This window comes from Triticum urartu, chromosome 7, assembly GCF_003073215.2.
Source record: "Triticum urartu cultivar G1812 chromosome 7, Tu2.1, whole genome shotgun sequence".
In the NCBI taxonomy this organism is placed as follows: Eukaryota; Viridiplantae; Streptophyta; class Magnoliopsida; order Poales; family Poaceae; genus Triticum; species Triticum urartu.
Genome location: NC_053028.1, coordinates 356,474,255 through 356,546,343, shown reverse-complemented (window position 1 = coordinate 356,546,343; position 72,089 = coordinate 356,474,255).

The following is a 72,089-nucleotide window of genomic DNA, read 5'->3' as shown; positions in this document are numbered from 1 at the left end:
GTTTTGTGATCAATGTGGTGACTAGCACAAGCATGCAAACTAGGCTTCATGATATTGCTGTTTTCAGGGACTTAGGATTTTGCTAAGTCCTTGTTCTGCTGTTATTTTTATGCCATGTAAACTTGATGCTATAGAGAGATCCATGCTTGTTTTGAGTATCTTCAGTAAGGGTGTTTTGGACATATGGTTAGGATCTATCCATCCATGCCCCTGTTTGCAATTATGGAGTGCCCTAGCATGTCCTAATCTTGCTCTACTTTTGCTATAAAATGTTCCTGGCAGATTGTTTACATGTTAATCAGTTTTGCCATGGTTGTTGCTAGTGATCCATGCATGCTATGAACTTGCTCTTGCCATGGTTAGCTTCATGAACATGTCATCTTGCAGATTCTATGCTTGTTTTGTCATGCAATGCTTTGTGCTGAGTGATTGGAGCTCGCAAAGTTGCCTTCATAATTCTGTTTATGCCATGCTCTGTTTTCTGCAAAGTCTGAAACTGTTAATAAAACTTGCTATGTTTACATGGGTACTATCATATCTTCTGTGCCTTTTTGGCTCATGATCAGTAAGAGACTTTTGTTCTATGCATTTAGTAGATTCATGCCATACCTTGCATTGCCATGATCTGTTCCTGTAGTATGATTTTTGCTTGCTCTAAACATTGCTTCCTGATGTTATTTCTGGCATGTTAGTATTTCTCCAAGTCTGTGATGCTCATATCTTTTGCACTTTTGTCATGCTTGTTTGAACCTACACTTGTGGGATTCAGCCGTAGCTCATTCTTCATGTTTTGTCAAGCATCTTGTGTACATCACTGCCATATATTTTGTTGTTAAGTTGGGGTGCAGTAGCTTAGTTTCTTCTTGCATTCTAAGTGGCATCGTGTTGTTAATCGTGGAATAGTGCCATTCTTGTTTTGCTTGCCATTTGCAAACCGTGCATCCGTTTTCGGTGATCTTTATATCGATTTCGACCGAAATCATCTCATCTTTCCAGCGGCACCTTGGTTTGCCAAGTTGATGCCTTGATCATTCTTTCTCTTCCGGAGCACGCATATGCATTGCATATCATGTCTTGCATATCATGCCATGTTTTGCATCATATGGTTTGTGCATTGCACCGTGATTGATTGTTGGTCCTTTGCTTGTGTTCTTAGTTTGGGTAGATCCGGGAGACGAGTACGTGATCGAGGAACCTGTTGAGTACGCTAACGAGGAGCAAGCTTTTGACAACTTGGAGAACTTTGCAGGCAAGATGACCATACCCTCGAAATCACTTCTATCTTTGCTTGCTAGTTGTTCGCTCTATTGCTATGCCGCGCTACCTACCACTTGCTTTATCATGCCTCCCATATTTCCATGTCAATCCTCTAACCCACTTTAACACCCTCGATGCGACTATAGCTCCCACGTGTCGAGGCACGACTTAGAGACATAATCGCATTGAAGGCATATGTCGCAAGTTAGGCAATCTTCACAAACATCCCATGTAATGAGAATGAAAGGGGAGATAACATAGTTGGCTTACACTCGCCACATCAATCAAGTACATAAAGAACATTACAACATCCAAACACTCATGGCCCGACTACGGCGCCAAAATAAAAGAGAACCCAACATGCGACACGGTCCCAATCACCCCCAACTGGGCACCACTACTGATCATCAGGAAAGGAAACATAGTAACGTTGAGAGTCTTTGTCGAACTCCCACTTGAGATCAAACGCGTCTCCTGGAGCGGAATCATCGGGCCCTGCATCTGGTGTAATAGTAATCTGTGAGCCACAGGGACTCAGCAATCTCGCACCCTCGCGATCAGGACTATTTAAGCTTATAGGTAAGGCAAGGTAAATATGTGGAGCTGCAGCAAGCGACTAGCAAATATGGTGGCTAACTTATTCGCAAAAGAGAACGAGAAGAGGAGGCAAAGCGCGAGCGAGAAACTAGAGAGCAACCTGCAAACATTACTCCAACACCGTGTCCACTTCCCGGACTCCGCCGAGAAGAGGCCATCACGGTAACACACTCAGTTGATTCATTTTAATTAAGTTAAGGTTCAAGTTATCTACAACCGGACATTAACAAATTCCCATCTGCCCATAACCGCGGGCACGGCTTTCGAAAGTTCAAATCCCTGCAAGGGAGTCCCAACTTAGCCCATGACAAGCTCTCACGGTCAACGAAGGAATAAACCTCCTCCCAAGACGTTCCGATCAGACTCGGTATCTCGGTTATTCAAGACACTTCGACAGGTTAAAACAAGACCAGCAACACCGCCCGAATGTGCCGACAAATCCCGTCAGGAGCTGCACATATCTCTTTCTCAGGGCACACTCAGATTGTCTTAGGTACGGGTAGGCCAGCCCAGAGTTGCCCCTGGTGGCCACCGGTAGCTGACAGGTGGACCAACACTCAGAGGAGCACTGGCCCGGGGGGGTTAAAATAATGATGACCTTGAGTCTGCAGAACCCAAGGGAAAGAAAAGGCTAGGTGGCAAATGGTAAAACCAAGGTTAGGCATTGCTGGAAAAGCTTTAATCAAGGCGAACTATCAAGGGGTTCCCATTATAACCCAACCGCATAAGGAACGCAAAATCTGGGAACATAACACCGATATGACGGAAACTAGGGCGGCAAGAGTGGAACAAAACACTAGGCGAGAGGCCGAGCCTTCCACCCTTTACCAAGTATATAGATGCATTAAGATAGCAAGATAATATAATGATATCCCAACAAGTAAATAAAAGATGTTCCAACAAGGAACGGCCTTCAATCTTCACCTGCAACTAGCAACGCTATAAGAGGGGCTGAGCAAAACAGTAACATAGCCAATCAACGGTTTGCTAGGAGAATGGTGGGTTAGAGGTTCAACATGGAAATTGGGAGGCTGACAAGCAAAAGGTAGGCATCGTAGCATTGGCATAGCAAAAGAGCGAGCAAACTAGCATAGCAAAGATAGTAGTTTCGAGGGTATGATCATCTTGCCTGCACAGTTGTCAGAGTTGACTGGAACCTCACAAGCAAACTCAACGGGCTCCTCGGTAGCGAACTCGTCTACCGTCTCTACCCAAACAAAAAAAACAAGCAACAAGGACACAATCAACCACGTGCAAGGATCAAGCGATATGATGCAATGATGATATGCTATGCGAGATGCGATGCGGGATGCAAAATGCAAGATATGATAGGAAATGCATAAACCTGGCCTCAACTTGGAATTCCAAGGATGCCACTTGAAAGATGAGATGAAACCGCTTGAAAACGATATAAAGAATGCCGGAATCAGAGTTACGGTTTGGAAATGGCAAGCGTTTAAAAATTGACACCGGTCTGCGATTTACAGCAAGTAGGCATCTAAATGCAATGAGATGAACATGCTACAGCCACCAAACATGACAACAAAATACACGGCAGGGATTCACACAAGATGCTTAACAAAAGTCTAGCACTGAGCTATGGGCAAATCATCCATTATGAGGTTCAAACAAGCATGGCAAAAACGCAAATGCAAAACAGATCTCAAACTTAGTGAAATTAACACTTGTCTGAAATTTCAGATCATGAAGCCCTCTTCGGAGCATCAAAACAACATGCTACAGGACCTGAACATGACAAAGAAAGACATGGCATGGAGCTACTCAACAAGCTTAACAAAAGTCCCTTAGTGACCTTGAGCCAAAAGGGATCACAAAATATAGTAACAAGCACACGAACATAGCAAAAACATAATCAGTTTTCAGACTTAGTGAAAACTGGGACATGCTGAAGTATAACTCACGAAGGGATATTTACGAGCTCGATGCACTCACCACGGTGCAAGTCATGGCAAGACAAGCATACATCCTTTAAGAAGGCACAAAATACAAGCTAGAAATGGCAAGAACAATGGCATAGCATGCACGGATCAACTACAATAACATCGGCAAAATCGCAAACAAGTTGACGATCTGCCCAGATTCACAACGAAGCAAAAGTAGAGCTCGATTGACTCAAGCTAGGGTGCTCCATAATTGCAAACAAAGACATGGATGGACAGATCATAACAAGGTTAACAAAACTCCCTTACTGATTATCCTCAAAAGAGGCACGGATCACTAGGAAACAACATAATCATGTGGCATCATGAACTAAATAATCCCAGACTTAGTGAAAACTACTAAGTCCCTGAAAACAGATTTACCGGGTGCCTCACTTTGCAATCTTGCACAAGTCACCACACACATCCTAAAAATGCATGGGTTGCACCTCTGGAAAGATAACAAAATCCTTAACAAAACATCTATAGGACTCACAGGCATATCATGCACACAATAATCATGGCAAAAATGACAAAAGTCTAAGATGAACTAGCAGATCTGACAATTAACTCACGAAGGCCTCTTCTAACAGAATTTCGGGCATCAAGATGAACTCAAATGAAAATGATGCAATGTAATGAAATGATGTACTCGTCGAGGCGAACATTTCGATATGCTATATGCCCAAATCGGAGCTACGGATGCGGAGATACAGCAGGTCAAAGTAGGCATAAAAAATTAGGGTTCGGAGGGAAAAGTCAACCGTCAAATTTCAGATCTCAGATCTGGATCGGCACAGATTTTGGAGCATGTCGGAGTCACTGTTCTTGTTCGCCGGAATCAACGGGGGAGGAGGCCGGCGGCTTGCCGGAGGGGAGGAGAGGCCCGGGGCGGCGCCGGCGTGGAGGAGGACGGCGCGGGGCGGCGCGCTCGCCGGAGGGACGGCGGCGTGGAGGCGGTGGTGGATCGGCGAGGCGGCGGAGGAGCTGGCTGGCTCGGGTGGCCGGAAATGGCGGCGTGGTAGCGCCGGCCACCAGAGCCGAGGGAGGCGGTGGGAGCCGGGCGGCGGGGTCCTGCGGGCGAGGAGGCCGGGCGAAGTGGGCCTCGGGGGCCCTCCCGCGGGCCGAGCGGCGGCGCGGCAAAGTGGGGCTCCCGCCCGGGACACGTGGCGTCACCCGATAGGTCCGGCGGAGCGGGCGGACACGTGCGCTGCCCGGATTTTTGTCCGGCGATGGCGGATGGAGTTTTTTTTTAGGGTTAGAGGAAGGGGATCCGCGAATTTTTTGGAGGGGGTGTATATATAGGCATAGAGGGAGCTAGGAAAGTCCAAATGAGGTGTGGTTTTCGGCCACGCGATTGTGATCGAACGCTCTAGGTGATGGAGCAGAGTTTGGTGGGTTTTGGGCCAAATTGGAGGGGTGTTGGGCTGCAACACACATGAGGCCTTTTCGGTCCCTCGGTTAACCGTTGGAGTATCAAACGAAGTCCAAATGGTACGAAACTTGACAGGCGGTCTACCGGTAGTAAACCAAGGCCGCTTGGCAAGTCTCGGTCCACTCCAGAAATGTTAATCCCCACACACGAAAGAAAGCTAGAAATGGCCACCGGAGGAGAACGAAGCGCCGGAATGCAAAACGGACAACGGGAAAAAAGCTCGAATGCATGAGATGAACACGTATGCAAATGCAATGCACATGATGACGTGATATGAGATGCATGACAAAGACAACAACACACGGAGACAAAACCCGAACCCGAGGAAATAAATATAACTTAACGCCGGAAACGGCAAGAGTTGGAGTACAAATAGGGAAAGTTACATCCGGGGTGTTACACCCACCTTTCCTAGCAAACCGTTGTTTGGCTATGTTACCTCTTTGCTCAGCCCCTCTTATAGCGTTGCTAGTTGCAGGTGAAGATGAAGTTTGTTCCATGTTGGAACATGGTTATTGTTGGGATATCATTACTATATCTTAATTACTTTAATGCATCTATATACTTGGTAAAGGGTGGAAGGCTCGGCATTTTTCCTGGTGTTTTGTTCCACTCTTGCCGCCCTAGTTTTCGTCATACCGGTGTTATGTTCCTTGATTTTGCGTTCCTTATGCGGTTGGGTGTTATGGGAACCCCTTGACAGTTCGCTTTGAATAAAACTCCTCCAGCAAGGCCCAACCTTGGTTTTACCATTTGCCTACCTACCACCATATACCTTCCCTTGGGTTCTGCAGACTCAAGGGTCATCTTTATTTAAACCCCCCCGGGCCAGTGCTCCTCTGAGTGTTGGTCCGAACCGAGCCGCCCGTGGGGCCACCTTGGGGAAACTCGAGGGTTGGTTTTACTCGTAGCCTGTCTCATCCGGTGTTGCCCTGAGAACGAGATACGTGCGACTCCTATCGGGATTTGTCGGCACATCGGGTGGCTTTGCTGGTCATGTTTTACCATTGTCGATATGTCTTGTAACCGGGATTCCGAGACTGATCGGGTCTTCCCGGAGAAGGAATATCCTTTGTTGACCGTGAGAGCTTGTGATGGGATAAGTTGGGACACCCCTGCAGGGTTTGAACTTTTGAAAGCCGTGCTCGTGGTTATGGGAAGATGGGAATTTGTTAATATCCGGTTGTAGAGAACTTGACACTTAACTTAATTAAAATGAATCAACCGCGTGTGTAACCGTGATGGTCTCTTTTCGGCGGAGTCCGGGAAGAGAACACGGCCTTGTGTTCTGCTTGAGCGTAAGAAGCTTTAGGATCACTTCTTGATCATTATTAGCTTCTCGACCGTGCGTTGCTTCTCTTCTCGCTCTCTTTTGCGTAAGTTAGCCACCATATATGCTTAGTGCTTGCTGCAGCTCCACCTCACTACCCTTTCCTACCCTTAAGCTTAAATAGTCTTGATCTCGCGGGTGTGAGATTGCTGAGTCCCCGTGACTCACAGATACTTCGAAACAGATGCAGGTGCCGATGATGCCTGTACGGGAGACGCTATCAAACTCAAGCGGGAGTTCGACGAGGATTCGGACCGTTACTATGTTTCTTTTCTGGATGATCAGTAGAGGAGCCCAATTGGGACGATCGGGGATCTAGCATTTGGGGTTGTCTTTCTTTATTTTGGTTCCATAGTCGGACCTTTGATTGTACCTTGGATGATGTATGGATTATTTATGTATTGTGTGAAGTGGCGATTGTAAGCCGACTCTTTATCCCTTTCTTATTCAGTACATGGGATGTGTAAAGATTGCCCCTCTTGCGACATGCCTACCAAGTGGCTATGCCTCTAAGTCGTGCCCCAACACGTGGGAGATATAGCCGCATTGTGGGTGTTACAAGTTGGTATCAGAGCCTTCCCCGGCTTAGGAGCCCCCTGCTTGATCGAATCGCTGACGTTGTTGAGTCTAGAACAAATGTTTTGAGTCTTAGGATTATATATATCGGAGAGTAGGATTCTTTTTACTCCTCAGTCCCTTCGTCGCTCTGGTGAGGCCTTCTGACGTAGAGTTTTGACTCTTCTCTTCTCAAATTTCACGAAAAAATTAGGATCACGCGGGTATCTTGGAATCGTTCCGATGGTTTTGTGACGAGAACATTGTTCTTGGTGCCTCCTGACATTTAGGGGTTGTGGCAGTGTCCCGGGGAGTTGAGCTCCAAGGTGTTGTCGTCACAATTTTATTGTTGCAGTTCTGGAATACCTGAGTTCGCCGACATCGAAAATATCTTCTATGCAGTTGTTGGTGAGATAACCGCGACGCCACCCAGTACTGGGCGGGAGTTCGGGAGTATTGCCATAACTCGTATAACGGATGCTTTTCGAAGGTCGAGGTAAATTATTTCCGAAGGTTTCTTAGTTATGTGTTGAAGGATGGATACAGCTGGATGTAGGATTTGCTAGTTTTGGGTGAGATATTATGCTTCCCCTGTATCCCCAACACCTGATTGCATAACCAGAAAGTGTCGGAAGTTTTATAGGTGGGAATTCAAGTAGCTCTAGTGTTTCTTCCCGCAGATATTTGGTTTGTGATTGGGTAATCCTTACCATTCATTTGTTCATATCCATACCTTGTTGCTTTATTCATCTACCTTTATCTAAGTGGCTTGTCAACCTTAATGGAACTGTGATGATTTACCTTGGAATTCATTCGTTCACCTTGTTCTAATGTTAAGACTTTATGTTGCAATTTCGATCCATTGATTCAGGTTGAATATATGTCTTTCAAGATGCTAACAGATGTCAACCTCTTCAGGATGGCTCCCCCAACACGTCAGAATCCAGACCGCAATGATGGGGATCAGTCGAACCCTCCGCCACCACCTCCACCTCCGGGGGCATGGCAAGCTGTCATGGCAGCCACTAACGCCAACACTCAGATGCTTTTGCAAATCTTGCAAGAGCGCAACCAAGGGCAAGGCAACCAAGGAAATCAAGGCCAAGGAAACAATCAGCCTCAGTTTGCTACCCTCAACCAGTTCCTCGCAAACTAGCCGAAGTCCTTCAGCAACTGTGTCGAGGCCACAGACGCCGACGATTGGCTCGTGGACATTTGCAAGCATTTTGAATGTAGCAATGTCAGGCCTGAGGACATTGTCAAGTTTGCTTCGTTTCAACTCAAGGACCAAGCTGCTGAGTGGTATCAACAATACAGAGATTCCAGAGGAGGTCGTGTGATTACCTGGAATGATTTCCGCCAAGACTTCAAAGCTCATCACATCCCACCAAGTGTTGCTGAGAGCAAGCGTGAGGAGTTCCGCAATCTCAAGCAAGGAAGCATGTCTATGTATCAATACAATATACAGTTTCAGAAACTTGCTCGCTTTGCTAAACAAGACGTCCCTGATGAAAAGAGTATGATTTATCAATTCAGAGGTGGCCTCAGAGAAGATCTGCAATTAGCTCTCGTGCTTCTTGAGCCGACTGAGATTGATTAATTCTACAACATGGCACTAAAGCAAGAAGCTGCTCAACTCAAGTGTGAGGCATCTAAGAAGAGAGTCAGGGATGCAGTTCAATATTCTTCTTCATCTCAAGTGGCAGCTAAGCAACAGAAGTTCTGGTTGCCTCCTCCTCCTCCGTTTCATCAACCCTACTAGTAGAAGAGCAAAGGTGGCAATGGATCTTCCCACCCACCCAACCCAGGCTATCAGAACAAAGCTCAGTCTCATACTCCAAGGTCAAGTGCTCCTTATCACCGTTCGCTCTCAGAGGTTACTTGAAACAAGTGTCAGCAGAAAGGGCACTATGCAAACAAAATGCTTCAACCAAAGGCGCCTTCCGCCTCCTCCTCCCATGAGATCTGCCAGCAATGCAGTGGTCAAGCATAATCCCAAGCATGCTAAGGTCAACATGATGAACGCAGCTTAGGCGGAGGATTCTTCAGAAGTGATCATGGGTAACCTTCCAGTTAACTCCATTCCCGCTAAAGTCTTATTTGATACTGGTGCATTGCATTCTTTCATGCCATTCCCATTTGCATCGGAGCACAATTTTGACACTAAGGCTTTACCTAGAGCTATGCAAGTTATTTCTCCGGCTAAGCGTTTAAGATCTACCATGATGGTTCTGAATGTCGGTATTGAAATGGGCGACTATAAATTTCTGGCTTCTCCAATTGTTCTTGGTGACTCGGATATTGATATAATTCTCGGCATGGACTGGCTTTCTAAGCACAAGGCTCAACTTGATTGTGCTGTCGGGCAGATTCAATTGACACACTCTTCTGAGGATGTGGTCATCTATGCCGCTCATGATGAAACCATTCGGCTATTTTCTCTCAATGAGAAGGGCAAGTTGAATTCCATCTCTCAGTTTCCAGTCGTTTGTGAATATCAAGACGTCTTTCCAGAAGAGCTTCTGGCAATGCCTCCTCACTGGCCAGTTGAATTTGTTATCGATCTTGAGCCTGGCATGGAACCTATTTGCAAGCGTCCTTACAAGCTTGGACCAGAGGAGTTGAAGGAGTTAAAGAAGCAACTCGATGAACAAGAGCGTATGGGTCTGATCAGACTGAGTTCTTCTCCATGGGGTTGTGGTGTTTTTTTTGTCAAGAAGAAGGATGGAACGTAAATACTCTGCCTTGACTACCGTCCATTGAACAAGAAGACAATAAAGAACAAGTATCCACTTCCCAACATCAATGAGCTATTCGAGCAACTTAAAGGTGCCCAAGTATTCTCCAAGCTTGACCTCTGCATGGGTTATCATCAGATTCGCATTCGTGAACAAGATATCCCCAAGACAGTATTCAGAACAAGCTACGGTTCTTATGAATATACTGTCATGTCTTTCGGCCTTGTCAATGCTCCTCCAACGTTCTCTCGCATGATGAACTTCATCTTCAACCCTTACACAAATGGTTTCGTCTTGGTGTATCTCGATGATATATTGGTATTTTCCAAGAATAAGGAGGATCATGCCAAGCATTTGAGATTGGTACTCGACAAACTCAGAGAGCATCAATTCTATGCGAAGTTTTCCAAGTGTGAGTTCTGGCTTGACAAAGTTCTTTACCTTGGTCATATTATCTCAGCCAAAGGCATTGCTGTTAATCCCGAGAAGGTGTCTGCAATTGTGAATTGGGAACCTCCTCAGAATGTCAAGCAGCTCCGTAGTTTTCTTGGGCTTGCAAGTTATTATCGAAGATTCGTTGAGAATTTCTCTAAGATTGCAAAGCCTCTTTCCAACCTCCTCCAGAAGCATGTCAAGTATGTCTGGACACCTGAATGTGACGTTGCTTTCAACACCCTCAAAGAGAAGCTGGTCACAGCTCCTGTCTTTACTCCTCCTGATGAATCCAAGCCTTTTGAAGTTTTCTGTGATGCCTCCCTGCAAGGTCTCGGTGCTGTGTTAATGCAAGAGAAGAAAGTTGTGGCCTATACCTCTCGTCAGTTGAAGCCCAACGAAAGGAACTACCCCACTCATGACCTTGAGTTGGCGGCAGTTGTCCATGCATTATTAACGTGGAGACATCTCTTGTTCGGAAGGAAAGTGGACATCTTCACTGATCATAAGAGCCTCAAGTACATCTTCACTCAACCCAACCTCAACCTCAGGCAGACTCGTTGGGTTGAAATGATTCAAGAATACAATCCGAGTATTGAATATACTCTAGGCAAGGCCAATGTCATTGCAAATGCTTTGAGCAGGAAGGCTTACTGCAACAGCTTAATTCTCAAGCCCTTCCAACCGGACCTTTGTGAAGCTTTCCGCAAACTGAACCTCCAAGTTGTTCCTCAAGGCTTTCTTGCCAACCTCCAAGTCTCTCCTACTTTGGAAGATCAAATTCGTGAGGCACAACTTCTTGATTCCATGGCGAAGAAGGTGAAAAATGGGATATCCAAGAGCCAACCCAAGTACAAGTGCTATCGCATTTATGACAAAGACACTCTTTTCTTCGAGGACCGGATTGTGGTTCCTAAAGGTGATCTAAGGAAAGTCATTATGAACAAGGCGCACAATTCCCTTCTATCCATTCATCCTGGAAGTACAAAGATGTACCATGACCTCAAGAAGTCGTATTGGTGGACTCGAATGAAGCAAAAAATTGCTCAATTCATGAATGAATGTGATGTCTGCAGAAGAGTGAAAGCAGAACACCAATGCCCAGCTGGTCTCCTCCAACCTCTTGCTATTCCAGAATGGAAGTTTGACCATATTGAGATGGACTTTGTGACTGGATTTCCCAAGTACAAGCATGGAAATGATGCTATCTTCGTTGTCATCTACAAGCTTGCTAAAGTGGCTCATTTCCTTCCAATCAAAGAATCTATCACAGCAACTCAGCTGGCAGAGCTATACACCTCCAGGATTGTCTCTTTGCACGACATTCCGCAATTGATATCTTCAGATCATGGAAGCATTTTCACTTCTAAGTTCTGGGACTCCTTCCAAAAGGCCATGGGCACCAAAATTTGCTTCAGCACAGCTTTCCATCCTCAAACTAGTGGCCAAGTCGAGCGAGTCAATCAAATCCTTGAAGATATGCTCAGGGCTTGTGTCATTTCCTTCGGTATGAAGTGGGAAGATTGTCTTCCATATGCCGAGTTCTCCTACAACAACAGTTTCCAAGCGAGTTCGGGCAAGGCCCCATTCGAGATTCTCTATGGCAGAAAGTGTCATACTCCTCTCAATTGGTGAGAGACTGGTGAACGCCAACTTCTTGGCAATGACTTAATCACAGAAGCTGAAGAAATGTGTAAAGTCATCCGTGAAAATCTCAAAGCCGTGCAATCGCACCAAAAGAGTTACTATGATAGCAAGCACCGTGACTTGGATTTCGAGATCGGAGACCACGTCTACCTCCGCGTCTCTCTAATGAAAGGTACTCGTTGCTTCGGTATCAAAGGGAAGCTTGCCCCTAGATACGTGGGTCCTTTCAAGATCATTGTCAAAAGAGGCGATCTCGCTTATCAACTTGAACTTCTGTCCAACTTCGCAAATGTGCACGATGTGTTTCACGTGTCACAGCTTCGCAAGTGCTTCAAGACTCCTGAGCGCACCATCAACTTCGAAGAGATTGATCTCCAAGAAGACCTGTCTTATCATGAGCATCCCGTTGCTATCCTTGAAGAAACCGAGCGCAAGACTCGCAACAAGTCAATCAAATTCCTGAAAGTGAAGTGGTCACACCATTCCGACCGAGAAGCCACCTGGGAGCGCGAGGATCACCTTCGTTCCGAATATCCGGAGTTCTTTCAGTCCTATATCTCGGGACGAGATCCTCTCGTAGTGGTGGAGTGTTGTAACACCCCGGATGTAACTTGCCATAATTTAACTCCGACTCTTGCCATTTTCGGCTTTAAGTTATGAGATTCCCTTCGTGGTTGGGTTTTCTCTTTGTTTTGCATTTTGTTCATGTCATGCATATCATATCATGTCTTCATGTGCATCTCATTTGCATATGTCTTCGTCTCATGCATCTAAGCATTTTCCCCGTTGTCCGTTTTGCAATCCGACACTCCTACGTGCACCGATGCACCCCTTTTGTCTCTTTTCGTGAGCGGGTGTTAAACATTCTCGGAATGGACCAAGATTTTCCAAGTGGCCTTGGTACACCACCGGTAGACCGCCTGTCAAATTTCGTCCCATTTGGAGTCTGTTTGATACTCCAACGGTTAACCGGGTAACCGCGAAGGCCTCTTGTGTGTTGCAGCCCAACACCCCTCCAAAACGGCCCAATAACCCATCCAAACCACTTCCATGTCCTCCATCGCCGGATCATGATCATGTGGGCGAAAACTACACTCCATTTGGACACTCCTACCTCCTCCTACCTATAAATATGCGCATCCCCCGAAATTTCCGGATCCAAAACCCTAGCCTCGCTCTTCCCGCGCTGCCGACACTTCCGTGTCCGCCGGACGTGTCCGCCTCCACCGCCCGGCCACTCGCGGTGCGCCACGTGGCTCCTCGCCGCCTGTCGCTGCCGAAGCCCACCCGGCCCATCGCCGTCGCCGCGCCCCCGCGCCTCCCCCGTGCGTCCCCGCCGCCTGGCGCCTCCTCTCCGCCGCCACCCGGATCCCGTGACCACCGAGCCACCCCGCCGACCAGCTCCGCCCGACCTCCGCCGCCCGGCCTCCTCGCGGGAGGCTCGACCACCGCGCCCGTGCCTCCTCTCTGCCGTGCTCCGGCGAGCCCTCGGATCCGGCAAGTCCCGCGCCATCGCGACCTCCAACTCCGGCCAGCTCCCCCGGCGAACCTCGGATTGCTCGCCTAGAACCCTAGATCCAAAAGGGTTGACCCTGTTTGCCTTATAAGTCCTTTTTCTGTGATGATTTTATGCCCTGTTCATTGCCCCATAACTCCATGACCGTTGCTCTGTTTCATGCATATGAGATATCAAAATGTTCATTGTGAGATGCTCTTCATTTCATTCCATTGGGGCATGCTTGTTTGAGTTCATCTTTATGCCCTAATCATTGATGCAAGAGTGCTATAAAATGTTTACTGCTGCTACTTATCAGTTTAAGGTGATTTATCATTTTGCCACATTTGATGTGTGCTTCATATGAGCATGAGCTCTACATGTGTTTTGGACTATGCCATGCCATCTTTACAGGGGTGCTTGTCTTGTAGTTTTGTGATCAATGTGGTGAATAGCACAAGCATGCAAACTAGGCTTCGTGATATTGCTGTTTTCAGGGACTTAGGATTTTGTCAAGTCCTTGTTCTGCTGTTATTTTTATGCCATGTAAGCTTGATTCTACAGAGAGATCCATGCTTGTTTTGAGTATCTTCAGTAAGGATGTTATGGACATATGGTTATGATCTATCCATCCATGCCCCTGTTTGCAATTATGGAGTGCCCTAGAATGTCCTAATCTTGCTCTACTTTTGCTATAAAATGTTCCAGGCAGATTGTTTCCATGTTAATCAATTTTGCCATGGTTGTTGCTAGTGATCCATGCATGCTATGAACTTGCTCTTGCCACCTTTAGCTTCACGAACATGTCATATTGCATATTCTATGCTTGTTTTGTCATGCAATGCTTTGTGGTGAGTGATTTGAGCTCGCAAAGTTGCCTTCATAATTCTGTTTATGCCATGCTCTGTTTTCTGCTAAGTCTGAACTGTTAATAAAACTTGCTATGTTTACATGGGTGACATCATATCTTGTGCGCCTTTTTGGCTCATGATCAGTAAGAGACTTTTGTTCTATGAATTTAGTAGATTCGTGCCATGCCTTGTATTGCTATGATTTGTTCCTGTAGTAGGATGTTTGCTTGCTCTAAACATTGCTTCATGATGTTATTTCTAGCATATTAGTATTTCTCTAAGTCTGTGATGCTGATATCTTTTGCACTTTTGCCATGCTTGTTTGAACCTGCTCTTCTATGATTCAGCCGTAGCTCAGTGTTCATGTTTTGTCAAGAATCTTGTGTACATCATTGCCATATATTTTGTTGTTATGTTGGGGTGCAGTAGCTTAGTTTCTTGTTGCATTCTAAGTGGCATCGTGCTGTTAATCGCAGAATTGTGCAATTCTTGTTTTGCTTGCCATTTGCAAACCGTGCATCCGTTTCCGGTGATCTTTATATCGATTTCGACCGAAATCATCTCATCTTTCCAGCAGTACACTTGGTTTTCCAAGTTGATGCCTTGATCATTCTTTCCCTTCCAGAGCACGCATATGCATTGCATATCATGCCTTGCATATCATGCCATGTTTTGCATCATGTGGTTTGTGCATTGCACCATGATTGATTGTTGGTCCTTTGCTTGTGTTGTTGCTTTGGGTAGATCCGGGAGACGGGTACGTGATGGAGGAACCTGTTGAGTACGCTAACGAGGATCAAGCTTTCGACAACTCTGAGAACTTTTTAGGCAAGATGACCATACCCTCAAAATCACTTCTATCTTTGCTTGCTAGTTGTTCGCTCTATTGCTATGCCGCGCTACCTACCACTTGCTTTATCATGCCTCCCATATTGCCATGTCAAGCCTCTAACCCACCTTTCCTAGCAAGCCGTTGTTTGGCTATGTTACCGCTTTGCTCAGCCCCTCTTATAGCGTTGCTAGTTGCAGGTGAAGATGAAGTTTGTTCCATGTTGGAACATGGTTATTGTTGGGATATCATTAATATATCTTAATTACATTAATGCATCTATATACTTGGTAAAAGGTGGAAGGCTCGGCCTTTTGCCTGGTGTTTTGTTCCACTCTTACCGCCCTAGTTTCCGTCATACCGGTGTTATGTTCCTTGATTTTGCGTTCCTTACGTGGTTGAGTGTTATGGGAACCCCTTGATAGTTCACTTTGAATAAAACTCCTACAGCAAGACCCAACCTTGGTTTTACCATTTGCCTACCTACCACCATATACCTTCCCTTGGGTTCTGCAGACTCAAGGGTCATCTTTATTTTAACCCCCCCGGGCCAGTGCTCCTCTAAGTGTTGGTCCGAACCGAGCCGCCTGCGGGGCCACCTCGGGGAAACTCGAGGTTGGTTTTACTCGTAGCCTGTCTCATCTGGTGTTGCCCTGAGAACAAGATATGTGCGACTCCTATGTGGATTTGTCGGCACATCGGGTGGCTTTGCTGGTCTTGTTTTACCATTGTCGAGATGTCTTGTAACTGGGATTCCGAGACTGATCGGGTCTTCCTGGGAGAAGGAATATCCTTCGTTGACCGTGAGAGCTTGTGATGGGCTAAGTTGGGACACCCCTGCAGGGTTTGAACTTTCGAAAGCTGTGCCCGCGGTTATGGGCAGATGGAAATTTGTTAATATCTGGTTGTAGAGAACTTGACACTTAACTTAATTAAAATGAATTAACCGCGTGTGTAGCCGTGATGGTCTCTTTTCGGCGGGTCCGGGAAGAGAACACAACCTTGTATTATGCTTGAGCGTAAGTAGCTTCAGGATCACTTCTTGATCATTATTAGCTTCGCGACCGTGCGTTGCTTCTCTTCTCGCTCTGTTTTGCGTAAGTTAGCCACCATATATGCTTAGTGCTTGCTGCAGCTCCACCTCACTACCCTTTCCTACCCTTAAGCTTAAATAGTCTTGATCTCGCGGGTGTGAGATTGCTGAGTCCCCGTGACTCACAGATACTTCCAAACAGATGCAGGTGCCGATGATGCCAGTGCAGGGGACGCTACCGAACTCAAGTGGGAGTTCGACGAGGATTCGGAACATTACTATGTTTCTTTTCCGGATGATCAGTAGAGGAGCCAACTGGGACGATCGGGGATCTAACATTTGGGGTTGTCTTTCTTTCTTTTGGTTCCATAGTCGGTCCTTTGATTGTACCTTGGATGATGTATGGATTATTTATGTATTGTGTGAAGTGGCGATTGTAAGCCGACTCTTTATCCCTTTCTTATTCAGTACATGGGATGTGTAAAGATTACCCCTCTTGCGACATGCCTACCATGAGGCTATGCCTCTAAGTCGTGCCCCAACACATGGGAGATATAGCCACATTGTGGATGTTGCACTGGAGTGTGGCATTTCGTCGCCACTTGACCTCCCAGAATCTAATTTTCGAGCCATCCTTAATCGAGAAGGATCCATAGGAGAATAAATATTTCTTCGTAGCCATTAGACCCGCCCAAAAGTGAGAATCCCCAGGCTTCCAGTATACTTGGGATACAGCCTTGGAGCCCAAATATTTCCTCCTCGGGAGGATTTTCCATACACCATCTTCCATCAGTAATTTAAACAACCATTTGCCGAGGAGGGCCATATTCTTAACCTCAAGGTCATGAATTCCCAACCCGCCTTGGTCTTTGGGATGGCAACTAGAAGAAGGAAATCATATATAGTACCATATTACTTAGTACTGGGTTTATGAGGACCAATCTTCCACCCAAAGACAACAGTTTACCTTTCCAACTGTTAAGTCTTTTTTGCAGCCTCTCCTCAACGTCGACGTGTTTCCATTCAGCATTTGTGAGTCTCCGATAATGTATCGGTATCCCCAAATATTGTCGGGAATCATTGCATGGAAAAACAAAAAAAATCTACGCACACACAATGATCTATCCATGGAGATGCATAGCAACAAGGGGGAGAGTATGTCTACGTACCCTCATAGACCATAAGCGAAAGCGTTTATTCAACACGGTTGATGTAGTCGTACACCTTCGCGATCCGCTGATCAAGTACCGAATGCACGGCACCTCCGTGTTCTGCACACGTTTAGCTCGGTGTTGTCCTTGCCATCTTGATCCAGCGAGCGGGGCGAGGTAGTATATGAGTTCCATCAGCATAACGGCGTGGTAACGGTGGTGGTGAAGCAATCCCGCAGGGCTTTGCCTAAGCACTGCGATGATCTGGAGCGGAGGAGTAAAGTAGAGGCGGAGGGGTGCCGACACACTGTGTGGAATAAGCTATGTATTGTGTGGCACCCTATAACACCCTCGATGCGACTATATCTCCCACGTGTCGAGGCACGACTTAGAGACATAATCGCATTGAAGGCATATGTCGCAAGTTAGGCAATCTTCACAAACATCCCATGTAATGAGAATGAAAGGGGAGATAACATAGTTGGCTTACACTCGCCACATCAATCAAGTACATAAAGAACATTACAACATCCAAGCACTCATGGCCCGACTACGGCGCCAAAATAAAAGAGAACCCAACATGCGACACGGTCCCAATCACCCCCAACTGGGCACCACTACTGATCATCAGGAAAGGAAACATAGTAACGTTGAGAGTCTTTGTCGAACTCCCACTTGAGATCAAACGCGTCTCCTGGAGCGGAATCATCGGGCCCTGCATCTGGTGTAATAGTAATCTGTGAGCCACAGGGACTCAGCAATCTCGCACCCTCGCGATCAAGACTATTTAAGCTTATAGGTAAGGCAAGGTAAATATGTGGAGCTGCAGCAAGCGACTAGCAAATATGGTGGCTAACTTATTCGCAAAAGAGAACGAGAAGAGGAGGCAAAGCGCGAGCGAGAAACTAGAGAGCAACCTGCAAACATTACTCCAACACCGTGTCCACTTCCCGGACTCCGCCGAGAAGAGGCCATCACGGTAACACACTCAGTTGATTCATTTTAATTAAGTTTAAGGTTCAAGTTATCTACAACCGGACATTAACAAATTCCCATCTGCCCATAACCGCGGGCACGGCTTTCGAAAGTTCAAATCCCTGCAGGGGAGTCCCAACTTAGCCCATGACAAGCTTCTCACGGTCAACAAAGGAATAGACCTCCTCCCAAGACGTTCCGATCAGACTCGTATCTCGGTTATTCAAGACACTTCGACAGGTTAAAACAAGACCAGCAACACCGCCCGAATGTGCCGACAAATCCCGATAGGAGCTGCACATATCTCTTTCTCAGGGCACACTCAGATTGTCCTAGGTACGGGTAGGCCAGCCCAGAGTTGCCCCTGGTAGCCACCGGCGGCTGACAGGTGGACCAACACTCAGAGGAGCACTGGCCCGGGGGGGTTAAATAATGATGACCCTTGAGTCTGCAGAACCCAAGGGAAGAAAATGCTAGGTGGCAATGGTAAAACCAAGTTGGGCATTGCTGGAAAAGCTTTAATCAAGGCGACTATCAAGGGGTTCCCATTATAACCCAACCGCATAAGGAACGCAAAATCCGGGAACATAACACCGATATGACGGAAACTAGGGCGGCAAGAGTGGAACAAAACACTAGGCGAGAGGCCGAGCCTTCCACCCTTACCAAGTATATAGATGCATTAAGATACATAGCAATATAATGATATCCCAACAAGTAAATAAATGTTCCAACAAGGAACGGCCTTCCAATCTTCACCTGCAACTAGCAACGCTATAAGAGGGGCTGAGCAAAGCGGTATACATAGCCAATCAACGGTTTGCTAGGACATGGTGGGTTAGAGGTTTGACATGGCAATTTGGGAGGCTTGAAAGCAAGTGGTAGGCATCGTAGCATTGGCATAGCAAAAGAGCGAGCAAACTAGCATAGCAAAGATAGTAGTGATTTCGAGGGTATGATCATCTTGCCTGCAAAGTTGTCAGAGTTGACTGGATCCTCGAAAGCAAACTCAACGGGCTCCTCGTTAGCGAACTCGTCTCCCGGCTCTACCCAAACAAGACAAACAAGCAACAAGGACACAATCAACCACGTGCAAGGATCAAAACAATTGCAAAGATGATATGCTATGCGGGATGCGATGCGGGATGCATATGCAAGATGTGACAAGGATGTCATGAACCTGGCCTCAACTTGGAAATCCAAGTGTGCCACTGAAAGATGAGATGAAATCGCTTGAAAACGATCATAAAGAACGGCCATCGGAGTTACGGGTTTGGAAATGGCAAGCGATTCAAATATGACACCGGTCTGCGATTTACAGCAAGTAGCCATCTAAATGCAATGAGATGAACATGCTACAGCACCCAAACATGACAAAAAAATACATGGCAGGGATGCATCAAGATGCTTAACAAAAGTCTAGCACTGAGCTACGGCCAATTCATCCATTAACAGGTTCAAACAAGCATGGCAAAAATGCATATGGCAAACAGATCTCAGACTTAGTGAAATTAACACTTGTCTGGAATTTCAGATCAGGTAGCACTCTTCGGAGCAACAAAACTACATGCTACAGGACCTGAACATGGCAAAGTAAAGCATGGCATGGAGCTACTCAAAGAGCTTAACAAAAGTCCCTTAGTGACCTTGAGCCAAAAGGGATCAGAAAATACAATTGCAAGCATGTGAACATAGCAAAAATATAATCAGTTTTCAGACTTCGTGAAAACTGGCACATGCTGAAACATAACTCAAGTAGGCATGTTTACGATCTCGATGCACTCACTACGGTGCAAGTCATGACAAACTAAGCATGCACCCATTAAGAACACACAAAATACAACCTAGACATGGCAAGAACAATAGCATAGCATGCACGGATCAACTACAACAACACCGGCAAAATTGCAAACAAGTTGACAATCTGCCCAGATTCACGAAGTAGCAAAAGTAGAGCTCGATTGACTCAAGCTAGGGTGCTCCATAATTGCAAAAAATACATGGATGGATAGAGCACCACAAGATTAACAAAACATACTTACTGATCATCCTCAAAAGAGGCACGGATCACTCGGAAACAACATGAACATATGGCATCATGAGATAAACAGCTCAAGGACTTAGTGAAAATGCTCAGTCCCTGAAAACAGAATTATCAAGTGCACCACTTTGCAAGCTTGTGCTAGTCACCACACACATCACAAAAATACATGGGTTGCACCTCTGGAAAGATGACAAAACCCTTAACAAAACATATGTAGAACATCAGGGCATAGCATGCACACATTAATCATGGCAAAAATGACAAAAAGCTAAATGGAGCAGCAGATCTGACAATTATCTCAAGTAGTCCTCTTCTAACAGCATTTCGGGCATCAAGATGAACTCAAATGAAAATGATGCAATGGAATGAAATGATGTACTCTCTGAGATGAACATTTTGATATGCTATATGCCAAAAACGGAGGCATGGATACGGAGTTATAGCATGATGAAGATAGGCACATGGATTAGGGTTTTCTGAGAAAAGTCAACCCAAAAAAAAACAGATCTCAGAGAACCCTAAGATCTGTTTTCCTCCGGAGGAGAACAGATCTCAGATTTTCATGTTTAATCCCCACACACGAAAGAAAGGTAGAAATGATCACCGGAGGAGAACGGAGCGCCGGAATGCAAAACGGACAACGGGGAAAATGCTCGAATGCATGAGATGAACATGTATGCAAATGCAATGCACATGATGACATGATATGAGATGCATGACAACGATAACAACACACGGAGAAAAAAACCCGAACCCGAGAAAATAAAATAACTTAACGCCGAAACGGCAAGAGTTGGAGTACAAATTGGGAAAGTTACATCCGGGGTGTTACGACACTCCACCACTATGAAAGGATCTCGTCACGAGATCTAGGACTGAAAGAACGCTGGGTACTCAGAACGGAGGTGATCCTCGCGTTCCCAAGTAGCTTCACGGTCGGAATGGTGTGACCACTTGACTTTGAGAAATTTGATTGACTTGTTGCGAGTCTTGCGTTCAGTCTCTTCAAGAATAGCAACTGGGTGCTCACGATAAGAGAGATCTTTTTGGAGCTCAATGTCCTCGAAGTTGACGGTGCGGTTAGGAGTCTTGAAGCACTTTCGAAGCTGAGAGACATGGAACACGTCATGAACATTTGCAAAGTTTGAAGGAAGTTCGAGTTGATAGGCGAGGTCGCCTCTCTTGATGACAATCTTGAAGGGTCCCACGTATCTGGGGGCAAGCTTCCCTTTGATACCGAAGCGACGAGTACCTTTCATAGGAGAGACGCGGAGGTAAACATGATCTCCGATCTCGAAAGCCAAATCACGGTGCTTACTATCATAGTAGCTCTTCTGGCGGGATTGGGCTGCTTTGAGGTTATCACGAATGACTTTGCACATTTCCTCTGCCTCTGTGATTAAGTCATTACCCAAAAGCTGACGTTCACCGGTTTCAGACCAGTTTAGAGGGGTACGACACTTCCTGCCATATAGAATTTCAAATGGGGCCTTGCCCGAACTTGCTTGAAAACTGTTGTTGTAGGAGAATTCAGCATAAGGAAGACAATCCTCCCACTTCATGCCGAAGGAAATCACACAAGCCCTGAGCATATCTTCAAGAATCTGGTTGACACGCTTGACTTGACCGCTAGTTTGAGGATGGAAAGCTGTGCTGAAGCGGATGTTGGTGCCCATGGCCTTCTGAAAAGAATCCCAAAACTTGGATGTAAAGATGCTGCCACGGTCTGAAGAGATCACTTGTGGAATACCGTGCAGATAGACAATTCGAGAGGTATAGAGTTCCGCCAAATGAGCTGCAGTGATTGACTCTTTGATAGGCAGAAAGTGAGCTACTTTAGTGAGTTTATCGATGACAACGAATATAGCATCATTGCCACGTTTGGACTTTGGAAACCCAGTCACGAAGTCCATCTCAATGTGGTCAAACTTCCATTCTGGAATGGCAAGAGGTTGGAGGAGACCTGCTGGCCTTTGGTGTTCTGCCTTCACTCTTCTGCAGACATCACATTCATTCACGAATTGAGCAATCTCGCGCTTCATTCGAGTCCACCAATAAGCTTGCTTAAGGTCCTGATACATCTTCGTGCTCCCAGGGTGGATGGAGAGGAGAGAATTGTGAGCCTCGTTCAAGATCACTTTACAGAGGTCACCTTTGGGTACAACAATACGATCCTCGAAGAAGAGAGTGTCCTTGTCATCAAGGTGGTAGCACTTGTACTTGGGTTGACTCTTGGCAATCCCAATCTTCACCTTTTTCACCATAGCATCAAGAAGCTGGGCTTGGCGAATCTGGTCTTCCAAGGTAGGAGAGACTTGAAGGTTGGCGAGGAAACCTTGAGGAACAACTTGCAGATTAAGTTTGCGGAAAGCTTCATAAAGCTCGGGTTGATAAGGCTTGAGAATCAGACTGTTGCAGTAAGCCTTTCTGCTCAATGCGTCAGCAATCACATTGGCCTTGCCTGGAGTATACTCGATACTCGGATTATACTCTTGAATCATTTCAACCCATCGAGTTTGCCTGAGGTTGAGATTAGGCTGAGTGAAGATGTACTTGAGACTCTTGTGATCAGTGAAAATGTCCACTTTTCTTCCCAATAGAAGATGTCTCCAAGTCAAAAGAGCATGCACAACTGCCGCCAACTCGAGATCATGAGTGGGGTAGTTCTTCTCATTAGGCTTCAACTGGCGAGAGGTATAAGCAACAACTTTCTTCTCTTGCATCAATACTGCGCCAAGACCTTGGAGAGAGGCATCACAAAAGACCTCGTACGGCTTGGATTCATCAGGCGGAGTCAGAACTGGAGCAGTGATCAATTTCTCTTTCAAAGTGTTGAAAGCAATGTCACACTCCGGAGACCAAACGTACTTGACATGCTTCTGGAGAAGATTAGAGAGAGGCTTCGCGATCTTAGAAAAGTTTTCAACGAATCTTCGGCAATAGCTTGCGAGACCGAGGAAGCTACGGAGTTGCTTCACGTTCTGAGGAGGTTCCCAATTCATAATTGCGGACACCTTCTCAGGATTCACGGCAATGCCCTTGGCAGAGATGATATGACCAAGATAAAGAACCTCATCGAGCCAAAATTCACACTTGGAGAACTTGGCGTAGAACTGGTGTTCTCTGAGCTTATCGAGCACCAAACGCAAGTGCTTGGCATGATCTTCCTTGTTCTTCGAGAAAACCAGAATGTCGTCGCGATAGACCAAAACAAAGTCATTGGTGTAGGCGTTGAAGATGAAGTTCATCATGCGAGAGAAAGTCGGAGGAGCGTTGACGAGGCCAAAAGACATGACAGTGTATTCATATGAACCATAGCTTATTCTGAAAGCCGTCTTGGGAATATCTTGCTCACGGATTCGAATCTGATGATAACCATACGGAGATCAAGCTTGGAGAATACTTGGGCACCTTTGAGTTGTTCGAACAGCTCATTGATGTTGGTAAGTGGGTATTTGTTCTTGATGGTCTTCTTGTTCAATGGACGGTAATCAACACAAAGTCGGTTCGTTCCATCCTTCTTCTTCACAAAAAGAACACCACAACCCCACGGAGAAGAACTAGGCCGGATGAGACCCATTTTCTCTTGAATATCAAGTTGCTTCTTCAGCTCCTTCAACTCTTCTGGACCGAGCTTGTAAGGACGCTTGCACACAGGTTCCGTGCCGGGCTCAAGATCAATAACGAATTCAACTGGCCGGTGCGGAGGCATTCCTGGAAGCTCTTCTGGAAAGACGTCTTGATATTCGCAAATGACTGGAATCTGCGAGATAGCATCCAGTTCACCCTTCTCATTGAGAGAAAATAGACGGATGGTATCATCACGAGCGGCAAAGACAATTACATCCTCAGACGAATGAGTCAATTGAATCTGCCTGGCTGCACAATCAAGCTGAGCCTTGTGCTTAGAAAGCCAATCCATTCCGAGAATAAGATCAATATCCGAGTTACCAAGAACCGTAGGAGAAGCCAGAAACTTGTAGTCACCCAAGGTGATAGTAACATCCAGAGCAATGGAGTTAGCATGCATGCGCCTACCGGGAGATACAACTGCTAATGGACTAGGCAAAATTTGTAAAGCCAAACCATGCCTAGATGAAAACGGTCTCGAGATGAAACAATGCGATGCACCTGTGTCAAAAAGAACTTTTGCAGGAATATCGTTAACTGGAAGGTTACCCATGATGACATCTGACGAGTCCTCTGCCTGGGCTGCATTCATCAAATTGACCTTGGCGTGCTTGGGGTTGTGCTTGACCACAACTGTACTTGCCGATCTCACAGGAGGAGGAGGAGGAAGACGCCTCTGGTTGAAACACTTGTTGGCATAGTGACCCTTCTGTTGGCACTTGTTGCACGTAACCTCTGAAAGCGGACGGTGGTACGGAGCACTCGATCTTGGAGCTTGAGACGAAGTCTTGTTCTGAAAGCCGGGTTTGGGGGGGGGGGAAGAACCACTGCCACCTTTTCTCTTCTGCTGATACGGCTGATGGAACAGAGGAGGAGGAAGCCAATACTTCTGCTGCTTGGCCATTTGAGTAGAGGAAGAAGGAGTAACATCTTTGACTCGCTTCTTGGAAGCATCACACCTCAACTGAGCAGCCTCTTGCTTCAATGCCATGTTGTAGAACTCATCGTATCTTAAGGGCTCGAAGAGAACAAGAGCTAGCTGGATTTCTTCTCTGAGACCACCCCTGAATTGGTATATCATGCTCTTCTCATCAGGTACGTCCTGCTTGGCAAAGCGGGCAAGCTTCTGAAACAACTTGTTGTAGTCATAGACAGACAAAGAGCCTTGCTTCAGGTTGCGGAATTCCTCACGCTTGCTTTCAACCACGCTCCGGGGAATATGATGAGCTCAGAAATCTCGACGGAAATCATCCCAAGTGATAACACGTCCTCCCCTGGAATCCTTGTACCGCTGGAACCATTCTGCAGCTTGATCTTTGAGTTGGAAGGAAGCGAACTTAACAAAGTCCTCAGGCCTGACATTACTACACTCGAAATGCTTGCACAGATCCACAAGCCAATCGTCAGCATCCGTTGCCTCAACACAATTGCTGAAAGTCTTTGGCCCGTTAGCAAGGAACTGGTTGAGTGTAGCAAAGTGATTTTGATTGTTGCCTTGATTCCCTTGGTTGCCTTGATTACGCTCTTGAAGAATTTGCATGATCAACTGTGTGTTTGCATTGGTTGCGGCCATCACAGCTTGCCATGCCTCCGGAGGAGGTGGAGGTGGTGGCGGATTAGGATTCAGAGTCGTGCGCGTTGGAGGAGCCATCCTGAAGAGGTTGACCACCATTAGCACATTGATAGATAATTATTGAAGCTGAATCCAACAGAATGAAAATTGCAACATATAGTCTTCACATCCGAACAAAATGAACGAATGCATTCCTCTTGAAATGGTCACATATCCATAAATTGAGAAGCCACGTAGAATTAAGGTAGAGAAATAAATCAACAAGGTACGGATCAAGAACGAATACTCGGTAAGAAATCCCAATATCAAACCAAATATCCGTGGAAGAAGAAACTAGAGCTACAAGAATTCCCACCTATGAAACTTTCGAACCTTTCCGGTTATGCAATCAGGTGTTGGGGATACAGGGGAAGCATAATATCTCACCCAAACTAGCAAATCCTACATCCAACTATATCCATCCTTCAACACATAACCAAGAAACCTTCGGAAACCATCTACCTCAACCTTCGAAAAGCATCCGCTATACAAGTTATGGCGATACTCCCGAACTCCCGCCCCAGTACCGGATGGCGTCGAGGTTATCTCACCAACGAACTGCATAAACGTGACTTTCGATGTCGGCGTACTAAACTCAGGTATTCCAGAATTGCAACGATAAAATTATGACGACAACACCTCAGAGCTCAACTCCCCGGGACACTTCCACAAAACCCCTGACAGGAGGCACCAAGACAATGTTCTCATCATAAAACCATCGGAACGATTCCAAGATACCCGCGTGATCCTAAAATTTTTTTTAGTGAAATTTGAGAAGAGAAGAGTCAAAACTCTACGTCAGGATGCCTTACCAGAGCGATGAGGAGACTGGGAAGTAAAAAGAATTCCTAAACTCTCTGATATATAATTCCTAAATGACTCAAAACATTTTTCTAGACACAACTCGGCTGCTAAAAACGATCAAGCAATGGGGCTCCTAAGGTCGGGGAAGGCTCTGATTACCAACTTGTAACACCCTCGATGCGACTATAGCTCCCACATGTCGAGGCATGACTTAGAGACATAATCGCATTGAAGGCATATGTCGCAAGTTAGGCAATCTTCACAACATCCCATGTAATATAAATAATAAAGGGGAGATAACATAGTTGGCTTACACTCGCCACGTCAATCAAGTACATAAATAACATTACATCATCCAAACACTCATGGCCCAACTACGGCGCCAAAATAAAAGATAACCCAACAAGCGACACGGTCCCAATCACCCCCAACTGGGCACCACTACTGATCATCAGGAAAGGAAACATAGTAACGTTGAGAGTCTTTGTCGAACTCCCACTTGAGATCAAACGCGTCTCCTGGAGCGGAATCATCAGGCCCTGCATCTGGTGTAATAGTAATCTGTGAGCCACAGGGACTCAGCAATCTCGCACCCTCGCGATCAAGACTATTTAAGCTTATAGGTAAGGCAAGGTAAATATGTGGAGCTGCAGCAAGCGACTAGCAAATATGGTGGCTAACTTATTCGCAAAAGAGAACGAGAAGAGGAGGCAAAGCGCGAGCGAGAAACTAGAGAGCAACCTGCAAACATTACTCCAACACCGTGTCCACTTCCCGGACTCCGCCGAGAAGAGGCCATCACGGTAACACACTCAGTTGATTCATTTTAATTAAGTTAAGGTTCAAGTTATCTACAACCGGACATTAACAAATTCCCATCTGCCCATAACCGCGGGCACGGCTTTCGAAAGTTCAAATCCCTGCAAGGGAGTCCCAACTTAGCCCATGACAAGCTCTCACGGTCAACGAAGGAATAAACCTCCTCCCAAGACGTTCCGATCAGACTCGGTATCTCGGTTATTCAAGACACTTCGACAGGTTAAAACAAGACCAGCAACACCGCCCGAATGTGCCGACAAATCCTGACAGGAGCTGCCATATCTCTTTCTCAGGGCACACTCAGATTGTCTTAGGTACGGGTAGGCCAGCCCAGAGTTGCCCCTGGTGGCCACCGGTAGCTGACAGGTGGACCAACACTCAGAGGAGCACTGGCCCGGGGGGGTTAAAATAATGATGACCCTTGAGTCTGCAGAACCCAAGGGAAAGAAAAGGCTAGGTGGCAAATGGTAAAACCAAGGTTGGGCATTGCTGGAAAAGCTTTAATCAAGGCGAACTATCAAGGGGTTCCCATTATAACCCAACCGCGTAAGGAACGCAAAATCTGGGAACATAACACCGATATGACGGAAACTAGGGCGGCAAGAGTGGAACAAAACACTAGGCGAGAGGCCGAGCCTTCCACCCTTTACCAAGTATATAGATGCATTAAGATAACATAGCAATATAATGATATCCCAACAAGTAAATAAATGTTCCAACAAGGAACGGCCTTCAATCTTCACCTGCAACTAGCAACGCTATAAGAGGGGCTGAGCAAAGCGGTAACATAGCCAATCAACGGTTTGCTAGGACATGGTGGGTTAGAGGTTTGACATGGAAATTTGGGAGGCTTGAAAGCAAGTGGTAGGCATCGTAGCATTGGCATAGCAAAAGAGCGAGCAATCTAGCATAGCAAAGATAGTAGTGATTTCGAGGGTATGATCATCTTGCCTGCACAGTTGTCAGAGTTGACTGGATCTTCGAAAGCAAACTCAACGGGCTCCTCGTTAGCGAACTCGTCTCCCAGCTCTACCCAAACAAGACAAACAAGCAACAAGGACACAATCAACCACGTGCAAGAATCAACCAACAAGATGCAATGATGATATGCTATGCGGGATGCGATGCGGGATGCATATGCGAGATGTGGCAAGGAATGCATGAACCTGGCCTCAACTTGGAAATCCAAGGGTGCCACTGGAAAGATGAGAAGAAATTGGTTGAAAACGATATAAAGAACGCCAGAATCGGAGTTACGGTTTGGAAAAGGCAAGCGATTCAAATATGACACCGGTCTGCGATTTACAGCAAGTAGCCATCTAAATGCAATGAGATGAACATGCTACAGCACCTAAACATGACAAAAAAATACATGGCAGGGATGCATTCATGATGCTTAACAAAAGTCTAGCACTGAGCTACGGCCAATTCATCCATTAACAGGTTCAAACAAGCATGGAAAAAATGCATATGGCAAACAGATCTCAGACTTAGTGAAATTAACACTTGTCTGGAATTTCAGATCAGGTAGCGCTCTTCAGAGCAACAAAACTACATGCTACAGGATCTGAACATGGCAAAGTAAAGTATGGCATGGAGCTACTCCAAGAGCTTAACAAAAGTCCCTTAGTGACCTTGAGCCAAAAGGGATCAGAAAATACAATTGCAAGCATGTGAACATAGCAAAAATATAATCAGTTTTCAGACTTCGTGAAAACTGGCACATGCTGAAACATAACTCAAGTAGGCATGTTTACGATCTCGATGCACTCACTACGGTGCAAGTCATGACAAACTAAGCATGCACCCATTAAGAACACACAAAATACAACCTAGACATGGCAAGAACAATAGCATAGCATGCACGGATCAACTACAACAACACCGGCAAAATTGCAAACAAGTTGACAATCTGCCCAGATTCACGAAGTAGCAAAAGTAGAGCTCGATTGACTCAAGCTAGGGTGCTCCATAATTGCAAAAAATACATGGATGGATAGAGCACCACAAGATTAACAAAACATACTTACTGATCATCCTCAAAAGAGGCACGGATCACTCGGAAACAACATGAACATATGGCATCATGAGATAAACAGCTCAAGGACTTAGTGAAAATGCTCAGTCCCTGAAAACAGAATTATCAAGTGCACCACTTTGCAAGCTTGTGCTAGTCACCACACACATCACAAAAATACATGGGTTGCACCTCTGGAAAGATGACAAAACCCTTAACAAAACATATGTAGAACATCAGGGCATAGCATGCACACATTAATCATGGCAAAAATGACAAAAAGCTAAATGGAGCAGCAGATCTGACAATTATCTCAAGTAGTCCTCTTCTAACAGCATTTCGGGCATCAAGATGAACTCAAATGAAAATGATGCAATGGAATGAAATGATGTACTCTCTGAGATGAACATTTTGATATGCTATATGCCAAAAACAGAGCCACAGATGCGGAGTTATAGCATGATGAAGATAGGCACATGGATTAGGGTTTTCTAAGAAAAGTCAACCCGAAAAAAAACAGATCTCAGATCTGGCCGGGCACGGACTTCGAGGATGGCCGGGGCACTGTTCACCGACGGCGGGGATGACGCCGGAGGAGGGGGAGACGGCCGGGCGGCGGTGGTGATGGCGGTGGCGGCCGGGCGGCGAGGCGCGACCGGGGCGGCGGAGTGCGGCGATGGCCGCGACGGCCCGGTGCGTCGGCGGGGCGCGCCGGCGGGGAGGCGGCGGAGGAGCGACGGCGGGCGGCTAGGCGGCGCGCGGCGGAGCTCGCGGCGGGGGGGCGCGGTGGAGGCGCGGCCCGGGAGGCGGTGGCGGAGGGCCGGTCGCGGGCTCCCGCAGGCCGCGGCGGCGGCGGGCGCCGGGGTGCCACGTGGCCCCGCGCGGTTGGGCGCCGGGGTGCCACGTGGCCCCGCGCGGTTGGTCAGTGGAGGCGAGCGGACACGTCCGCTCTGTCTGGACGTGTCCGGCGGCGGCGGAGGAGATATTTTTAGGGTTAGGGGTGGAGAGATCTGAAAATTTCGGGATGGGACTTTAAATAGAGGTAGAGGGAGCTAGGAGAGTCCAAATGAGGTGCGGTTTGCGGCCACGCGATCGTAATCGAACGCTCTAGATGATGGAGAAGGTTTAGGTGGGTTTTGGGCCAAATTGGAGGGGTGTTGGGCTGCAACACACACGAGGCCTTTTCGGTCCCTCGGTTAACCGTTGGAGTATCAAACGAAGTCCAAATGATACGAAACATGACAGGCGGTCTACCGGTAGTAAACCAAGTCTGCTTGGCAAGTCTCGGTCCAATCTGGAAATGTTTAATCCCCACACACGAAGAAAGCTAGAAATGACCACCGGAGGAGAACGAAGCGCCGGAATGCAAAACGGACAACGGGAAAATGCTCGAATGCATGAGATGAACACGTATGCAAATGCAATGCACATGATGACATGATATGAGATGCATGACAACGATAACAACACATGGAGACAAAAACCCGAACCCGAGAAAATAAAATAACTTAACGCCGAAACGGCAAGAGTTGGAGTACAAATTGGGTAAGTTACATCCGGGGTGTTACACACCCCTCCCCCAATATATATAGGTGTGGGAGGGGAGGAGGAAGCCCCTAGAGCGCCCCAAGTGGTGTGGCGGAAGCCCTAGAGCTCCTCCCTTTGGTGTGCCCCTGCCAAAAATTGGCACAAGGTGGGAGGAAAGGGAGGAGGCATCCCCTTCTTTCCTTCCACCCCTCTCCGGGATATGGTAAGAGGAGATGGTGCCTCCCCCTTCCATCTAATTGGGTGTGGCTGCCTTAGAGGGGATGCACCAACCCACTTGGGCTAGTGTGTTCCCTCTACATGGCCCAATAAGGCCCAATACTCTCCCGGTGCCTTCGGAACCCCTTCTGGTATTCCGATAACTTTTCGGTGCATTTCGAAACCATTCCTGAGACCAAATAACATCGTCCTATATATCAATATTTACCTTCGGACCATTCTGGAGCTCCTCATCATGTCTATGATCTCATCCGGGACTCCGAACAACATTTGGTCATGAAACCACATAACTCATGTAGTACCAAATCGACATCAAACGTTAAGCGTGCGGACCCTATGAGTTCGAGAACTATGTAGACATGACCGAGACACCTTTCCGGTTAATAACCAATAGCGGTACCTGGATGCCCATATTGGTTCCTACATATTCTACGAAGATATTTATCGGTCGAACCATTATGACAACATACGTAATTCCCTTTGTCCATCGGTATGTTACTTGCCCGAGATTCGTTCGTGGTATCTTCATACCTAGTTCAATCTCGTTACCGACAAGTCTCTTTACTCGTTTTGTAATACATCACCTCGTGACTTACTCCTTAGTTGTTTGATTGCAAGCTTATGATGTGTATTACCGAGAGGGCCCAGAGATACCTCTCCGATACTCAGAGTGACAAATTCTAATCTCGATCTGTGCCAACTCAACAAACACCTTCGGAGATACCTGTAGATCATCTTTATAATCACCCAATTACGTTGTGACGTTTGATAGCACACAAGGCATTCCTCCAATATCCGGGAGTTGCATAATCTCATAGTCGAAGGAATATGTATTTGACATGAAGAAAGCAATAGCAATAAAACTGAATGATCATTATGCTAAGCTAATGGGTGGGTCTTGTCCATCACATCATTCCCCTAATGATGTGATCCCGTTATCAAATGACAGCTCATGTCCATGGTTAGGAAACCTTAACCATCTTTGATCAACGAGCTAGTCTAGTAGAGGCTCACTAGGGACACGGGGTTTGTTTATGTATTCATACATGTATCAAGGTTTCCGATCAATACAATTCTAGCATGAATAATAAACCTTTATCATGAATAAGGAAATATAAAATAACAACTTTATTATTTCCTCTAGGGCATATTTCCTTCAGTCTCCCACTTGCACTAGAGTCAATAATCTAGTTCACATCGTCATGTGATTAACACCCATAGTTCACATCGCCATGTGACCAATAGCCAAAGAGTTAACTAGAGTCAATAATCTAGTTCACATTGCGATGTGATTAACACCCAAAGAGTACTAAGGTGTGATCATGCTTTGCTTGTGAGAGAGATTTAGTCAATGGGTCTGCCATATTCAGACGAACTCTTTATCACCTCCATAATCGAGAAATATTTCCTTAGTCCCCTAAGGATAATTTTGCCCGTTGTCTAGTGATCTACTCCTGGATCACTATTGTACCCCCTTGCCAAACTCATGGCAAGGTACACAACAGGTTTGGTACACAACATGGCATACTTTATATAACCTATGGCTGAGGCATAGAGAATGACTTTCATTCTCTCTCTATCTTCTGCCGTGGTCGGACTTTGAGTCTTACTCAACTTCACACCTTACAATACATGATAGAACTCCTTCTTTGACTGGTCCATTTTGAACTCCTTCAAAATCTTGTCAAGGTATGTACTCATTGAAAACCTTATCAAACGTCTTGGTCTATCTCTATAGATCTTGATGCCCAATATGTAAGCAGCTTCACCGAGGTTTTTGTTGAAAAATTCTTATTCAAGTATCCTTTTATGCTATCTAGAAATTCTATATCATTTCCGATCAGTAATATGTCATCCACATATAATATCAGAAATTTTACAGAGCTCTCACTCACTTTCTTGTAAATAAAGGCTTCACCGTAAGTTTGTATAAAACCATATGCTTTGATCACCTCATCAAAGCATATATTCCAACTCCTAGATGCTTGCACCAGTCCATAGATGGATCGCTGGAGCTTGCACACTTTGTTAGTACCTTTAGGATCGACAAAACCTTCTGGTTGCACCATATACAACTCTTCTTCAAGAAATTCGTTAAGGAATGAAGTTTTGATATCCATTTGCCAGATTTCATAAAATGCGGCAATTGCTAACATGATTTGGACTGACTTAAGCATCGCTACAGGTGATAAGGTCTCATCGTAGTCAACCCCTTGAACTTGTCGAAAACCTTTCGTGACAAGTCGAGCTTTGTAGATGGTGACATTACCATCAGCGTCTGTATTTTCTTGAAGATCCATTTATTCTCAATGGCTGGCCGATCATCGGGCAAGTCCACCAAAGTCTACACTTTGTTCTCATACATGGATCCTATCTTAGATTTCATGGCCTCAAGCCATCTATCGGAATCTGGGCTCATCATAGCTTGTTCATAGTTCGTAGGTTCGCCATGGTCTAGTGCTACTTCTTGAGCTTGTGTTGATTTTTCCCTTTAAGAGGAAAGGGTGATTGCAGCAAACTAGAGTAAGTATTTCCCTCAGTTTTGAGAACCAAGGTATCAATCTAGTAGGAAACAACGCGCAAGTCACCAAATACCTGCACAAACAAACACCAACTTGCACCCAACGCGATAAAGGGGTTGTCAATCCCTTCATGGTTATTTGCAAAGTGAGATCTGATAGAGATGGATAAACGGTAAAGTAATGTTTTTGGTATTTTTGTATGGAACAAAAAGTAAAAGATTGCAAAGAAAGTAAAAAGGAAGCTCAGATTGTAGATTGGAAACTTATATGATGGAAAGTAGACCCGTGGGCCATAAGTTTTGAAGGAAATATGCCCTAGAGGCAATAATAAAGTTGTTATTTATATCTCCTAATATCATGATAAATGTTTATTATTCATGCTAGAATTGTATTAACCGGAAACTTAGTACATGTGTGAATACATAGACAAAACAGGGTGTCCCTAGTATGCCTCTACTTGACTAGCTTGTTAATCAAAGATGGTGAAGTTTCCTGACCATAGACATGTGTTGTCATTTGATGAATGGGATCACATCATTAGAATGATGTGATGGACAAGACCCATCCGTTATCTTAGCATAATGATCGCTAAGTTTTATTGCTATTGCTTTCTTCATGACTTATACATATTCCTCTGACTGAGATTATGCAACTCCCGAATACCGGAGGAACACCTTGTGTGCTATCAAACGTCACAACGTAACCGGGTGATTATAAAGATGCTCTATAGGTGTCTCCGAAGGTGTTTGTTGGGTTGGCATACATCAAGATTATGATTTGTCACTCCGAGTATCGGAGAGGTATCTCTAGGCCCTCTCGGTAATGCACATCACTATAATCCTGGCAAGCAATGTGACTAATGAGTTAGTTGCAGGATGATGCATTACGGAATGAGTAAAGAGACTTGCTGGTAACGAGATTGAACTAGTTATGGTGATACCGACGATCGAATCTCGGGCAAGTAACATACTGATGACAAAGGGAATAACATATGTTGTTATTGCGGGTTGACCGATAAAGATATTCGTAGAATGTGTAGGAGCCAATATGAGCATCTAGGTTCCGTTGTTGGTTATTGACCGGAGATGTGTCTCGGTCATGTCTTCATAGTTCTCGAACCCATAGGGTTCGCACGCTTAACGTTCGATGACGATTTGTATTATGAGTTATGTGTTTTGGTGACCGAAGTTTGTTCGGAGTCCCGGATGAGATCACAGACATGATGAGGAGTCTCAAAATGGTCGAGAGATAAAGATTTATATATTGGAAGGTAGTATTCGGACATCGGAATGGTTTCCAGTGGTTTGGGTATTTTACCGGAGTACCGAGGGGTTACCGGAACCCCCCAGGGAAATATTGGGCCTACATGGGCCTTAGTGGAGAGAGAAGAGGGCCACAAGGGGTGGCCACACCCCCCCATGGTAGTCCGAATTGGACTAGGGGAGGGGGCGGCGCCCCCTTTTCCCTCTCCTTCTCCCTCTCCTTCCTTTTCCCCTCCAGTAAGAAAGGAAAAGGGGGGGGGAATCGTACTAGGAGTGGAGTCCTAGTAGGACTCCCCCATGGCGCGCGCCTCCTGGTCGGCAACCTCCTCCTCCTGTCCTTTATATACGGGGGCAGGGGGCACCCCATAGCACATCAATTGTTCTCTTAGCCATGTGTGGTGCCCCCTCCACAGCTTACTCCTCCGGTCATAGCGTCGTAGTGCTTAGGTGAAGCCCTGCGCGGATCACATCACCATCACCGTCACCACGTCGTCATGCTGACGGAACTCTCCCTCGACCCTCTGCTCGATCAAGAGTTTGAGGGACGTCATCGAGCTGAACGTGTGCTGAACTCGGAGGTGCCGTACGTTCGGTACTTGATCAGTTGGATCGCGAAGGCACTCGACTACATCAACCGCATTAATGTAATCGTAGGATTTTTTTTGAAATTGCATGCTACGTTCCCCAATAGTGGTACCCGAGCTAGGTCTATTAGTAGATGATATGCACGAATAGAACACAAAGAGTTGTGGGCGATAATAGTCATACTTCTTACCACCAACGTCTTATTTTGATTCGGTGTATTGTTGGATGAAGCGGCCCGGACCAACATTACATGACCATGTTCATGAGACTAGTTCTACCGACGTGCTTTTGAACACAGGTGGTTGGCGGGTGTCTTTTTCTCGAACTTAGGTTAAAACAACACACTTGACAAAAAAATCATTGTGTTTTTGATGCGTAGGTAAGAATGGTTCTTGCTAGAACCCCATAGCAGCCACGTAAAACTTGTAACAACAAAGTAGAGGACATCTAACTTGTTTTTGCAGGGCATGTTGTGATGTGATATGCTCAAGACATGATGTGATATAAGTTATTGTATGAGATGATCATGTTTTGCAAAAGTTATCGGCAACTGGCAGGAGCCTTATAGTGGTTGCTTTATTGCATGAAATGCAATCGCCATGTAATTGCTTTACTTTATCACTATGCGGTAGCGATAGTCATAGAAGCAATAGTTGGCGAGACGACACTGACGCTACGTTGGAGACCAAGGTGTCAAGCTGGTGACGATGGAGGTCATGACGGTGCTTTGGAGATGGAGATCAAAGGCACAAGATGATGATGACCATATCATGTCACATATTTTGATTGCATGTGATGTTTATCTTTTATGCATCTTATTTTGCTTAGTACGGCTGTAGCATTATAAGATGACCCCTCACTAAATTTCAAGGTACAAGTGTTCTCCCTGAGTATGCACCGTTGCTATAGTTCGTCGTGCCGAGACACCACGTGATGATCAGGTGTGATAAGCTCTACGTTCACATACAATGGGTGCAAGCCAGTTTTGCATGTGCAGAATACTTGGGTTAAACTTGACGAGCCTAGCATATGCAGATATGGCCTCGGAACACTGAGGCCGAAAGGTCAAATTTGAATCTTATAGTAGATATGATCAACATAGAGATGTTCACCATTGAAAACTACTCCATCTCACGTGATGATCGGACATGGTTTAGTTGATATGGATCACGTGATCATTTAGATGACTAGAGGGATGTCTATCTAAGTGGGAGTTCTTAAGTAATATGATTAATTGAACTTTAATTTATCATGAACTTAGTCCTGTTAGTTTTTGCATATCTATGTTGTTGTAGATCAATGGCCCGTGCTACCGTTTCCTTGAATTTTAATGCGTTCCTAGAGAAAGCTAAGTTGAAAGATGATGGTAGCAACTACACGGACTGGGTCCGTAACTTGAGGATTATTCTCATTGCTGCATAGAAGAATTACGTCCTGGAATCACCGCTAGGTGCAAGACCTGCTGCAGGAGCAACTCTGGACGTTATGAACGTTTGGCAGACTAAAGCTGATGACTACTCGATAGTTCAGTGTGCCATGCTTCAGGACTTCAAAGACGTTTTGAACGTCATGGAGCATATGAGATGTTCCAGGAGTTGAAGTTAATATTTCAAGCAAATGCCCGAGTTGAGAGATATGAAGTATCCAACAAGTTCTATAGCTATAAAATGAGGAGAATAGTTTTCTCAGTGAACACATACTCAGAATGTCTGGGTACCATAACCACTTGACTCAGCTGGGAGTTAATCTTCCCGATGATAGTGTCATTGACAGAGTTCTTCAATCACTGCCACCAAGCTATAAAGGCTTTGTGATGAACTATAACATGCAAGGGATGGAAAAGACAATTCCTGAGCTCTTCGCAATGCTTAAATCTGCGGAGGTAGAAATCAAGAAGGAGCATCAAGTGTTCATGGTTAACAAGACCACTAGTTTCAAGAAAAAGGGCAAAGGGAAGAAGGGGAACTTCAAGAAGAATAGCAAGCAAGTTGCTGCTCCCGGGAAGAAGCCCAAGTCTGGACTTAAGCCTGAAACTGAGTGCTTCTACTTCAAAGGGACTGGTCACTGGAAGCGGAACTGCCCCAAGTATTTGGCGGATAAGAAGGATGGCAAAGTGAAAGGTATATTTGATATACATGTTATTGATGTGTACCTTACTAATGCTCATAGTAGTGCATGGGTATTTGATACTGGTTCTGTTGCTCATATTTTCAACTCGAAACACAGGCTATGGATTAAACGAAGATTGGCTAAGGACGAGGTGACGATGCGCTTCGAAAATGGTTCCAAGGTCGATGTAATCGCCGTCGGCACGCTACATCTACATCTACCTTCGGGATTAGTTTTAGACCTGAATAATTGTTATTTGGTGCCAGCGTTGAGCATGAACATTATATCTAGATCTTGTTTGATGCGAGACAGTTATTCATTTAAATCAGAGAATAATGGTTGTTCTATTTATATGAGTAATATATTTTATGGTCATGCACCCTTGATGAGTGGTCTATTTTTGTTGAATCTTGATCGTAGCGATACAAAAATTCATAATATTGAAGCCAAAAGATGCAAAGTTAATAATGATAGTGCAACTTATTTGTGGCACTGCCATTTTGGTCATATTGGTGTAAAGCGCATGAAGAAACTCCATGGTTATGGACTCTTGAAATCACTTGATTATGAATCACTTGATGCTTGCGAATCATGCCTCATGGGCAAGATGACTAAGACTTTGTTCTCCGAAACAATGGAGCGAGCCATTGACTTGTTGGGAATAATACATACTGATGTATGCGGTCCGATGAGTGTTGAGGCTCGCGGCAGGTATCGTTATTTTATGACCTTCACAAATGATTTGAGCAGATATGGGTATATCTACTTAATGAAACATAAGTCTGCAACATTTGAAAAGTTCAAAGAATTTCAGAGTGAAGTGGAAAATCATCGTAACAAGAAAATAAAATTTCTACGATCAAATCGTGGAGTTGAATATTTGAGTTACGAGTTTGGTATTCATTTGAAACAATGTGGAATAGTTTCGCAACTCACGCACTTGGAACACCGCAACGTAATGGTGTGTTCGAATGTCGTAACCGTACTTTATTAGATATGGTGCGATCTATGATGTCTCTTACCGGTTTACCACTATCATTTTGGGGTTATGCTTTAGAGACGACTGCATTCACGTTAAATAGGGCACCATCTAAATCCGTTGAGACGACACCATATGAACTATGGTTTGGCAAGAAACCTAAGCTGTCGTTTCTTAAAGTTTGGGGCTGCGATGCTTATATGAAAAAGCTTCAACCTGATAAGCTCGAACCCAAATTGGAGAAATGTGTCTTACTAGGATACCCAAAAAAACTGTTGGGTACACCTTCTATAACAGGTCTGAAGGCAAGATATTCATTGCTAAGAATGGATCCTTTCTAGAGAAGGAGTTTCTCTCGAAAGAAGTGAGTGGGAGGAAAGTAGAACTTGATGAGGTAATTGTACCTTCTCCCAAATTGGAAAGTAGTTCATCACAAAAATCAGTTCAAGTGATGCCTACACCAATTACTGAGGAAGTTAATGATGATGATCATGAAACTTCAGGTCAAGTTACTACCGAACCTGGTAGGTCAACCAGAGTACGTTCCGCACCAGAGTGGTACGGTAATCCTGTTCTAGAAGTCATGTTACTAGACCATGACGAACCTACGAACTATGAGGAAGCGATGATGAGCCCAGATTCCGCGAAATGACTTGAGGCCATGAAATCTAAGATGGGATCGATGTATGAGAAGAAAGTGTGGACTTTGGTTGACTTGCCCGATGATCGTCAAGCCATAGAGAATAAATGGATCTTCAAGAAGAAGACTAACGCTGATGGTAATGTTACTGTCTATAAAGCTCGACTTGTTGCAAAGGTTTTTGACAAGTTCAAGGAGTTGACTACGATGAGACCTTCTCACCCGTAACGATGCTTAAGTCTGTCCGAATCATGTTAGCAATTGCCGCATTTTATGATTATGAAATTTGGCAAATGGATGTCAAAACTGCATTCCTTAATGGATTTATTAAAGAAGAGTTGTATATGATGCAATTAGAAGGTTTTGTCGATCCTAAAGGTGCTAACAAAGTGTGCAAGCTCCAGCGATCCATTTATGGACTGGTGCAAGCCTCTCGGAGTTGGAATATACGCTTTGATAGTGTGATCAAAGCATATGGTTTTATACCGACTTTTGGAGAAGCCCGTATTTACAAGAAAGTGAGTGGAGCTCTGTAGCATTTCTAATATTATATGTGGATGACATATTGTTGATTGGAAATAATACAGAATTTCTGGATAGCATAAAAGGATACTTGAATAAGAATTGTTCAATGAAAGACCTAGGTGAAGCTGCTTATATATTAGGCATCAAGATCTATAGAGATAGATCAAGACGCTTAATTGCACTTTCACAAAGCACATACCTTGATAAAGTTTTGAAGAAGTTCAAAATGGATCAGTCAAAGAAAGGGTTCTTGCCTGTGCTACAAGGTGTGAAGTTGAGTCAGACTTAATGCCCGACCACTCTAGAAGATAGAGAGAAAATGAAAGTCATTCCCTATTCCTCGTCCATAGGTTCTATCATGTATGCAATGTTGTGTACCAGACCTGATGTGTGCCTTGCTATAAGTTTAGCAGGGAGGTACCAAAGTAATCCAGGAGTGGATCACTGGACAACGGTCAAGAACATCCTAAAATGCCCGAAAAGGACTAAGGATATGTTTCTCGTTTATGGAGGTGACAAAGAGCTTGTCGAAAATGGTTACATCGATGCAAGCTTTGACACTGATCCAGATGAGTCAAAGTCGCAAACCGGATATGTATAGCAAGGCAGTTCCAAGAAGAGCGTCATGGCAGGATCTACGTGTGAAGCGGAGTACGTAGCTGCTTCAGAAGCAGCAAATGAAGGATTCTGGATGAAGGAGTTCATATCTGATCTAGGTGTAATACCTAGTGCATCGGGTCCAATGAAAATCTTTTGTGACAATACTTGAGCAATTGCCTTAGCGAAGGAATCCAGATTTCACAAGAGAACCAAACACATCAAGAGACGCTTCAATTCCATCCACAATACGGTCAAGGAGGGAGACATAGAGATTTTCAAGATACATATAGATCTAAATGTTGCAGACCCGTTTACTAAGCCTCTTCCACGAGTAAAACATGATTAGCACCAAGACTCCATGGGTGTTAGAATCATTACTATGTAATCTAGATTATTGACTCTAGTGCAAGTGGGAGACTGAAGGAAATATGCCCTAGAGGCAATAATAAAGTTGTTATTTATATCTCCTTATATCATGATAAATGTTTATTATTCATGCTAGAATTGTATTAACCGGAAACTTAGTACATGTGTGAATACATAGACAAAATAGTGTCCTTAGTATGCCTCTACTTGACTAGCTCGTTAATCAAAGATGGTTAAGTTTCCTGACCATAGACATGCGTTGTCATTTGATGAACGGGATCACATCATTAGAATGATGTGATGGACAAGACCCATCCGTTAGCTTAGCAGAATGATCGTTAAGTTTTATTGCTATTGCTTTCTTCATGACTTATACATATTCCTCTGACTATGAGATTATGCAACTCCCAAATACCGGAGGAACACCTTGTGTGCTATCAAACGTCACAACGTAAATGGGTGATTATAAAGATGCTCTACTGATACGTCTCGAACGTATCTATAATTTTTGATTGCTCCATGCTATATTATCTACTGTTTTGGACATTATTGGGCTTTATTATCCACTTTTATATTATTTTTGGGACTAACCTATTAACCAGAGGCCCAGCCCAGAATTACAGTTTTTGCCTATTTCAGAGTTTCGCAGAAAAGGAATATCAAACGGAGTCCAAATGGAATGAAACCTTCGGGAACGTGATTTTCGGAACGAACATGACCCAGGATACTTGGAACATACATCAAGAAATAAAGGAGGAAGCCACGAGGTAGGGGGGCGCGCCCACCCCCCCAGGCGCGCCCTCCACCCTCGTGGGCCCTCTGTTGCTCCATCGACGTACTCCTTCCTCCTATATATACCTACGTACCCCCAAACGATCAGATACGGAGCCAAAAACCTAATTCCACCGCCGCAACCTTCTGCATCCACGAGATCCCATCTTGGGGCATGTTCCGGAGCTCCACCGGAGGGGGCATCCATCACGGAGGGCTTCTACATCAACACCATAGCCTCTCCGATGAAGTGTGAGTAGTTTACCTTAGAACTTCGGGTCCATAGTTATTAGCTAGATGGCTTCTTCTCTCTTTTTGGATCTCAATACAATGTTCTCCCCCTCTCTTGTGGAGATCTATTCGATGTAATCTTATTTTTGCGGTGTGTTTGTTGAGACCGATGAATTGTGGATTTATGATCAAGATTATCTATGAACAATATTTGAATCTTCTCTGAATTCTTTTATGTATGATTGGTTATCTTTGCAAGTCTCTTTGAATTATCAGTTTGGTTTGGCCTACTAGATTGATCTTTCTTGCAATGGGAGAAGTGCTTAGCTTTGGGTTCAATCTTGCGGTGTCCTTTCCCAGTGACAGTAGGGGCAGCAAGGCACGTATTGTATTATTGCCATCGAGGATAAAAAGATTGGGTTTTTATCATATTGCATGAATTTATCCCTCTACATCATGTCATCTTGCTTAAGGCGTTACTCTGTTTTCATGAACTTAATACTCTAGATGCATGCTGGATAGCGGTCGATGAGTGGAGTAATAGTAGTAGATGCAGGCAGGAGTCGGTCTACTTGTCTCAGACGTGATGCCTATACACATGATCGTACCTAGATATTCTCATAACTATGCTCAATTCTGTCAATTGCTCAACAGTAATTCGTTCACCCATCGTAAAATACTTATGCTCTTGAGAGAAGCCACTAGTAAAACCTATGGCCCCCGGGTCTATCTTCATCATATTAATCTTACAATACTTAGTTATTTCCTTTGCTTTTTTACTTTGCTTTTATTTTACTTTGCATCTTTATCACAAAATACCAAAAGTATTATCTTATCATAACTATCAGATCTCACTCTCGTAAGTGACCGTGAAGGGATTGACAACCCCTTATCGCGTTGGTTGCGAGGAGTTATTTGTTTTGTGCAGGTACGAGGGACTCGCGCGTAGCCTCCTACTGGATTGATACCTTAGTTCTCAAAAATTGAGGGAAATACTTACGCTACTTTGCTACATCATCCTTTCCTCTTCAAGGAAATCCAACACAGTGCTCAAGAGGTAGCAAGAAGATTTCTGGCACCGTTGCCAGGGAGGTTCGTGCAAGTCAAGATTTGACTCCCGACAACGAGCCTTTTCCGGCGCCGTTGTCGGGGAGTCTAGGCAAAAGTCAACATACCAAGTACCCATCACAACCCTTATCTCCTGCATTACATTATTTGCCATTTGCCTCTCGTTTTCCTCTCCCCCACTTCACCCTTGCCGTTCTATTCGCCCTCTCTCTATCCTCCCTCTCTTTCTCTATTTGCCTCTTTTTGCTCGCTTTTCCCTCGCCATGTCGGAACCAAAAAGAATTGGGGGTTCTCTCCCAAGTTCTAGTGCTTTAGACAATCCTGCTATCTTATCTAAATACATAAATCGGAATGCTATGGAAAAACTTGCCGGAGTTATCAATGAGAACCTTAGTAAATTTGATGAAGATGATTCTGGATTTTTTTCGTTATTTACTTGATGAATCTTTGATAGATGCTTGGGATAGGCTGTTAAGATCCGGGCTAGCTATGTACCCCAATATCAAATTGAGGTTTACTCAAAAGGCTTTTATGTTGGGATGCCCGCTTCATTCAAACAAGTTTTAGATTCTATTTTCGAGGAGGGTTTTCTTGAAGGGGACCCCATAGATACCTATGAGAGGATGAAAACTATATTTGGGCACCCCATTAACGAGAAAGCTGAAATCACATCTCTTTTGCTTTCTTACCAAAACAAATCTATTAAAGAGATAAAGCTAGCCTAGATGCCAATTTCCGCAACATTCTTAATCTTTATTCTACCATTAATGGACATGTACTTTGTCAAAATACAAAGATTAATTCCATATATAACAAGTTTGCTCTCTTTTTCCCTAAAACCAAAGATGGCAATACCTAGATCTATCCTTGCTTTTTTATGCCTAGCTAGGGGCGTTAAACGATAGCGCTTGTTGGGAGGCAACCCAATTTTTTTTATTCCTTGCTTTTTGCTCCTGTTTAGTAATAAATAATTTACCTAGCCTCTGTTTTGGTTGTGCTTTTTGTGTTTAATTAGTGTTTGTGCCAAGTAGAACCGTTGGGAAGACTTGGGAAAAGTCTTGTTATCTGGCTGTAAAAAATAGAAACTTTAGCGTTCACGAGAACTGCTGCCATTTTTATTTGGAAAGTACTATTTAGATAATTCTTTTTTAAGATGATTAATAGATAAATTCCTCACGTCCAGCAATTTATTTTAGAATTTTTGGGGTTCCAGATCTTGCGCTAGTTACAGATTACTACAGACTGTTCTGTTTTAGACAGATTCTGTTTTTCGTGTGTTGTTTGCTTATTTTGATGAATCTATGGCTAGTAAAATAGTTTATAAACCATAGAGAAGTTGGAATAAAGTAGGTTTAACACCAATATAAATAAATAATGAGTTCATTACAGTACCTTGAGGTGGTATTTTCTTTCGCTAACGGAGCTCACGAGATTTTCTACTATAAGTTTTGTGTTGTGAAGTTTTCAAGTTTTGGGTAAAGATTTGATGGATTATGGAACATGGAATGGCAAGAGCCTAAGCTTGGGGATGCCCATGGCACCCCCAAGATAATCTAAGGACACCTAAAAGCCAAAGCTTGGGGATGCCCCGGAAGGCATCCCCTCTTTCGTCTACTTCCATCGGTAACTTTACTTGGAGCTATATTTTTATTCACCACATGATATGTGTTTTGCTTGGAGCGTCTTATATGATTTGAGTCTTTGCCTTTTAGTTTACCACAATCATACTTTCTGTACACACCTTTTGAGAGAGCCATACATGATTTGGAATTTGTTAGAATACTCTATGTGCTTCACTTATATCTTTGGAGTTATATAGTTTTGCTCTAGTACTTCACTTATATCTTTTAGAGCATGGTGGTGGATTTGTTTTATAGAAACTATTGATCTCTCATGCTTAACTTAGATTATTTTGAGAGTCTTAAATAGCATGGTAAATTTGCTTAAATAATCCTAATATGCTAGGTATTCAAGATTAGTAAAAAATTTCTTATGAGTGTTTTGAATACTAAGAGAAGTTTGATGCTTGATGATTGTTTTGAGATATGGAGGTAATAATATCAAAGTCATGCTAGTTGAGTAGTTGTGAATTTTAGAAATGCTTGTGTTGAAGTTTGCAAGTCCCGTAGCATGCACGTATGGTAAACTTTATGTAGCAAATTTGAAACATGAGGTGTTCTTTGATTGTCCTCCTTATGAGTGGCGGTCGGGGACGAGCGATGGTCTTTTCCTACCAATCTATCCCTCTAGGAGCATGCGCGTAGTGCTTGGTTTTTGATGACTTGCAGATTTTTGCAATAAGTATGTGAGTTCTTTATGACTAATGTTGAGTCCATGGATTATACGCACTCTCACCCTTCCATCATTGCTAGCCTCTTCGGTACCGTGCATTGCCCTGTCTCACATTGAGAGTTGGTGCAAACTTCGCTGGTGCATCCAAACCCCGTGATATGATACACTCTTTCACACATAAACCTCCTTATATCTTCCTCAAAACAGCCACCATACCTACCTATTATGGCATTTCCATAGCCACTCCGAGATATATTGCCATGCAACTTTCCACCATTCTGTTTATCATGACACATTCATCATTGTCATATTGCTTAGCATGATCATGTAGTGGACATATTATTTGTGGCAAAGCCACCGTTCATAATTCTTTCATACATGTCACTCTTGGTTCATTGCATATCCCGGTACACCGCCGGAGGCATTCATATAGAGTCATCTTTTGTTCTAGCATCGAGTTGTAATCATTGAGTTGTAAATAAATAGAAGTGTGATGATCATCATTTTCTAGAGCATTGTCCCAAGTGAGGAATTAAAAAAAAGGGAGAGAATGTCCATAAAAAGAAGAAGAGAAGGCCCAAAAAAAAGGAGAAGAGAGAAAAAGAGAGAAGGGACAATGCTACTATCCTTTTCCACACTTGTGCTTCAAAGTAGCACCATAATCTTCATGATAGAGAGTCTTTTGTTTTGTCACTTTCATATACTAGTGGGAATTTTTCATTATAGAACTTGGCTTGTATATTCCAACAATGGGCCTCCTCAAGTGCCCTAGGTCTTCGTGAGCAAGCAAGTTGGATGCACACCCACTTAGTTTCTTTTGTTGAGCTTTCATACATTTATAGCTCTAGTGCATCCGTTGCATGGCAATCCCTACTCCTTGCATTAACATCAATCGATGGGCATCTCCATAGCCCATTGATTAGCCTCGTTGATGTGAGACTTTATCCTTTTTTGTCTTCTCCACATAACCCCCATCATCATATTCTATTCCACCCATAGTGTTATGTCCATGGCTCGCGCTCATATATTGCGTGAAAGTTTATAGGTTTGAGATTACTAAAGTATGAAACAATTGCTTGGCTTGTCATCATGGTTGTTCATGATGAGAGCATTCTTCTGTGATGAAAATGGAGCATGACTAAACTATATGATTTTGTAGGGATGAACTTTCTTTGGCCATGTTATTTTGAGAAGACATAATTGCTTAGTTAGTATGCTTGAAGTATTATTATTTTTATGTCAATATGAACTTTTATCTTGAATCTTTCGGATCTGAATATTCATACCACAATTAAGAAGAATTACATTAAAATTATGCCAAGTAGCACTTCGCATCAAAATTATCTTTTTTATCATTTACCTACTCGAGGACGAGCAGGAATTAAGCTTGGGGATGCTTGATACATCTCCAACATATTATAATTTTTGATTGCTCCATGCTATATTATCTACTGTTTTGGACATTATTGGGCTTTATTATCCAATTTTATATTATTTTTGGGACTAACCTATTAACCAGAGGCCCAGCCCAGAATTGCTGTTTTTTTGCCTATTTCAGAGTTTCGCAGAAAAGGAATATCAAACGGAGTCCAAACGGAATGAAACCATCGGGAACGTGATTTTCGGAACGAACATGATCCAGCAGACTTGGACCCTATGTCAAGAAATAAAGGAGGAAGCCATGAGGTAGGGGGCGCGCCTACCCCCCAGGCGCGCCCTCCACCCTCGTGGGCCCCCTGTTGCTCCACCGACGTACTCCTTCCTCCTATATATACCTACGTACCCCCAAGCGATCAGATACGGAGCCAAAAACCTAATTCTACCACCGCAACCTTCTGTATCCACGAGATCCCATCTTGGGGCCTGTTCCGGAGCTCCGCCAGAGGGGGCATCCATCACGGAGGGCTTCTACACCAACACCATAGCCTCTTCGATGAAGTGTGAGTAGTTTACCTCAGACCTTCGGGTCCATAGTTATTAGCTAGATGGCTTCTTCTCTCTTTTTGGATCTCAATACAATGTTCTCCCCCTCTCTTGTGGAGATCTATTCGATGTAATCTTCTTTTTGCGGTGTGTTTGTTGAGACCGATGAATTGTGGGTTTATGATCAAGATTATCTATGAACAATATTTGAATCTTCTCTGAATTCTTTTATGTATAATTGGTTATCTTTGCAAGTCTCTTCGAATTATCAGTTTGGTTTGGCCTACTAGATTGATCTTTCTTGCAACGGGAGAAGTGCTTAGCTTTGGGTTCAATCTTGCGGTGTCCTTTCCCAGTGACAGTAGGGGCAGCAAGGCACGTATTGTATTGTTGCCATCGAGGATAACAAGATGGGTTTTTATCATATTGCATGAATTTATCCCTCTACATCATGTCATCTTGCTTAAGGCGTTACTCTATTTTCATGAACTTAATACTCTAGATGCATGCTGGATAGCGGTCGATGAGTGGAGTAATAGTAGTAGATGCAGGCAGGAGTCGGTCTACTTGTCTCTGACGTGATGCCTATACACATGATCATACCTAGATATTCTCATAACTATGCTCACTTCTGTCAATTGCTCAACACTAATTCGTTCACCCATCATAAAATACTTATGCTCTTGAGAGAAGCCACTAGTGAAACCTATGGTCCCCGGGTCTATCTTCATCATATTAATCTTCCAATACTTAGTTATTTCCTTTGCTTTTTTCCTTTGCTTTTATTTTACTTTGCATCTTTATCACAAAAATACCAAAAATATTATCTTATCATATCTATTAGATCTCACTCTCTTAAGGGACCGTGAAGGGATTGACAACCCCTTATCGTGTTGGTTGCGAGGAGTTATTTGTTTTGTGCAGGTACGAGGGACTCGCGCGTAGCCTCCTACTGGATTGATACCTTGGTTCTCAAAAACTAAGGGAAATACTTACACTACTTTGCTGCATCATCCTTTCCTCTTCAAGGAAATCCAACACAGTGCTCAAGAGGTAGCATCTACAGGTGTCTCCAAAGGTGTTTGTTGGGTTGGCATACATCAAGATTAGGATTTGTCACTCCGAGTATCAGAGAGGTATCTCTGGGCCCTCTCGGTAATGCACATCACTATAATCCTGGCAAGCAATGTGACTAATGAGTTAGTTGTGGGATGATGCATTACGGAACGATTAAAGAGACTTGCCGGTAACAAGATTGAACTAGGTATGGTGATACCGATGATCGAATCTCAGGCAAGTAACATACCGATGACAACGGGAATAACGTATGTTGTTATTGCGGTTTGACCGATAAAGATCATCATAGAATTTGTAGGAACCAATATGAGCATTAAGGTTCCACTATTGGTTATTGACCGGAGATGTGTCTCGGTCATGTCTACATTGTTCTCGAACCCGTAGGGTCCGCACGCTTAACGTTCGATGACAATTTGTATTATGAGTTATGTGTTTTGGTGACCGAAGTTTGTTCGGAGTCCCGGATGAGATCACGGACATGACGAGGAGTCTCAAAATGGTTGAGAGGTAAAGATTCATATATTGGAAGGTAGTATTCGGACATCGGAATGGTTTCGAGTGGTTCGGGTATTTTATCGGAGTACCGAGGGGTTACCGGAACCCCCCGGGGAAGTATTGGGCCTACATGAGACTTAGTGGAGAGAGAGGAGGGCCATAAGGGGTGGCCTCATGCCCCCCATGGCAGTCCGGATTGGACTAGGGGAGGGCGCGGCGCCTCTTTCCCTCTCCCTCTCCCTCTCCTTCCTTTTCCCCTCCGGTAAGAAAGGAAAGGGGGGGGGGAATCCTACTAGGAGTGGAGTCCTAGTAGGACCCCCTTCCCTCATGGCGCGCGCCTCCTGGCCGGCCGCCTCCTCCTCCTCTCCTTTATATACGGGGGCAGGGGCACCCATTGCACGTCAATTTTTCTCTTAGCCCTGTGCGGTGCCCCCTCCACAGTTTACTCCTCCGGTCATAGCGTCGTAGTACTTAGGTGAAGCCCTGCGCGGATCACATCACCATCACCATGCCGTCATGCTGACGGAACTCTCCCTCGACCCTTTGCTTGATCAAGAGTTCGAGGGACGTCATCGAGCTGAATGTGTGCTAAACTCGGAGGTGCCGTACGTTCAGTACTTGATCGGTTGGATCGCGAAGACGTTCGACTACATCAACCGCGTTAACCTAACGCTTCTGCTTTCGATCTACGAGGGTACGTGGACACACTCTCCCCCTCTCGTTGCTATGCATATCCTAGATATATCTTGCATGATCATAGGATTTTTTTTTGAAATTGCACGCTACGTTCCCAACAGGTTTCACTAGAGGCTTCTCTCAAGATAGAAAATATTACGATGGGTAAACAAATTACTGCCGAGCAATTGATAGAAAAGCGCAAAGTTATGACGATATCTAAGGCAATGATCATGAATATAGGCATCACGTCCGTATCAAGTAGACCGACTCCTGCCTGCATCTAACACTATTACTCCACACATCGACCGACTCATGCCTGCATCTAGAGTATTAAATTCATAAGAACAGAGTAACGCTTTAAGCAAGATGACATGATGTAGCGGGATAAACTCAAGCAATATGATGAAAACCCCATCTTGTTATCCTCGATGGCAACAATACAATACGTGCCTTGCTGCCCCTACTGTCACTGGGAAAGGACACCGCAAGATTGAACCCAAAGCTAAGCACTTCTCCCATTGCAAGAAAAACCAATCTAGTTGGCCAAACTAGACCGATAGTTCAAAGATAATTGCAAACATATAAAATCAAGCATATAAGAATTCAGATAAGATTCATATAATATTCATAGATAAGCTGATCATAAATCCACAATTCATCAGATCTCGACAAACACACCGCAAAACAAGATTACATCGGATAGATCTCCAAGAACATCAAGGAGAACATGGTATTGAGAATCAAAGAGAGAGAAGAAGCCATCTAGCTACTAGCTATGGACCTGTAGGTCTGTGGTAAACTACTCACGCTTCATCGGAGAAGCAATAGTGTTGATGTAGAAGCCCTCCATGATCAAACCCCCCTCCGGTAGGACGCCGAAAAAGGCCCCTAGATGGGAACTCACGGGTATAGAAGGTTGCGGCAGGGGAAAAGTGTTTTCGTGGCTCTCCTCATAGGTTTTGGAATATTTGAGAATATATAGGCGGAAGAAATAGGTCGGTGGAGTCACGAGGGGACCATAAGGGTGGGAGCGTGCACTCCGTCCTTGTGGCCGCCTCATGTCTTTCCTGACGTGCACTCCAAGTCCTCTCGGTGTCTTCTGGTCCAAGAAGAAACATCGCGAAAGTTTCATTCCGTTTGGACTCCGTTTGGTATTCCTTTTCTATGAAACTCTAAAACAAGGGAAAAAACAGAAACTGGCACTGGGATCTAGGTTAATAGGTTAGGTCCAAAAATCATATAAAATAACATATTAATTGATGAGGACATCAATACCATTGTTACACCCACAACCCCTGCTGCTATACATACTGGACCAATTACTAGAGCTTGCGCACGCCAATTAAATTATCAGGTACTTTCGTTTCTTGGTAATGATTCTAATGTTCAAGAGAATATGATGCTGCCTAAATTGGATACATTTGTTTTGCTTACAAATGAAGGGCCTGGCATGGATAAGAGGGATGAACACTGGAGCAAGACCAAGCATGGAGATGATGGCATGCGCAAGGGGATCCAGAACGGAGTTACAAGTGATGATTTCAGGACTTTGAAGGCACCATAAGGAGTGCATGAAGCCTTGGACGAAATATACAAGATGCCACTTCATAAATTTCGTCCATAGGCTATTCTAGGTGCTGCGTCACCTTATTATTGGGCCAGGCCCATGTATTTTCGAAATACTTAAGTACAGGCTGTTTTTAGAGTCCGTATGTGTGGGGAAACAAGAGTTAGGGTTGGTTTCGGACCCCTCCTCCAAGGGCCACGAAATTCCCCCTCTTCCTCCATATATACAGCCCTTAAGGCGTCGTTTAGACTTTGGGTTTTGTTTAGATTAAAGTTCGCCATAGCTGCAACTTCGTGTACTTCGTTTGTGTTCAACGACCAGACAAAGGCGTCACAGAACCCCACCTTCATCAATAAAGCTTTCCTCTTATATTCGCAATATCCAGATTGCAATCTCAGTTTCTTGCTCGTTCTTTGTTTGCCTGCAGGAAACAGACCTTCGTGGTCAGGTTGATCGTGCTCCGGCGTGGTCAATAACCTCTCGGAGTTGGTTTAGCGATTGCTAAGGCGTGACGTCCTCGCACGTTCGTAGTAAGATCGTCAAAGTCGACTTCCTCCAAAACGATAGCCAGCATCTCATCGAAAGACATGACACCTTTGCCTCTATCAAGTGGTATCATATTTCCAGGTTGCTCGGTGAGATTTTACAGTTTTTCATAGTTTAGATTGAGTCTGTTCTTCATACCTACAGTCCACGAAAAAGCCAAAAAAATTAGGGTTAGTTCATCATATCCGAACCAATCTGAGCCTTTGCATAATATTTTTAGGGTTTTGCATTGTTGAATTTGTGGTTGCATCGTCATGTCTAGTTGCTGGTCTTAGTGTCTAGTCCTTTAGAGTTTCGAGTTCTGTTCACAAGTTGTCACTCCGCCACTGCATCATCATCGTCACCGCTGCCATATACCACCATCATTGTCACCGCTGCCATATACCACCATCGTCATCACCGCTGCCATATATCACCATCGTCATCACCGTTGCCATATACCACATATCCACCGCCTTCACGATAATCCGAGTCCACCTCCATCACAAATTCGCCACCAGTCCATGTTCCAGCGCCCTACATATATCCGCCACCAGTTTGTGTTTTCACCAGATTCATCTCCGCCACCAGTCCTAGTCCGAGTCTAGTATTTGTTGCTTTGTTTTCGGTTTCTAGATCGCGCGATACTTCGAGTCGTGACCAAGTTGGACTCCCCAACTTTCGTGCTACCCGCAGTAGAAAAATAGTTCCAAACAAAAAAAATGAAGTCTGGGAAATTCTGGCTAGGCAGTTTTTGGACCATTTGTAGACTTTTTCGAAAACAATTTGTTGCGGAGCAAAAAAACGAGGAAAAAGTGCAAAAAAAGTGAAAAATAAAAAATTCAGAGCGTGCTCCTCCCTTGTTTACGTGCAGCGTCGTGATTTTGTTAGTGTTCTAGACTCGCGTCTCTAGCACGGTCTAGCCTAGGACCAGCACAGTACCGTCGTTGAGCGTTTATTCAACTTTGCATCTCTGAATTGATTATTGCTGACCCTTTTTGCTACCATATTATAAGCCTTCCTAGCTCCACATACATGTACGTCATGCGTTGGACTCTCCCTGGTAATCGCTCTATCCAAGCTTTGAGAGTTTTGACTAAGACGGTTGCCGATCACCGCCTGCTGCTGGGTAAGAACTGGTAAGAATTTGAGATTTGCTTGACGGATTTGTGACACCCACCACCACCTCTTATTAGTAGTTTGTAGGATCATATTCTTGTGTTTTTCTATTGTTGCTAACCATGGCAGCCTCACAAGATGATGAGACTGACTGGGAGAACATGACGAATAAGGAGTTGCATGATAAATTTCAGCAAATGATGAGTGGACAGGTGCAAGATGTGCTAAACAGATTTGAAGAGGACATGGAGAAGATATATGGCATGGAGAAGATTTTCGAAACAAAGATCGATAACAAGTTTAATGAATTGCTCGCACGTCTTCCACCACCACCAACGGCTGCTCCTAACGCACCTCTACAACAACAATAACAACAACAACGACTACCTCCACATCGCGAAACCGCCCTCCACCGAGCGAGCCGTGTCCCTCTTGTGCCTGGCCAAACTGTTGGTGCTGCTGTTGATACTTCTGTGGCTCCTGCTACTGATGCGGAGGAGGATGATTATGCGGGAGATTACGAGGATGAGGTTGATCAAAATCAGAACTACGTGCAACCACCAACACCACAACCACCAGGCCGTCCACATGCAAATAATGGCAATGGTAGGGCTCCCCCTCAGGTACGAGATCATGACCATCTCCCTAAACTAAAATTGAATATTCCACCATTTAAGGGTAGATATGTTCTTGATATATATCTTACTTGGGAGTTAGAAACTGAACAACATTTTACATGTTTACAATATCCCGAGGAGAAACGTGTTCCTGCTACTGTTTGTTCTTTCACTAGTTTTGCATGTGTTTGGTGGTCTGAACATTGTAGATTATATCCTATTCTAGCTACTTGGGCTGCCTTGAAAACTGCTATGCGTACTCGTTGGGTTCCACCATATTATCAACGTGAATTGCTTCAAAAATTACAACATTTAAGACAAGGAAAAAATTCTGTAGAAGAATATTACTAGGAATTACAAAGTGGCATGATTAGATGTGGTATTGTTGAGGAGAATGAAGCTATGCTTGCACGTTTTATGGGTGGATTAAATAGAGAGATTCAGACCATTCTAGAGTATAAGGAGTATAATAATATCACTCGTTTATTCCATCTTGCTTGTAAAGCTAAACGGGAAGTGCAGGATCGACAGGCCTTGGCACGAACTAACTTTTCTGCAGGTCGATCTTCATCATGGACACCACATGCATCCTCTACTTCCACTACACCAGCACCTCCATCAGGTCCCACCTCCAGCCGTGATACAAGAAAGCAGGCACAACCACCACTATCTGCCAAGAGCACACCTGTCGGGCCTGTGCAGAGCTCTTCTTCTTCCATGGCATCAACATGGCACACAAGTGATATTATTTGTCTTCGTTGTAAGGGAAGAGGACATTTTGCGAGAGAATGCAAATCTCAGCGTGTGATGATTGCTACTGAGGATGGTGGGTATGAGTCCGCTAGTGACTATGATGAGGAGACTTTGGCTCTTATTACACATGAAGAACACGGTGGAGATGATTCTGATCATGAGACACAATACATGACTACTGAAGATGCTGATAGGTATGAATGTTTAGTTGCTCAACGTGTTTTGAGTGTGCATGTTACACAAGCTGAGCAAAATCAGAGGCATAATTTGTTCCATACAAAGGGAGTTGTGAAGGAACGTTCTGTTCGCGTCATCATAGATGGAGGGAGCTGCAACAACTTGGCTAGCATGGAGATGGTGTAGAAGCCATCTCTCATGACAATACCACATCCAAATCCTTACTACATCCAATGATTCAACAACAACGACAAGGTTAAGGTAACACGTACTGTTCGTGTGCATTTTAGTATCTCTACATATGCTGATTATGTTGATTGTGATGTGGTACCTATGCAAGCATGTTCCTTATTACTTGGTAGACCATGGCAATTTGATAAAAATTCTGTACACCATGGTAGAAACAATCATTATACACTTGTTCATAAGGACAAAAATATTACTTTGCCTCCTATGACTCCTGATTCCATTTTGAAAGATGATATTAATAGAGCTAATAAAGCAAAACAGGAGCAAAATAAGAGTGAAAATCAGATCGTGGCAAAAGAATTAGAGCAACAAATGAAGCCTAATAATAATCCATCTACTGTTGCTTCTGAAATTAAATTGAAAAGTGCATGTTCACTTGCCACCAAATCTGATATTGATGTTGGACATGCCTTCCTCTTTGCCTCCTACTGTCACTAACATTTTGCAGGAGTTCACTGACGTCCTTCCACAAGACGTGCCACCGTGATTACCACCTATTCGAGGGATTGAGCATCAAATTGACTTAATTCCCGGTGCATCATTACCCAACCGTGCACCATATCGTACCAATCCAGAGGAGACGAAGGAGATCATGTGTTAAGTACAAGAGCTGCTCGACAAAGGTTATATACGCGAATCCCTTAGTCCTTGTGTTGTTCCTATCATTTTAGTGCCGAAAAAGGATGGTACGTCGCGTATGTGCGTTGATTGTAGAGGCATTAATAATATTACTATTCGTTATCGTCATCCTATTCCTAGGCTTGATGATATGCTTGATGAATTGAGTGGCTCTACAATATTCTCCAAAGTTGATTTGCGTAGTGGATACCATCAAATTCGTATGAAATTGGGAGATGAATGGAAAACAACATTTAAACTAAGTTTGGATTATATGAGTGGTTAGTCATGCCTTTTGGGTTAACTAATGCACCTAGTACTTTCATGAGATTAATGAATGAAGTTTTACGTCCTTTTCATTGGCCGATTTGTGGTAGTTTACTTTGATGACATATTGATTTATAGCAAATCTTTGGAGGAACATTTACGTGCTGTTTTTATTGCTCTACGTGATGCACGTTTGTTTGGTAACCTTGGGAAGTGCACCTTTTGCACCGACCGAGTATCTTTTCTTGGCTATGTTGTTACTCCATAGGGAATTGAAGTTGATAAAGCCAAGATTGAAGCTACTGAGAGTTGGTCGCATCTCAAAACGGTCACACAAGTGAGGAGTTTCCATGGCCTCGCTGGTTTCTATAGCGTTTTGTGAGAGATTTCAGCACCATTGCTGCACCTCTCAACGAGCTTACAAAGAAGGATGTGCCTTTTGTTTGGGGTACCGCACAGGAAGAAGCCTTCATGGTATTGAAAGATAAGTTGACACATGCTCCTTTACTCCAACTTCCTAATTTTAATAAGACTTTTGAGCTTGAATGTGATGCTAGTGGAATTGGATTAGGAGGTGTGTTATTACAAGATGGCAAACTTGTTGCATACTTTTCTGAAAAATTGAGTGGGCCTAGTCTGAACTATTCTACTTATGATAAAGAATTATATGCTCTTGTTCGGACCTTAGAAACATGGCAACATTATTTATGGCCCAAGGAATTTGTTATACATTCTGATCATTAATCTTTGAAACACATTAAAAGTCAAGAAAAACTGGACTGTAGACATGCTAAATGGGTTGAATTCATTGAGACTTTCCCTTATGTCATTAAACACAAGAAGGGTAAAGAAAATGTTATTGCTGATGCATTGTCTCGTCATTACACTATGCTTTCACAACTTTACTTTAAAATATTTGGTTTGCAGACCATCAAAGATAAATATGTGCATGATGCTGAATTTAAAGATGTATTACAGAATTGTAAGGAAGGGAGAACTTGGAACAAGTTCGTTCTTAACGATGGATTTGTGTTTCGTGCTAACAAGCTATGCATTCCAGCTAGCTCCGTTCGTCTTTAGTTGTTGCAGGAGGCGCATGGAGGAGGATTAATGGGACACTTTGGCGTCAAGAAGACGAAGGATATACTTGCTATACATTTCTTTTGGCCAAAGATGAGACGGGATGTTGAGCGTTTTGTTGCTCGCTGCACTACATGTCAAAAAGCTAAGTCACGACTCAATCCTCATGGTTTATATATGCCTTTGCCTGTACCTAGTGTTCCTTGGGAGGATATATCTATGGACTTTGTTTTAGGTTTACCTCGAACAAAGAAGGGGAGGGATAGCATATTTGTTGTCGTGGATAGATTTTCGAAAATGGCACACTTCATACCATGTCATAAAAGCGATGATGCTATTAATGTTGCTGATTTGTTCTTTCGTGAAATTATTCGCTTGCATGGTGTGCCAAATACTATTGTTTCAGATCGTGATACTAAATTTCTTAGCCACTTTTGGAGATGTTTATGGGCTAAGTTGGGGACTAAACTACTTTTTAGTACTACTTGTCACCCCCAAACTGATGGACAAACCGAAGTAGTCAATAGAACATTGTCTACTATTCTTAGGTCTGTTTTGAAGAATAATAAGAAAATGTGGGAAGAATGCTTGCCCCATATTGAATTTGCTTATAATCGTTCATTGCATTCTACTACTAAGATGTGCCCTTTTGAAATTGTGTATGGTTTCCTACCTCATGCACCTATTGATTTGTTGCCTCTTCCATCTTCAGAGAAGGTTAATTTTGATGCTAAAGAACATGTTGAATTGATTTTAAAAATGCATGAGTTAACTAAGGAAAACATTGAGCGTATGAATGCCAAATATAAACTTTCTGGAGATAAGGGTAGAAAACATGTTGTGTTTGCACCTGGAGATCTTGTTTGGTTACATTTGCATAAGGATAGATTTCCTAATTTGCGCAAATCAAAGCTAATGCCATGTGCTGATGGTCCTTTTAAGGTGTTAGAGAAAATAAATGATAATGCATATAAACTTGAGTTGCTTGCAGATTTTGGGGTTAGTCCCACTTTTAACATTGCAGATTTGAAGCCTTATTTGGGTGAGGAAGATGAGCTTCCGTCGAGGACGACTTCATTTCAAGAAAGGGAGGATGATGAGGACATCAATACCATTGTTACACCCACAGCCCTTGCTGCTATACATAGTGGACCAATTGCTAGAGCTCGCGCACGCCAATTAAATTATCAGGTACTTTCGTTTCTTGGTAATGATTCTAATGTTCATGAGAATATGATGTTGCCTAAATTGGATACATTTGTTTTGCTTACAAATGAAGGGCCTGGCATGGATAAGAGGGATGAACACTGGAGCAAGACCAAGCATGGAGATGATGGCATGCGCAAGGGGATCCAGAACGGAGTTACAAGTGATGATTTCAGGACTTTGAAGGCACCATAAGGAGTGCATGAAGCCTTGGACGAAATATACAAGACGCCACTTCATAAATTTCGTCCAAAGGATATTCTAGGTGCTGCATCACCTTATTATTGGGCTAGGCCCATGTATTTTCGAAATACTTAAGTATAGGCTGTTTTTAGAGTTCGTATGTGTGGGGAAACAAGAGTTAGGATTGGTTTCGGACCCCTCCTCCAAGGGCCAAGAAATTCCCCCCTCTTCCTCCATATATACAGCCCTTAGGGCGTCGTTTAGACTTTGGGTTTTGTTTAGATTAAAGTTCGCCATAGCTGCAACTTCGTGCACTTCGTTTGTGTTCAACAACCAGACAAAGGCGTCACAGAACCCCACCTTGATCAATAAAGCTTTCCTCTTATATTCGCAATATCTAGATTGCAATCTCAATTTCTGGCTCGTTCTTTGTTTGCCTGCAGGAAACAGACCTTCGTGGTCAGGTTGATCATGCTCCGGTGCGGTCAATAACCTCTCAGAGTTGGTTTAGCGATTGCTAAGGCGCGACGTCCTTGCACGTTCGTAGTCGGATCGTCAAAGTCGACTTACCCCAAAATGATAGCCACCATCTCATCGAAAGACGGGACACCTTTGCCTCTATCATTAATGCATATAAAACATCCAAAACAGATAGTATAATAGCATGGAACAATCAAAAATTATAGATACGTTGGAGACGTATCAAGCATCCCCAAGCTTAATTCCTGCTCGTCCTCGAGTAGGTAAATGATAAAAACAGATTTTTTGATGTGGAATGCTACCTAACATATTTATCCATGTAATTTTCTTTGTTGTGGCATGAATGTTCAGATCCGTATGATTCAAAACAAAAGTTTAGTATTGACATAAAAACAATAATACTTCAAGCATACTAACAACATAATTATGGCTTCTCAAAATAACATGGCCAAAGAAAGCTTATCCCTACAAAATCATATAGTTTGGCTATACTCCATCTTCACCACACAAAATATTCAAATCATGCACAACCCCGATGACAAGCCAAGCAATTGTTTCATACTTTTGATGTTCTCATACCTTTTCAACTTTCACGCAGTACATGAGCGTGAGCCATGGACATAACACTATAGGTGGAGTAGAAGGTGGTTGTGGAGAAGATAAAAAGAGGGAGATAGTATCACATCAACTAGGTGTATCAACGGGCTATGGAGATGCCCATTAATAGATATCAATGCAAGTGAGTAGGGATTGCCATGCAATGAATGCACTAGAGCTATAAGTGTATGAAAGCTCAAAAAAGAAACTAAGTGGGTGTGCATCCAACTTGCTTTCTCACGAAGACCTAGGGAAATTTGAGGAATCCCCATCATTGGAATATACAAGCCAAGTTCTATAATGAAAAATTCCCACTAGTATATGAAAGTGACAATATAGTAGACTCTCTTATCATGAAGATCATGGTGCTACTTTGAAGAACAAGTGTGGTAAAAGGATAGTAGCATTGCCCCTTCTCTCTTTTGTCTCATTTATTATTATTATTATTATTTATTTGGGCCTTCTCTTATTTTTTTGGCCTCTTTTTTTCGTCCAGAGTCTCATCCAGACTTGTGGGGGAATCATGGTCTCCATCATCCTTTCCTCACATGGGACAATGCTATAATAATGAAGATCATCACACTTTTATTTACTTACAACTCAAGAATTGCAACTCGATACTTAGAACAAAATATGACTATGTGAATGCCTCCGGCGGTGTACCAGGATGTGCAATGAATCAAGATTGACATGTATGAAAGAATTATGAAGGGTGGCTTTGCCACAAATACGATCTCAACTACATGATCATGCAAAGCAATGTGACAATGATGGAGCGTGTCATAATAAATGGAACGGTGGAAAGTTGCATGGCAATATATCTCGGAATGGCTATGGAAATGCCATAATAGGTAGGTATGGTGGCTGTTTTGAGCAAGGTATACGGTGGGTTTATGGTACCGGTGAAAGTTGCACGGCACAAGAGATGCCATCAATGGTGGAAGGGTGATAGTGCGTATAATCCGTGGACTCAACATTAGTCATAGAGAACCCACATACTTATTGAAAAAATCTATTAGTTATCGAAATTAAGTACTACGTGATACGTCCATTTTGCATCATGCTTTTATATCGATATTTATTGCATTATGGGATGTTATTGCACATTATGCCACAATACTTATGCCTATTCTCTCTTATTTTACAAGGTTTACATGAAGAGGGGGAATGCCGGCAACTGGAATTCTAGGCTGGAAAAGGAGCAAATACTAGAGACCTATTCTGCACATCTCCAAAAGTTGTGAAACTTCACGGGAGCACATTTCAGAATATATAAAAAATAATGGGCGAAAGAAGTACCAGAGGGTGGCCACCCACTGTCCACGAGGGTAGGGGGCGCGCCCTACCCCCCTGAGTGCGCCCCCTACCTCGTGGGCCCCCTGGCAGCCCTCTGATGCCCATCTTTGACTATATGGAGCCTTTCGTTGAGAAAAAAAATATCATAAGCAAGCTTTCAGGAAGAAACTCCGCCGCCACAAGGCGGAACCAATCTACGGCTCTGGCGGAGCAGTTCTGCCGGGGAAACTTCCCTCCGGGAGGGGGAAATCATCACCATCGTCATCACCATCGATCCTCTCATCGGGAGGGGGTCAATCTCCGTCAACATCTTCACCAGAACCATCTCATCCCAAACCCTAGTTCATCTCTTGTATCCAATCTTTGCCTCAAAGCTTCGGATTGGTACCTGTGGGTTGCTAGTAGTGTTGATTACTCCTTGTAGTTGATGCTAGTTGGTTTACTTGGTGGAAGATCATATGTTCAGATCCATTATGCCTATTAATACCCCTCTAATTATGAACATGAATATGATTTGTGTGTAGTTACGTTTGTTCCTGAGGACATGGGAGAAGTCTTGCTATAAGTAGTCATGTGAATTTGGTATTCGTTCGATTTTTTGATGAGATGTATGTTGTCTCTCCTCTAGTGGTGTCATGTGAACGTCGACTACATGACACTTCACAATTGTTTGGGCCTAGGGGAAGGCATTGGTAAGTAATAAGTAGATGATGGGTTGCTAGAGTGACAGAAGCTTAAACCCTAGTTTATGAGTTGCTTCGTAAGGGGCTGATTTGGATCCATATGTTTCATGCTATGGTTAGGTTTACCTTAATACTTCTGTTGTAGTTGCGGATGCTTGCAATAGGGGTTAATCATAAGTGGGATGCTTGTCCAAGGAGGGACAATACCCAAGCACCGGTCCACCCACATATCAAATTATCAAAGTACCGAATGTGAATCATATGAGCGTGATGAAAACTAGCTTGACGATAATTCCCATGTGTCCTCGGGAGCACTTTACTTTATATAAGAGTTTGTCCAGGCTTGTCCTTTACTACAAAAAGGATTGGGCCATCTTGCTGCACCTTATTTACTTGCATTACTTGTTACTCGTTACAAATTACCTTATCACGAAACTATCTGTTACCGATAATTTTAGTGCTTGCAGAGAATACCTTGCTGAAAACCGCTTATCATTTCCTTCTGCTCCTCGTTGGGTTCGACACTCTTACTAATCGAAAAGGCTACGATACATCCCCTACACTTGTGGGTCATCAATACTCTTTTCTGGCACCGTTGCCGGGGAGTGAAGCGCCTTTGGTAGGTGGAATTTGGTAAGGAAAAATTTATATAGTGTGCTGAAATTTACTGTCACTTGTTATTATGGAACATAATCCTTTGAGGGGCTTGTTCGGGGTATCTTCACCCCAACCAGTAGAGCAAAGAGTTGCTCCTCAACCTACTGAACCTACTGAAAATGTTTAATTTGAAATTGCTTCGGGTATGATAGAGAAACTGCTAGCTAATCCTTTTACAGGAGATGGAACATTGCATCCCGATTTGCACCTAATCTATGTGGATGAAGTTTGTGGATTATTTAAGCTTGCAGGTATGCCTGAGGATGTTATCAAAAAGAATCTCTTCCCTTTATATTTGAAGGGAGAGGCATTGGCATGGTTTAGGCTATGTGATGATATGGGATCATGGAACTACAACCGATTGAAATTGGAATTTCATCAGAAGTTTTATCCTATGCATCTTGTTCATCGTGATCGTAATTATATATATAATTTTTGGCCTTGCAAAGGAGAAAGCATCGCTCAAGATTGGGGGAGTCTTATGTCAATGTTATATTCATGCCCCAATCATGAGCTCCCAAGAGAAATTATTTTTCAAAATTTTTATGCTCGGCTTTCTCTCGATAATCGCTCCATGCTCGATACTTCTTGTACTGGCTCTTTTATGATGAAGACTATTGAATTCAAATGGGATATATTGGAAAGAATTAAACGCAACTCTGAAGATTGGGATCTCGATGAAGGTAAGGAGTCAGGTATAACACCTAAGTTTGATTGTGTTAAATCTTTTATGGATACCAATGTTTTCCATGAATTTAGCACTAAATATGGACTTGACTCTGAGATAGTAGCTTCTTTCTGTGAATCCTTTGCTACTCATGTTGATCTCCCTAAGGATAAGTGGTTTAAGTATAATCCTCCCATTGAAGTAAAAGTAGTTGAACCTATTAAAGTTGAAGAAAAGACTATCACTTATAATGATCCTGTTGTTCCCACTGCTTATATTGAGAAACCACCTTTTCCTGTTAGAATAAAGGATCATGCTAAAGCTTCAACTGTGGTTCGTAAGAGTAATACTAGAACACCTAATCCCTCTGAGCAAATTAAAGTTGAACCTAGTGTTGCTATGGTTAAAGATCTCTTCGCCGATAATAATGATGGGCATGTTATTTACTTCTGTAATGAAGCTACTAGAATTGCTAGACCTGATACTAAAAATAAACATAGACCAGTTGTAGGCATGCATGTTATTTCTGTTAAAATAGGAGATCATTGCTATCATGGCTTATGTGATATGGGTGCTAGTGCAAGTGCAATACCTCATTCCTTATACAAAGAAATTATGCATGATATTGCACCTGCTGAGTTAGAAGAAATTGATGTTACTATTAAACTTGCCAATAGAGACACTATTTCCCCAGTTGGGATTGTTAGAGATGTTGAAGTCTTGTGTGGGAAAGTTAAATATCCTCCTGATTTTCTTGTTCTTGGTTCCCCACAAGATGACTTTTGTCCCATTATATTTGGTAGACCCTTCTTGAATACTGTTAATGCTAAGATAGACTGCAATAAGGATATTGTTTCTGTTGGTTTAGGGGATATGTATCATGAGTTTAATTTTGCTAAGTTTCATAGACAACCCCATGATAAAGAATTTCCTAGTAAAGATGAAATTATTGGCCTTGCTTCTATTGCCGTGCCTCCTAATGATACTTTAGAACAATATTTGCTAGACCATGAAAATGATATGTTTATGAATGAATTCTTTAAATAGGGACCTATTTTGAAACACAACTTGCCTGTTGAAATTCTAGGGGATCCTCCTCCACCTAAGGGCGATCCCGTGTTTGAGCTTAAACCATTGCCCAATACTCTTAAATATGCTTATCTTGATGAGAAAGAGATATATACCGTTATTATTAGTGCTAACCTTTCAGAGCATGAAGAAAAGAAATTATTGAAAACTCTGAAGAAGAACCGTGCGGCTATTAGATATACTCTGATGATCTTATGGGCATTAGTCCCACTCTCTGCCAGCACAAAATAAAATTGGAGAAAGACGCGAAACGGGTTGTTGTTCACCAACGATGGTTAAATCCTAAGATGATAGAAGTGGTAAGAAAAGAAATACTAAAGCTTCTGGAGGCAGGTATAATTTATCCCGTTGCTGATAGTCAGTGGGTAATTCCTGTCCATTGTGTCCCTAAGAAGGGAGGTATTACCGTCGTTCCTAATGATAAAGATGAATTGATTCCACAAAGAATTGTTACAGGTTACAGATGGTAATTGATTTCCGCAAATTAAATAAAGCTACTAAAAAGGATCATTACCCTTTACCTTTTATTGATCAAATGCTAGAAATATTATTCAAACACACACATTTTTGCTTTCTAGATGGTTATTCTGGTTTCTCTCAAATACCTGTGAAAAAAGAGGATCAAGAAAAGACAACTTTCACTTTCCCTTTCGGTACCTTTGCTTATTGACGTATGCCTTTTGGTTTATGCAATGCACCTGCTACCTTTGAAAGATGTATGACTGCTATATTCTCTGACTTTTGTAAAAATATTTTTTAGGTTTTCATGGACGATTTCTCTGTTTATGGAACCTCTTTTGATGATTGCTTAAGCAACCTTGATCGAGTTTTGCAGAGATGTGAAGAAACTAATCTTGTCTTGAATTGGGAGAAGTGCCACTTTATAGTTAATGAAGGTATTGCCTTGGGGCATAAAATTTCTGAAAGAGGTATTGAAGTTGATAAAGCTAAAGTTGATGCTATTGAAAAGATGCCGTGTCCTAAGGACATTAAAGGTATAAGAAGTTTCCTTGGTCATGCCGGTTTTTATAGGATGTTTATTAAGGACTTCTCTAAAATTTCTAGACCTCTGACTAATCTCTTACAAAAAGATGTTCCTTTTGTTTTTGATGATGACTGTGTAGAGGCATTTGATATACTTAAGAAAGCTTTGATTTCTGCACCTATTGTTCAGCCTCCTGATTGGAATTTACCATTTGAAATCATGTGTGATGCTAGTGATTATGCTATAGGGGCTTGAGGGAGTCCTGGATTAGGGGGTCTCCGGACAGCCGGACTATATCCTTTGGCCGGACTGTTGGACTATGAAGATACAAGATTGAAGACTTCGTCCCGTGTCCGGATGGGACTCTCCTTGGCGTGGAAGGCAAGCTAGGCAATACAGATATGTAGATCTCCTCCCTTGTAACCGACTCTGTCTAACCCTAGCCCCCTCCGGTGTCTATATAAACCTAAGGGTTTAGTCCGTAGGACAGGAGACAATCATACCATAGGCTAGCTTTTAGGGTTTAGCCTCTACGATCTCGTGGTAGATCAACTCTTGTAATACTCATATCATCAAGAACAATCAAGCAGGACGTAGGGTATTACCTCCATCAAGAGGGGCCGAACCTGGGTAAGTATCGTGTCCCCTGCCTCCTGTTACCATCCGCCTTAGACGCATAGTTCGGGACCCCCTACCCGAGATCCGCCGGTTTTGACACCGACATTGGTGCTTTCATTGAGAGTTCCACTGTGTCGTCACCATAAGGCTTGATGTCTCCTTCGATCATCGGTAACGATGCGGTCCAGGGTGAGGTTTTTCTCCCCGGACAGATCTTCGTATTCGGCGGCTTCGCACTGCGGGCCAATTCACTTGGCCATCTGGAGCAGATCGAGAGCTACGCCCCTAGCCATCAGGTCAGATTCGGAAACTTAAACTACACTGCCGACATCCGCGGAGACTTGATCTTCGATGGATTCGAGCCTGTGTTAGGTGCGCCGCACAGTCACGACGAGCATGACGTAACTCTGCCATCGGATAGTGTTTGGGAGATCGCATCTGCAACTACTCCGGCCTTCAATCCGGAGAAAATTGCTCCATACAAGGACGGAGGGATAGACCCCGCCAGGGAGGCCGCACTCTCAGTGGCGATGGAGCCGGATACTGACTTCACCCCTTACGAGAGCCGTGTCGCCGAACCACTAGATTCGTCTCCGGCCATAGACTCCGAGCCGCCTGCATCCGTGCCTATCGAATCCGACTGGGCGCCGATCATGGAGTTCACCTCTGCGGATATCTTTCAGCACTCGCCTTTCGGTGATGTGCTAAGTTCATTAAGGTCTCTTTCCTTGTCAGGAGAACCTTGGCCGAACTATGTCCGGCTAGAATGGGATGCGGACAACGAAGAAATTCGCTGCCCACCCACCACCCACTTAGTAGCCACTGTCGACGACTTAACCGACATGCTCAACTTCGACTCCGAAGACATCGATGGCATGGACGAAGATGCAGGAGACGAACAGGAACTAGCGCCCACAGGGCGCCGGACATCCATTTCATCACATGACATGTACATGGTGGATACACCCAAAGAAGGCAATGGCGAAGAGACAGCGGAGGATGGCCCCTCCAAGAAGCAACCCAAGCGCCGACGTCAGCAGTGCCGCTCTAAGTCCCTCCATAGCAAAAACAGCGATAATAGCGCAAGAGAAAATAACACTCCAGTCGACTCTAGAGGAAACGACGACCACATTGCCCCGGCGGCAGAGCACGATGAAGCTGCAAGCAGCGAACAAAGTACGGATCCGACGTCTGAACACGGCGACGCCGAGGATAAACCTCATCAAACCCCTTCTCGGGAGGAAAACAGTCCGGACGAAGATACACACCTCATCCCGGAAACGCACTTGGAGCAAGAGAACCTCCGCAGAAGGCTTATTGCCACAGCGAGGAGTCTGAAGAAGCAGAAGCAAAGGCTTAAGGCCTCACAAAATATGCTCAATAGCAGGTGGAACTAAGTGCTCAACAACGAAGCAAAGTACGGTGGAAGTTACCACACACAGAGCTATCCAAAGCGCAAGCTATTACCTGAATTTCATGGTGAGGCCTCAGAGCCCACACAGCCAAAAAATGAAACGGCCAACCGGCCGGATCCACCACCTTGTGACCGCGATAGAGCGGCTAACAAAGTCGCACATAAGTCAACACACGATCTACATGAGGACTTACGCCAAAAGTCCGGTACGACCAGATCCATCTATGGATCTAGGAAGCGCGCTCTGACACAAAATCAAAACCGAATACTACAACCGTCTGAACGCCATGGCACATCCCAATACAGGGGTGCCGCACACCCCCTATGTTTCACCGATGAGGTGCTGGACCACGAATTCCCAGAAGGATTCAAACCAGTGAACATAGAGGCATACGACAGGACCACAGACCCTGGGGTCTGGATTGAGGACTTTATCCTCCATATCAATATGGCTCGCAGAGACGATCTCCATGCCATCAAATACTTGCCCCTCAAGATTAAAGGACCAGCTCGGCACTGGCTGAAAAGCCTCCCCGAAAACTCAATTGGAAGTTGGGAGGAGCTCGAGGACGCTTTTCGGGCTAATTTTCAAGGGACCTATGTCCGATCTCCGGATGTAGACGATTTAAGCCATATAATTCAACAGCCCAGAGAGTCCGCCCGAAAGCTTTGGAACAGGTTTCTCACTAAGAAGAACCAAATCGTTGACTGTCTGGATGCCGAAGCCTTAGCATCTTTCAAACAGAGCGTCCGAGACGAATGGCTTGCCAGACACCTCGGCCAAGAAAAACCGAGAACAATGGCAGCCCTAACAAGCCTCATGACCCGCTTTTGCGCGGGCGAAGATAGCTGGTTAGCCCGCAGTAGCACCAGCGACCCAAGCACATCCGAAGTCAGGGATGGCAATGGAAAACCACGACGCAATAAAAACAAGCGTCGAAATAAATAAGATAGCCCAGATAATACGGCGGTCAACGCCGGATTCAGGGGCTCTTGACCAGGTCAGCGGAAAAAGCCTTTCAAAGGCAGCAGAGACGGACCGTCTGGTCTAAACAAGATTCTTGACAAACTATGTCAGATTCATGGCACCCCCGATAAACCTGCAAATCACACCCACAGAGAATGTTGGGTCTTCAAGCAGGCCGGTAAGCTAAACGCCGAACACAAAGGGGGGAGACACCAAGCGAAGACGAGGATGAACCTCGCCAGCAAAGCATTGGAGCACAGAAAAAATTCCCACCAGAGGTCAAAACAGTAAACATGATCCATGTGACGAAGAGGAGAAGCAAATATGCACTCCGAGACACACGCGCCATAGAGCCCGTCACCCCTAGGTTCAACCCCTGGTTAGCCTGCCCGATCACTTTTGATCACGGGGATCACGCGACAAGCATCCGACACGAAGGATTGGCTACCTTGGTGTTAGACCCAATAATAAACGGATACCATCTCACACGAGTCCTCATGGACGGTGGTAGTGGTCTAAATCTGATATATCAGGATACAGTCCGCGAAATGGGGATAGACCCGACATAAATAAGCCATAGTAATACTACCTTTAAGGGAGTAATACCAAGCCAAGAGGCCCGCTGTACGGGCTCTCTATTGCTAGAGGTTGTATTCGGTTCTCCCGACAACTTCCAAAGTGAAAGGTTAACTTTCTACATCGCTCCATTCCGAAGTGGCTATCAAGCACTACTCGAAAGAACGGCTTTCGCTCGTTTTAATGCAATACCGCATTATGCTTCTCTCAAGCTTAAGATGCCCGGTCCACATGGCACCATCACAGTTAGCGGAAATATTGAGTGTTTTCTACGCGCGGAAGAGTGTGCGGCGGCTTTAACAGCCGAGCACTAGACGGCCTTGCTAACCAGAAAAAATGACAGCTCGTCAAGACCACGGGCACGGTTAGACGAGTCCGGTGCACCATTACATATACACGAGATTGGTTTGATAATCAAACCCTCCTAGACGGTACCAGGGGCTTCCCGCGTGCAATCAGGGCTAGTCCGGCTCAACTTGACTTATCTTGAATTTTAATAGTTCATTGATAATAACCAATTTTTTGGCACGACAAATTTCACCTAAGTTCTTCTCTTTTACAGATGACAATCATGCTACACCCGTCCAGGACACGGCACAACGGAGACACAGGCGCAGACGTGCAGCAGGGACCTGCTCAAAGGTTTCTTTTCATATTAAGACCCTACATAAACCTTTTTTATTGTCTCTTATTGTTCACATCCTCCGGATACTCAAAACAACCGAGAAGGATGCTGACGTTATTGGCATGTGGCCACGTCAGGATATTGCACGTACCTGGACACTCGGGGTTTATTATTAAGGGCCTCGTTCAGCCCGACATATGTTATAAAGACCGAATACCTTAGGGAGTGTTCGGCGTCGCGAGTTTGGCCTTATATGCATCAGCTCCGAATCATGTCTTTGGTCAAATGTTGGGTTTGCCCGGCTCCCACGTTTTGGTACCTTACGTTCTGCTATATCGGCTAAGGTAGCACTGGGAGAACTACTGCGATTGTGCCCTGGTTCATCTGGATGAGCACATCAGTAGAGAAAGCCGAAAACTGACTGTCATGATAAATCGCGAGACTGGTCAGCCACTCGATGACTCAATGGAATCTTCGGGATTCCTCCGCATTAACGAAGGGGCGTTTCCCGGTCATGTACGTACGTGCCCCGTACTCGGACGAGCGCAGAAGTACCAGGGGCTATATAGTAGCCCCACCGTCAAACTCCTATGGCTAAGTGAAAGTGTTAAAGCAATATAGTCCGATTGCCTCGTTTGCTGCGCTACCACCTCCTTAATGGACCAAGACGTTGGATCAAGTGTGAATACACGTTTTTTACGAACACCCCCACATTATATGCGTGGGGGCGGAAGCCGACGACTGCAAACTTTCAGGTTATATACATATCTACATAAAAGGCCGCATAGGAGGCATCATAATACTTTCAGGCAAAAGTATAAACATAGCCTTGATAACTCAATAAAACATTGTTTTTATAATGGGAGTACATGTCACTAGAACATAATATTCTTCGAGCACTACGCCTCTATCGAACGAGCTCCTTCAAGGACCTCTTCAAAATAGTGCTCGGCAGATACTCGGCCCACGGCCGAACCCTGTGTTGCAATAGCGGTGGCCTCCATATCTGCCCAGTATGTCTTGACACGGGCAAGTGCCATCCGCGCACCCTCTATGCATGCCGACCTCTTCATAGCGTCGATGTGCGGCACAGCGCCAAGGAATTGTTGCACTAAACTAAAGTAACTATTCGGCCTTGGCCCTCCCGGCCACAAATGATCCACAACAGACCTCATGGCAAGTGCGGACAACCTATGGATCTTGGCCCACTCGGCCATCCGCTCATTCAACAGCAGCGGACGCACTGGAGCATGGAACTGTGACCAGAGCAGTCTCTCCACTTCACGATCTTTTTGATCCTTGAAGTACTCGGCCGCATCAGCAACACTTGCTGCCAAATCCACGTATGAGTTCGCAGAACTCCATAGTGGATCAAGAGGTGCGTACTTTGGATCTCCGAACTTAGTCCGCAACAAAAAGGGCTTCCCAGCTGCGATATCTCCAACTTGATGCAGCTCCTCCTTCGTCGCTCGTATTTTTGAGCGGGCTTCCTTGGCTGCTACCATGGCCTTCTCCAGGTCCGCCACCTTCGCACGGCTTTCTTCTTCAAGAAGCTGGTAACGGTCGGCGGTATCTTTCAACTCAACGGCCATCTCGGCCATTCTTTCCTTGCTTTGGCATTGTGCGTCCTGTTCGGCCCTCAGCTCTTCGACCACCTTTAGAGCGGCCACATTACTATTCCTGGCTTGTTCCTTGGCTCGGGCAAGTTCTGCCTGGAGGGTCTCCACGGTGGCATCTCCATCTGCAGGCGCAACATATTAAAGATACTGGCATCATGCTCCTCTTACTATGTATTGATCACCGGAGAAATCACTTACCCTGTGCCTCGTCAAGCCGCTTGTTGACAAGCACGATGTCGGCATCTGCCGCATCAAGTTGCCGCTTTAGCTTGGCAAACTCATCAGTCCGGCTAGCCACCGGACCTTCAGCCACCTGCACATAAAGGCGGTCTGGTTATTACCTGGGATAATGATCCTATGTTTGCCGCCGTTTTTGACGACAACCAGAGTCTCAGGGGCTACTATCTGCATAGGGCACACTTAACGTGTGCCGTACTGTCAAAAACATACACTATTTCACGTACCTCAAAGTCTTTCAGCAGACTCATAAAAGCCTCATGCAATCCGCTTTCAGCGGATGAAATCCTTTCAATCACCGTACCCATTAGCGTACGATGCGCTTCTGAGATGGCCGCTTGCTCCAGAAGACCCTTCAGTGTGTCCGACCGCACACTGTTGGTCCCGAACTCTTTCTGTTGCTCTCTTTAGGAGCCGAATACTGAGGACTCCGGGTAGCCAAAGGGTTACCCTCTGGCCTTGGCAGATCAGGAGAGACCCTCTGTGATGACACTTCAGGGTCGCCCGCCTCATGAGGCGGGGTGACAGGGGAGGCATTTCGCTCTCCATCATCTCCGGAAGAAGATCCCCCGAAGATGAACTCTGTCGAGAAGGGCTATGATCCAAACTACAATATATAAGCTTCGGTTATTGTCTTCGGAATTAAGGTAGGATATTTTCACTATTAAGTACATTTTGATTACTTACAGCTCGGTAGAGGGCTGACCCCCGTGGGAACATTGTGTGGCAAGAATACCCTATGAAGCAGGACCCTCTGGCGAAGATTTCTTCTCCTGTTTGGAAACCTTTGTTTCCGAATCTTCAGAGGTAGTCCTCTTCCTTCCTCGGGGAGAGGGAACGTCAGATTCTTCTCCCTGGTTATCCTCCCTCGCGGAGGCGCTCATTCCCCCGGTTGGGACGAGTAGCGAGTGAGGCCTGCTTTCGGCCTCTTTATTTCCCCCTTCATCTTCCTTTGAGGGCACCTGATAAGGCGCCGGCTCGAGCATTCGGTCCAGTACTGGATTGGCCAAGCCTTCGGGAAGGGGGGCCGAACACCTGATCATCTTTGCCTTTGTTATCCAGTCCTGGTCAAAGAGCGATTTTTCAGAATGATGTCATGATAAATAAAAGGACAGCGTGTTCGGCCATGGGATTACTTACTTGGGTATCAGGGCGGTTGCAGCTCAGACCCGCATCCTCGGTGGTGTCCAGACACTCTATTTGGGGTCCGAAGAACAATTTGTACATCTCTTCGAGCGTCATGCCGAGGAAGTGCTGAATAGTTCGCGGTCCTTCCGGGTTGAATTCCCACATACGGAGGGATCGATGTTTGCAAGGCTGGACTCGACGAACTAGCATAACTTGCATTACCATAACCAGGCTGAAATCTCTCTCAAAGAGATCTCGGATGCGGCTCTGCAATATCGGCACGTCCTTTGTTGGACCCCAGCTCAGCCCCTGCTGATCCATGACGTCAGTTGTGGTGGGGGGCCTGAGCGAAAGGCAGGGGAGGCTACCCACTTGGCACTTCGGGGAGCTGTGATATAAAACCACTCCCGCTGCCACAAACTGGACACCTCTGGGAAGGAACCCTCTGGCCATGGAGCGTTAGCGCTTTTGCTTATTACGGCGCCTCCGCACTCTGCGTGGCGCCCCTCGATCATCTTCGGCTTCACATTGAAGGTCTTGAGCCATAGGCCGAAGTGAGGGGTAATGCGGAGGAAGGCCTCACATACGACGATGAACGACGAGATGTGAAGGAGGGAATCCGGGGCCAGATCATGGAAATCCAGCCCATAATAGAACATGAGCCCCCTAACAAAGGGATCCAGAGTGAGGCCTAGTCCTCGGAGGAAGTGAGAGATGAACACAACACTCTCGTTGGGTTCGGGAGTGGGGATGACCTACCCTCGGGTGGGCAGCCTGTGCGAAATTTGGGTAGTCAGATATCTGGCCTCTCTCAGCTTCTTGATGTCCTCCTCTGTGACAGAGGAAGGCATCCACCGACCTTGGAGGTTGGATCCGGACATGGCTAAAGGTTCGAAGCGCCTGACCTGAGCCTGGGGTGTTGGAACTCGAGGCGGGGGAGGGATTCGATTGAGCACGAGAGGAAAAAAGGACAGGTCTTGGACTCTTTATAAAGAGGGTGAATATCAAGCGT